The sequence below is a fragment of the Silene latifolia genome, chromosome 11 (genome assembly GCF_048544455.1).
Source record: "Silene latifolia isolate original U9 population chromosome 11, ASM4854445v1, whole genome shotgun sequence".
Lineage (NCBI taxonomy): Eukaryota > Viridiplantae > Streptophyta > Magnoliopsida > Caryophyllales > Caryophyllaceae > Silene > Silene latifolia.
In genome coordinates this window covers 7,230,861-7,302,336 of record NC_133536.1, presented here as the reverse complement: position 1 = coordinate 7,302,336, position 71,476 = coordinate 7,230,861, and the positions used below count along the sequence as shown (strand labels likewise).

The 71,476-nt window shown below is 39.3% G+C and overlaps 4 protein-coding genes and 1 long non-coding RNA gene across 15 annotated transcripts; 3 read left to right on the top strand and 2 right to left on the bottom strand.

The window, feature by feature from the left end:
• Positions 1-6,918: 6,918 nt before the first annotated feature.
• LOC141612670 (uncharacterized) lies at positions 6,919-8,606 on the top strand. The gene is made up of 2 exons (XR_012529135.1): positions 6,919-7,039; positions 8,160-8,606. It is a non-coding gene; the product is annotated as an uncharacterized LOC141612670 (long non-coding RNA).
• A 15,562-nt stretch (positions 8,607-24,168) lies between these two features.
• Positions 24,169-37,386, top strand: LOC141610846 (protein ANTI-SILENCING 1-like). Of its 7 annotated transcripts, none has more exons than XM_074429126.1 (12): positions 24,169-24,331; positions 24,971-25,321; positions 26,807-26,975; positions 27,059-27,210; positions 27,429-27,503; positions 28,118-28,138; positions 28,688-28,780; positions 33,896-33,974; positions 34,349-34,448; positions 36,193-36,298; positions 36,539-36,655; positions 36,934-37,386. In XM_074429126.1, exons 2-12 carry the CDS (start codon positions 24,992-24,994, stop codon positions 37,054-37,056), a joined length of 1,365 nt encoding a protein of 454 aa, XP_074285227.1. In that variant the 5' UTR covers positions 24,169-24,331; positions 24,971-24,991; the 3' UTR covers positions 37,057-37,386. The 7 variants fall into 7 exon arrangements, with proteins under 7 accessions (XP_074285227.1, XP_074285226.1, XP_074285229.1 ...); XM_074429125.1 differs by having other exon boundaries at positions 24,170-24,331; positions 24,985-25,321; XM_074429128.1 differs by having other exon boundaries at positions 24,170-24,331; positions 34,358-34,448.
• Positions 37,387-37,502: 116 nt separating this feature from the next.
• Positions 37,503-41,924, bottom strand: LOC141610848 (putative histone H2A variant 3). The gene is made up of 2 exons (XM_074429130.1): positions 41,643-41,924; positions 37,503-38,004 (listed from the first exon to the last, which is right to left on the bottom strand). Exons 1-2 carry the CDS (start codon positions 41,748-41,750, stop codon positions 37,708-37,710), a joined length of 405 nt encoding a protein of 134 aa, XP_074285231.1. The 5' UTR covers positions 41,751-41,924; the 3' UTR covers positions 37,503-37,707.
• A 9,947-nt stretch (positions 41,925-51,871) lies between these two features.
• On the bottom strand, positions 51,872-70,949 carry LOC141612669 (uncharacterized). The gene is made up of 6 exons (XM_074431476.1): positions 70,808-70,949; positions 70,530-70,682; positions 70,275-70,445; positions 69,925-70,079; positions 52,965-53,128; positions 51,872-52,202 (listed from the first exon to the last, which is right to left on the bottom strand). Exons 1-6 carry the CDS (start codon positions 70,902-70,904, stop codon positions 52,139-52,141), a joined length of 804 nt encoding a protein of 267 aa, XP_074287577.1. The 5' UTR covers positions 70,905-70,949; the 3' UTR covers positions 51,872-52,138.
• LOC141610845 (protein NRT1/ PTR FAMILY 5.14-like) lies at positions 54,054-63,500 on the top strand. Of its 5 annotated transcripts, none has more exons than XM_074429121.1 (13): positions 54,054-54,172; positions 54,298-54,354; positions 54,504-54,564; positions 55,160-55,236; positions 55,457-55,558; positions 55,774-55,913; positions 56,008-56,066; positions 56,172-56,799; positions 58,236-58,328; positions 58,505-58,767; positions 60,064-60,134; positions 61,978-62,169; positions 62,879-63,500. In XM_074429121.1, the coding sequence occupies exons 7-8, from the start codon at positions 56,012-56,014 to the stop codon at positions 56,795-56,797; spliced, it is 681 nt and encodes a 226-aa protein (XP_074285222.1). In that variant the 5' UTR covers positions 54,054-54,172; positions 54,298-54,354; positions 54,504-54,564; positions 55,160-55,236; positions 55,457-55,558; positions 55,774-55,913; positions 56,008-56,011; the 3' UTR covers positions 56,798-56,799; positions 58,236-58,328; positions 58,505-58,767; positions 60,064-60,134; positions 61,978-62,169; positions 62,879-63,500. The 5 variants fall into 5 exon arrangements, with proteins under 5 accessions (XP_074285222.1, XP_074285221.1, XP_074285219.1 ...); XM_074429120.1 differs by having other exon boundaries at positions 54,290-54,354; positions 55,774-55,874; positions 55,971-56,066; XM_074429118.1 differs by having other exon boundaries at positions 54,054-54,354; positions 55,774-55,874; positions 55,971-56,066; positions 58,505-58,697; positions 60,037-60,134.
• Positions 70,950-71,476: the final 527 nt, after the last annotated feature.

The following is a 71,476-nucleotide window of genomic DNA, read 5'->3' as shown; positions in this document are numbered from 1 at the left end:
ACCTCATTGCCTTTACATGAAGAAGAGGTGAAGAAATGGTGAAGAGTGTGTTTTGCCGGCAGACCGGCAGCCGGTCTAGCCACCGGCAAAACACACCCCAGAGAATCACTCAAGTTTTTGAAGAAAAGTTGAAGACTGTGTTTTGCTTAAGGCAGGCCGAAACCGCCCACCGGTAAAGCACAGCAAGTGGAATTAATTGAAGAATTTGGTGAAAAACAAGCTTGACCTCGCAGCCGGTAGGTAGACACCGACGGCCAACCGGCATTTCACACATCAACAAAGAAGAAGGAGTCCTGAAGAAGGTGTTTTGCCGGCAGGCGGAGCCCCCACACCGCAAAACACGGATGCCAGACATTTTAAATCCTTGCACGGTTTTGCCGGTAGGAGCACCGGCAGCCGGTGCACCGGCAAAACACAGCAGCACGAGAATTTGGTCCTTTCTTTCTTTTCTTCCTCTTTTCTTCCTAATCTTGTACAAGCCTATAAATACCCCCTCTTAAACCCTTTTGTACACACAACCCTAGATCCAGAATATTTACCCTTTCAAGCTTAAAACTTTGTTAATCTCTTTGTTAATCTTTCCTTAATTAGAGAAGTTCTTCAATCAATTAGTGATTGAATTTGGGTTTGTAAGAAGATTGAAGGATTTCCTTCTTTATTATTTCTATCCAAATTCCTCTTTTGCTATTGAGTTGGTATTAATTCTCTCCTAATTTTCATTTGTTTACATTTTGTTCCTCTTTCATGTTTGTTGATTGTTTATGTTAAAATTGTTGTTGTTGTTATTTTCATCATTGTTCATCTTTTCATTGTTCATCTCTCCTTTGTTTCTCTTTCATTTGTTCATCCTTGGATAGTTGTCCTCAAAGACTTAATCTTTGAGTTGATTTGGTTAAAGATTGTGTCTTTGAGTTTAATCAACCTAGTTATTAGATTAAACCATCTTTCTTTACAACTATTGTTGGATTGTTGCATGTTTAGTAGTAAGATTCATCTTTTCACCATGTTCATGACCAAAGTTTCCATCTTTATTATCTATTTTGCAATTAGGACCATGATTAGTGAGTAGTCCTCCACTAGGGCTCGGTTTGACCCAACATGAGTAATTTCACTAATTGAATTTCATAAAGGCTAATTATTTGGGGAAATTGGTGAGGGTAGGTTAGAGGAATGACATGGTTTATGGGTTGACTTTTGGGTAGTGTTGACTTACGACCCTTGACCACCAACGAGAGTTGGTTAGGTTGTGATTTGGATACCCGAGATTTGACCCTAGTGTTAACCTTGGTTGAGACCGAAAGGAGAACCGGGTAGGACACCTCTAATCTAGCGTTTGAAATCGACCCTCGAGAGAGGGAGTGGGATGACCCGGGAATTGATGGGGCTTAATGACCTTAGCAAATATTGGACTACCTTGGGAAAATGCATGTTCTTGGGGTAGTCGGGTATTGAGTTAGGGATTCCGACCTTCGAACCCGAGAGGGGGGTTGGTGGGTAGTACTAGTGTCCTATTTCGAACCCGAGAGGGGGGTCTTAGGCGAATTAGAGTCGTCACCTCCTCACCTAACTACCTTTGTGATTAGCCTAGAGATTTGATTGTGTGGAATTACGAATTGTTTGGGAAGAACCGAGTCTTAGGCTTTTAATCTATTTGATTTACATCCTTTCATTCTATCTTGCTTTTTCTCCTAGGTCTTATTTAGTTTGTTTTACCTTCTTGTTGGTAGTTCTAGCATAACCTTCTCCCTTTATTGTCGACTTAGCTAAACTATAGGATTAGAACAATTAGTAGTCTTTTCAACTCCTTGTGGGATCGACCCTTAATAGTGTACAACGATAAAATCGTGCACTTGCGAGGTATAGCTTGATACCATCAATTTTCTTACATATTCATTACATTTGATTTTACATAGACTTGAAATTATATTTTGTTTATAATTTCTTTACATATATGTTTTTTTTTTCCCTTAAAAGATTTATATTTGTGAAGATATTTTGAAGGAAAACATAAAAATCTTCTTAGGAGATAATAATTTTATTTTGTTATATTTATTGTTAGAGTTTTCTAACATTACACTTATAAAAAAAATCAAATGAGAAGTAAACGAAATCACGAAAAAAGTTCTAAAAACAAGTGATTTTAAAAATGATGAATAATTTATCTTTTACGTAATTTAAAAAAAAAAAGTAATACTTTAAATATGTATTCGTTACATATTAGTCTACTTTACTTGAACATAGTTTTGACATCATTTTCCGTAATTAATTAATTAAACTTTCAATAATAAACAAAAATCAAAAACATGTCCTTGCTTGTTATAAATAGTTTCCGTGACCTTTAGATATTTGTTGTCGAACTTCTTCTTGTTGTTTTTAGCACAAATTTTTTAAAATTTCCAACCTCAATTTGTTACTTTTGGTACATATCCTGCTGTGACAATTACATATTGGTTTGTGATGGCATCAAGTTGTGGAATCTTATCATTTGCATCATTTTATGTTTATTGGTCCATTCTTCATGCACCATGATACGATGTTCGATAAAATTTCCATCCCTAGTTTTTCTTTTTTGCAATGTGATTTCACTTAATGTACTATTCTTCATCGAGTTCATTTTAGCTCAATTCAGTTAAGTTTCATTCAGTTCACTTCAACTCATCTCTTTATAAACTCAGTAGGTCTCCCTTACGACGGGTCGGATATTACGACGGGTATTATGTGAGTGGAAATGGGTAGAGGGGACAAGGTGGGCACCCACCCCATGTGCTTTGTCTCTCACCCTTATGGGTTTTTTGTGAGACGATATGGTATCCGTCGCAAGTTTGCGACGGATACTCTCCGTCATAAAGGAGAATTTGTGTTATAAACTAAATCTTATTTCAATTTAGTTCAAATTCAGCTCAATTCAATTCAATTCAGTTCAGCTCCATTCAATTAAGTTCAGCTCTTTTTAGCCGAAAATTACAAGGTTTAAGTCTCATGCATGCAAGATTCTTTAATCTTTGTTTCCTTACAAAATTATTCAGTACAAAAACTTTGGATAAACAGTACTCCGTATTTTACTAAATTATTGAGAGACCGCTTACTCGTTATTCAGTAAAGTTATTTTTTTTACACAAAATCTCATTTGTGACCAACACTATCCGTCACTTTGGAGTGACGGATACCATTTTACCTCACAAAGTACCCACTTTTTCTCTCTCTGCAACACTGTTCATGTGGTCCCCTTTCTCCACTAACCCATTTTGTTACCATTTTATCTCACAAAATATCCGCCACAAATAGTAACCCGTCACAAGGGAGACCAATTGTTTTTTTTATATGTAATCTGTTGGTTTCAGTTAATTTTTTATACCATACTCTATCATGTAATTCTAAATTCAATTTATCACATGTTGCTAATATACTCAAATTAAAATGCTATAAATTTCAACCTTTTCCAATCCAACACACATTATGATCCCTTCATGAAGTTCACAACTTAGTACAAGGAATTATTTGTTATAGTCAAGAGGTAAATGATCCAAGTATCAAATATAGTGTACTTTACTCCTCTACCATCTCAAATTAAGTTGATTTAAGCACTATTTAAACAGTTAGAGCCGCAAGTTAACTCTATCGATTACCATTTACCACACTAACTACAAATTATTATTTAAGATAAATATATCCGTCTTAAATAATATGACGAATCAAACAGATGGATGAAACAAAAAGTCGATATTATCCCATATATGGGGTAATATTACAAACTATGCTAGCTAATGTTTTTGGTAAACGATTCTGCTCATTAGTCCACTCTTCTAAAAACTACAGTACTTTGTAATCAGTGGTAGAGTTAGGGGAGCTAGCAGGGACGCTCGCTCCCGCTACCAAATGGAAATTGTATAAGTTTTAATTGAAATTTTCGAAAAAAATTCGAGTTCTCCTTATATCATAACCCGTTCGTCCCGTTGGATTCGAATCCTGGCTTTGCCATTATTCGTAATCAATAACTTTATGGCGTGTGGTAAACATACATGTTATAGTCAAATTCTACACATGTCCATAAGAAGCGCCGTTCTACACTCAAGCAAAAAGTCCTACTTCTAGTTTACCAATATTGATTTCATTAACGTGACATTTTGAATATGCAAAATATTGACTTGAATTAGCAATCGAAATTTGAAGTTTATTTACTTTGTACGTAAGTTTCATAAAACCATCACGAGTTATTATGTTGTAGGCACAAAATAAAGTTTCATATAAATCTAATCACGAGTAGATAACAATTTATATGGAGTTTTGTACACGTGTTTAAATTCATAAGAATTTTAAAACCTAAATTTAACTGAATTAAATTTAAATGGGGCTAAATTAAATTTAATAGAGGTGAACTAAAGTAAGAGTTTGGCTCTGTTCTTTATGGCTTAATTTCGGGTCATCATTTCAATTCCGCTCAGTTTAGTTCATCTTTTCATAAATTAACTTTTATTTCAGTTCCATTCAGAGTTCAGTTCCTTTCGGCCGAAAAGAACAAGGCATTCATAAAGAAATGAATTGAAGTTAACCGAATGAAGCTTAATTGAACTAAACTGAAATTAAGTCCAAAAGAGCAAGACTCAGCTTATAATAATACTCCATCCTATTCAATATAAACTTCCCTATTTCCTTTTTCGTCTATTCACAATAACTTCTCTATTTCCTTTTTTTGTAAGTGGTTGTGTGGTCCAAATTTAATTGTATGGTGAGGTAATGTATTCGTGTGGTCCAAATTTATTTATATGGTGGGGTGGTGTGTTTCCTCAATTTTTGTGTCAAAATAAAAGAGGAAGTTTATTGTGAATAGAAGAGAGTATATAATTATATATTATGTTATGTCTTTATCTTATAGTATGTGGAGTTGCGGCCGAGCAAGATATTATAAATTTAAGAAGGAGAAAAAGAAAATATTAGTACTAAATAATGAAAAATTAAGTTGTAAATTTACGGGTAATACCGTCTGATATGAAATAGGTACGGTTGTTATCGTCTGTCGAGCGTAGCCAGATAGGAGTATGTGACAAGGGCCTTGCACAAGGGCAAGTGGGAGATATTCGCAAAATATCAGGCAATTGAACGGTCTGCAATGGGATTCCCAGAATGGACATATTTGCTCATTTTTGGCCCCCACAGATTTGACGATGCTTTGTGAACCACGTAGCCTGTGCCCTGAATCATTAACCCAAATAATGCAAGTCTCGATGCCTTCAATTTATGGGGTGTACATTGTGTACTTCTCCCAAACAACGTGAACGCTTATCTTGTGTCAACAACGAACTTTTTTTTTTTTTTTTTTTTTTTTTTTTTTTTTTTTTTTAATTGCAATGGTTGTAGACTTGTAGTTAAATAATCCTTCAACTTAAAAGGATTAATACAACTTATTGTTATAGTGTAAAATTTGATTTTGAGACTTTAATTATCAGGTTAAATTTTTGGATGTTTGATTGGAATGGTCTTTTACTTCTTTTTTTTTTTGTGTAAATCGGGGTGTCCACCGTCGATAACAATGTATAATTCCCTCGTCGCGGCTGCTCTTACGAAGAGGTAAATGGCTGGCCAAAGAGTTTGCTCCATTTCCATGAACATTGATCGAACCCCTGACCTCATGGTTAATGGATGAAGTGAGCAACCACTACACCAAATCCATTTGGTTTCTTGACATGGTATCAGAGCCATGAGAATAAAAGATTACGGGTTCAAATCTTACCACCTTCCAATTTCTAGAGTAGAATATTAAGCACCAGATAATACATAATGTTTCGAAGATTTGGCTTATAGTAGGTTTTATCAATACTTCGAATTATTTTAAAAAAAAAATTTTCTTTATTAATATTTGCAAGCCGGTCGAGCCAAAATTTGGCCGAAATACTTGGTCCAAACCCAACCCAAAATTACAGTGGACCTTTTTGGGCTGGGCTTATAGACTTTTCCTGGCACAAATAAAGTACTCAAATCCTGTTCATAATGTTTTCACACCCAATTTCATGGGGCCTAAACTAGAAAGACCAAAACTAGACACTTACACTTTATTACCTACACGACACGGACGCGTGATACGGTCATCCCATGAAATTTAAGACACGGGACACGCTATTTAAATTTAAGAAAATATATATTTTATGGTTATAAATAACGAATGATTTTATTTTTTTAATGTATTTGATATTAAATTTAAATAAATGAAGGTAAATTTTGACCTTGACTATAACTAATTCTCATTTTTCAGCCAAACCCATCTTCTAATCAATCTCTTTTGACATTTTATTGCACGTCTAAACTATAACATGTTTAGGCAGATGTTCGACGAGTGTCGGGTGTCCGGGTATCGGACACGGGATGGCTACTTAGGAGGAGTGTCCGTGCTACCTAGAACCTAAAGAGGTTGTTTTTCATGGCTAAAATGTTAGAGCCGAATCGTATGCTAACACTATTTTTGTGTGAAATCGTGTTAATCGTACAAGCGTAGTCTTCTTGTGGTATCCTTATACTGTTCTCTGTAGTAGCTATGGTGATATCCAATTATTTAGCTTCGTGATCACTGATCATCACAAATTCTCATTTTGACGGGCATATTCGTCGCAAACATACGACGCGACGGTTGTGATTAGATAAGACAAAAACAGAATATTTAAGTAATAACAATTTTTTTTTTATCTTCCCACATGGGTAATATATGAGTGATACTTAACCCGTCACAACTCACAACTCATAAGCTTGTGACGGATATGCTCGATTGTGCCAGGCTGCCAGCGATTAAACACATGAATCACGACTACACTATTTCGCACCTAACAACCAACATCTTATTACACGTGTATGGTCATCCATCATACCAATTACTGCAACTTTAGTCGCTCCATTACTATAAATGGCAAGATTATATGGTGATTGTATCTCAAAGTAGTAAGAAAAACATAATAATAATCTCACTTAGTCTCATAAGCAACAATCCTTGATCATAAATAACAAGTTATGGAAAAACTAGCAATCCTAGCCATGTTGCTACTCATGCTCTCAGGTATAGCTTGTATAGTACTTTTAGTAGTCATTTTATCGGGTCAGTTGTTTACGTCCCCTTTTTATTTATTCTAGCGAATGTTTTAAAATAACAATTGATCTCCCTTGTGACGGGTTATCATTTGTGGCGGATATTTTATGAGTTAAAATGGTAACAAAATGGGTTAGTGGAGAAAGGGGACCACATAAATAGTGTTGCAGAGAGAGAAAAAGTGGGTGTACTTTGTGAGGTAAAATGGTATCCGTCACTCAAGAGTGACGGATATGTGTCGTCGTCACAAACAAGAATTTATGTTAAAATAAAAGTAAATAAATAACCGTGACAAAAGGAAAATATATTATGACTTGTTCAATGTGAATCTAAGCAAAGTATATTTTGAGCTAACATCTAACTATATCATTAGGGGCATCAAGGCCCAGTCAACCACGGACACGGGAACCGGCCTTCGGTTTTGGTCCGAATTTACAACTTTTATTGATTAACTTCAATATAAGTATAGTATACTTGTGCATTCATATTTGAGGTCTCATTTATTTTGTGATGCAATGAGCCTCCATTTGTTTTAAGATGCCCTTGTGTATCATAACATAGGTCTTGTTTGGCAAACAGCAGAAGCAGATTCATGATAACGGATAACGTTAACAAAATACGGTTAGCAGATTTTAGTAACAAGTTTGACTATCAAACAAATTAGCAGAATTAAAAAAGAGTGTTTGGTGATTAGCAGATTTAAGGATAATTAAAATGGTTTCATGAATAAATTGAATATTGCTAATGCAATATGTTGCTACTAGCAGCATGTTCAAAAACAAGTAGATTCAAACTAATATGCTATCAGAATACGCCGTCTACCAAACACATGAAAATAGTAGATTGTTTGGTCAAATTACTAATTACGCCGGAATCTACTAATTTCACTTACTATGCTGTTTACCAAATAGGGTCTAACCATATTCCATATAGTATATCCGTCTTATTTATATTGTTAAATTTTATTTTATTTTTTGCGAAATTTAAACGTCACCTAGTTTAACAATTAATATTTCACAATGTAATAATCATAATTTGAGTACCATAAGACATAGGAGTTTTAACTATATAGTTTTATTTTGTACCACAGCTCCAGCAATAGCAAGGAAGCCCTTGGGAAGTGATGATACCATTGCAATGGTTCGATATGTTGATAATGTGAATGAGCCTAAGACGATCCAATATCGAAATTTGCCAGTTAACAATAATATGGTGAAAGAGATAATGGTGATAGAGGAGCCAATTATTGAAGTTATGGTTGAAGAAAATGGAACATTAAAATGTGCTAAAGTCTTGGAGGATTGCTTTAGGACTCCTTGTTGCTCCGGCCTTCGTTGTGATTTAGGCATCCATGCTAGATGTGTTTGATATCATTAGAGACTACAATGGAAAGTTCTGAGAAATAATATGTGCTCGTTTTTACTATATTAGTAATTTAAGGATTGCTATATGCAGCGGAAATAATGAATTACAGTATATTATTAGCTTAAGTGTTAATGATTGTTCCTTATATAATGAATAAAATGTCCTTATTATATCTTTATGGTGTTTTATTGTGAATTACGACTACGCTACATTTTACGAGGAGCTACTTATTAGATCATTTACAACCACAAAAACCTGTATATCTAAATATGATATTTTTCCACTCATCACAGTACAACAACAAAAACTTCTTACCAAAAGATGATTTTTTTGCCAAACTCATTCAAAGATAATGAGTTTTTACAATTACGAAGATGATCTTAACGTTGTCAAGTGACATAGGTCGGATTTGGAGTTATTCACTTGTCATATGAGGTTATTGATTCGGGTGGTATTTGAGTTTTGCCAATAAGGTTGGAACGAAGGTAAAGACTATAAGACGACAGTTATTTCACTATAAGGGTATTAAGAGCATCCGCAAAGGTGAGACTCTCCGTATTTTCTCTTTCTTTTTCTTATTCGTCCACCTCATTTTTCACTAACTTTTTCATTTACCCTCCCCATTTCATAACTATATCTATGTAATAATAGGGTTTCCCAATTTACACACAAAAATTTGAGAACCTTCCCAAAAGTAACATAAATTGCTTTACTTTTTTTTGGGAGACCTCTCCTAAAAACAGTGGAGCCCCATTTTAAGGGGAGGTTGGTGCAACAATGGGGTTACTCATTTGAAAAAAGAGAAGGCAAATGGGGAAGTGATTTCTTTTCTTTGCGGACGCTCTAAGTTACTTGTCATTTAACCACAACGTTCGACAATAACCTGTAAATGCGTATTTTGGCCTTTTGTTTGCACAAATATTAAAATAAAATCTCAAGCCCAAAATAATCGACAAAAGTTTTCTCGTTGAAGTTATAGACCGACATTATAAGTCGGTTACATTACTCCCGGTCAATTGTTATTTTTTTTGGTGTATCACTCATTTGTTATCTATTTCTACTTTTGTTAAATTTAGGCAAGTGGAGATGGGGTATGTGATATGAGCAAGTAGAAATGTGAGATAGGTCTTTTATTTATCATTATTTTTCTTTTCTTTTTCTCATTTTCTTGGTCTTTGTGCCGAGATGAATAGATAACAAATGACCGAGATAGAGGGAGTAGTTGTTGGGCAACATAGTTAACTTATTAAAAGGACATCCCGGTAGGGGCGATTCTATAATTTTAGTGGTGGGGGTTGCTAAGTAGTAAATAAGCGTCATTTTACCCATACTTTTATCTTATATTTAACTCGATTTTGTGTGCTTTAAATGTTAAAAAGCTCAATTTATTAATTAATTAATAATTATTAGTTTTATTGTTTTAATTGCGAATAATTGTATTTTCCGATAATTTGGTACTATGTTTCGTCGTATTATTTTTACAGGAGCCGTAATGAAAGAAAACGGATCAAGATAGCTGAAGTAGTACCCATGTACTGGAGTTTAGTGCAAAATGGCTAGTATTTGAAGGCCCATTATTCAAGGACATTGGATCAAAATAAGACAAGAAATGAAAGTTGGGTTGGGTAGCTCAAATTTTTGGACCGAAAACAAAGAGCTCTTCATTTTTTGTTGTTCTAGTTCTGGGCAGAGAACACAGAGGACGAGAAAGAGAGAAGAGTAGGAGTAGAGTTAGATTTAGGTGTTTCTGGTGTTGTCCAAAAATCACAAAAATTACAATTTTTACATCGGTTTTGATACATACAGTTCATAAGGCTGTATATAAGCATTAAATTTTATTAAAATTCTCTTATATTTTCCATGTAAATTGGAATCTTACATGTTATTTACAGTAAGTGTTAAGTTAGATTCTCTTGAAAGTTTAAATTAACATTTAATTAGTATAATAAGTATTAAGTTAGATTCTCTTGAAAGTTTAAATTAGCTTTAATTACCAGGAAAATTTAATGCTTATATACAGCCCTATGGGCTGTATGTATCAAAACCGATTTTTACATTATTGTTCTTAGGTTAGTTTAGTTTATCCTTTCTGATGGGGCATATTCTGCACCGCTGACCAAGTCAACATATTGAGCAAGGTCAAAGATATCCACAGCAAGTCAACGACTTAGACAACCCTAGCCGATCGACCCATCGGCTGTCGACTGGGTCTCGGATGGCAACCCGCCAAATGACACATATCCGCGTACTCATACCCAAGACCCTCGGCCGGCCTGCCATGGGTCCATCGGCCGAGGGTAGAACGGTCTTTCCACCTGCTAGCCACTTGGCCACTTGGCCACTACGTGACAAAAGGTGAAAGTTTATAAATACCCCTCAACCTTCATTGAGGAAAGGATCCATAAATTAACCTAAGAATCACTATTCATCTGGTAATATCTTCCTTATCTCCCTATAATACATCCTTAGCCAAGTAATAACAACTTATCCCTCTAAGTTTACTGACTTGAGCGTCGGAGTGAGTACGCTTGGCACAAAGCCAAGCCCTCGCCTTCGTTCATTGTTGCAGGAGAGAGGCCGAGAGGAACGATAGAGACGAGGATCCAACTCAAGACATCATTCTACAAGCCACGGGTGGTAACAATACTTGCTCTGGAATTACACCCGGAACAATTGGCGCCGTCTGTGGGGATAGACACTAGAAGCTAGTCACATTCATTCCCAAACAAAAAATACACACACAAAAAAAAAAACCCACCCCAAAAGCCAAGAAGATGTCGAAACAACAAGAGGCATTCGTGACCGACGAAACCGAATTCTACCAAGATGATACCGTCCACAAATCTGGAGTTGTGCAACCCTCCGCCGGTCAAGCGATTCAACCGGAGTACGGGATGCCAATAATACCAGACACTCCGCTGCCTGCCGACCAGGTCACCATCATGGGACATGTGGTTGACGCAGCAAAACTGAAGATGCTCCTGGACCTAATTGGGAGTACGCCGGCTCACACTGTCACACCGACAAGAGCGGCGGAAACCGTCCAGGAGACCAGGGCCCAAAATGTGACCCCAAGAAACTTGAACGGAGCATTAGGAGAAGCTGACCCTGTCAAGACACCGGAGGGGCCCAAAGTGGTCGTGGTAGACCTAAGTCCCTCTCGCACTCGTGAGAAGACAGCGTCGCCGCGGCACGAACGAGGCACACCCCGGAGGAGTGAAAGAAGCCCAACTCGTCAGAGTTGGAGAAGAAGCCCGACTCACCAGAGTCGGAGGAGAAGTCCTTCTCGCTACGAGGAGAGAAGCCGGACTAGGAATGCGAGGAGCCGATCGCCGCGTGTCGTTCGACATGTGGTTAGACAGCCCCTCAGCGCCTACGTCCTAGATACCCCGGTGCCGACTAAGCTGAAGTTACCACCTATTGCATACAAAGGGGAAGGAGACCCGACCGACCACGTCGAGGCTTACGAGTCTCACATGTCAGTATGGGAGCAACCCGATGAGGTTTGGTGCCGAATCTTCCCAACGACACTGCATGGGATGGCACAGAGTTGGTACAAGGGGCTACCCGACGGGGTCGTACACTTGTTACGCCGACCTAAAGGACGCATTCCTAGCCCAAAGTATTCCCGCAACAAGAGGAGGGCCGTGGAGACATCGGACCTCCCGACTATCGACAGAGGGAGGCGAGTCCCTCCGAAGTTATGTGAAGAGGTTCGACGCCAAGGTTCAACAAATTCGCGAGCCGAACAAATAACTAGCGACCTTCGCGGCTGATGAAAGGCCTCCCAAGGGGAGACCTAAAAAACGAGCTCATCAAAAGCGGCGGCCTGACCTTGGACGCCGCCAGGAAATTGGCTGATCAAGCCATTAAAGTGGAGGACTATCACAAAACCTGGGTAGGCCCTAGCGAGGCCAAACCCTCAGAAAAGAAGAGCCGCCGGGAGGACAACCCGGATGAAGGGCGCCGTGACAATAATCGGTCACGGTCTGGCGAAAGACGCCGTGACAATAATAGGTCACGGTCTGATAAATCTGCCAGGAAACAGGACTCGACGGGCGCCGGGTGGAGTTCGGGATCGTACCACCGAGGCGGTATAATGATAAAACCCCCTCGTCGTATCGGCGCCGAGGTCTTCGCCCGAGCAAAAACGAGGGCCGGAAGTGGAAAGGCCCCCAAGCCGAAGGGAGACGGTGACACGAGCGATCTTGAGTACCACGGCCACACCGGTCACCTTATCGACAACCGCTGCATCCGAAGAATGCCATTGAAGAACTGATCCGGAAGGGGAGCCTCGGCAAGTACGTTGCCAAAGGCCAAAAGACCGACGGTTCAGATAAGAAATCCGTCTTCGAACGGATAGGAGTGATCCATGTTGTCATCGGGGCAACGAGAACGGAGGGTCCGCTCATGGGCACAAACGGCACCCGAACGAGCTATATCAGGCCATCAACTTTGTGCCCAACACAACGATCCCCGCTTCCAACATCCCCGATATGACTATTGGAAGGAAGGACTACGAAGGAGTCATCGCTCCTCACAACGACCCACTTGTAGTCAATTTGGACATATCCAACCACCTGTCAAAAGGTGCCGATTGACACAGCGCCCTACACGAACATCATGTTCGGGGAGTGCTTCCTCGGCCTCGTCCGAGAGTCAAGGACTTAAGCCCTGCACCAATCCACTATACGACTTCTCCGGGCCGGCCTGGTACCACCGGGGTCAATCGGGACGCCTATGATGTTCGGCGAAGGGAATGCGGCTAAGAATGTCCTAGCCGAGTTCGTGGTCATTGACGGCTCGTCCGCCTACAACGTTCTCATAGGCCGAGTCACTCTGAGCGAGGCCGACGCAGTGATGTCCATCTGGGCCCTAACACTGATGTACGTCTCGGACCTGGGGGAAGCGCATAAGCTCGTCTCCAAGGACGAGAAGGACGAGGTGGTCAACGTCCGTATAGCCGCCGAGGGATGCAACATGCAATCCCTCAAAGTGGCAAAGAAGTCGAAAAAGGAAAAAGTCCATCCTTACAACGGGAGGGCGACCTCATGGATGCAACTAGCGGTGATCGGGAAGGTGTGCCTTTGATGAGCCATTAGGACGCTGGTAATCTCGGGAAAACTTTGTATAGCGGCGGAGGTGTCCAAGATAGCTGTGGGCACCCCAACGCATGTTTATACCTAATGAAAAATCGTCCAAGTCTTCCATCAATGTGTCCATTTTTTCCCATCGATCATTAACGGAAGAAGATGCCACTCACACTTTGTCACACCGACAAGAGCGGTAGTCTCCATAAAGAAGCGGCGCCGTCGCAGTCACCCCAGTAGTAGACGCCACGGCGACCCCAAATGGTAGACGCCGTCGCGGTCACTCCAAGTGGTAGACGCCACGGCCGTCATCAAGAAATAAGACGCCAGCTCACACTGTCACATCGACAAGAGCGGCCGTCATTACCAATAAGCAGACGCTGGCTCACACTGTCACACCGACAAGAGCGGTAGTCTCCATAAAGAAGCAGGCGCCGTCGCAGTCACCCCAAGTAGTAGACGCCACGGCAGTCACCCCAAGAGGTTTGACGCCGTCGCAGTCACTCCAAGTGGTAGACGCCACGGCCGTCATCAAGAAATAGACGCCAGCTCACACTGTCACACCGACAAGAGCGGTAGTCTCTATAAAGAAGCAGGCGCCGTCGCAGTCACCCCAAGTAGTAGACGCCACGGCAGTCACCCCAAATGGTAGACGCCGTCGCAGTCACTCCAAGTGGTAGACGCCACGGCCGTCATCAAGAAATAGACGCCACCACACTCACACCGACAAGAGCGGTAGTCTCCATAAAGAAGCGGCGCCGTCGCGGCCACCCCAGTAGTAGACGCCACGGCAGTCACCCCAAATGGTAGACGCCGTCGCGGTCACTCCAAGTGGTAGACGCCACGGCCGTCATCAAGAAATAAGACGCCACCACACCGTCACATCGACAAGAGCGGCCGTCATTACCAATAAGCGACGCTGCTCTCACACCACACACCGACAAGAGCGGCAATCACCCTCGTAGCGCACGCCGCGGCGATTACGGCCAGCAGCTTGATACTCGCAGAACGATCAAAACGCCTTAAAAGCGTTTAAACACAGATTGGGATGCGCACTCTAGACTCCTCGGCCGAGGCGAAAAACAAAAGGGCAACTCAGACGAAGACGAAAAAAGACCTCGGCCAAGCCAGAGGCAAAGTGAAGACGCTAAGTACAGTTAATACGCTCAACTATTAGCGCAAGGAAACTCAAAGTGAGGTAAAGACCTCGGCCAAGCCGAAGACAAAAGAAACGAACTCTTATTAAAAATGATAAGTTACAAGTGAGGAGAATACAGACGACGGCCGTCCCCATAAGGATAAGCCAAAACACAACCTACCAAAGTTGTACAAAATACAAGGAAAAGAAAAACAAAAGATTACGGGTATCATTTGAAGCGCCAAAAATGGCGGGGAGGAAGGCTTAATAATTGGCTCTGAGCAATGGAAAGCTATCCGAGACGCCCGGGTGGGCCTCGGTGACGACCGCCCGTCTCCCTATGCCTGTTGCTTGCTTGCCATCGCAGCGGTAGCAAGATCTTCTTCGATGGGCAACCCAACGGCGTTCTTAAGCGACCTCGGCTTCAACAAATCGGCCTTAGCCTCGGCGACCTCACCGCCCTTGCCCTCTCGGCTTCCTCCTTGGCCGCCTTAGCCTTCTCGGCAAGAAGGGCGCACTCTCCGCGGCCGCCTCTTTCTCAATCTTCACCCTCACCGCCTCCTTGGCCTTCTCCTCCACGGCTTTCTCCTTAGCTTCGAGCTTATCGTCAAACAACTCGTCAAATTTGCCCCACGGGAAGGAACCAAAGAGAGGAAGAGCTCCTCAATCACTTCCCTGGCAGCTTCTTCGGCCAGATCCCGGAATTCGGTGCACATGTTAGGGAGCATGACGGTTTGGAGCATCTCAATGTCCTCCTCCTTTTGTCTAATAATGGCCTCCTTGCTCCGAATCACCTTCCCCTGGATCTGAAATTTGCCCCTAAATTCATTCCTCTGCTGGAAATAAAGGTCGGCGTGCCTCTGAACAAGGTCACACTTCTCCAGCAGCTTTGCAACTTCGGCCGCAGCAGCCTCGGCCTTGGCTCTCTCAGCAAGGACCTCCTTTTCAGCGTCCTCCCTAAGTTTTCTCTCAGCCAAGAGCGCTTTCTCAAAGATCTCCCTAAGCCTCGCTCATTGAGGAGATCCAGCCTCGCCTTCGCGGCCACCTTCTTAGTGGCATTGAGCTCAAGAGCGGACTGAGTCACGGCCTTCTCCTGCTCTATAATGCGAGCACCGGTCAGCTCGTTCCATCTCGCCAGCTCCTCGATCAACCTCGCGCTTTCCGCTACAAGCTGGGAGGGGGAAGCCTTCTGGGATGAAGAGTCGGTGGTGACGTTTCGATCACCAGCCTGCAGTCGGGAGGGGGAAGCCTTCTGAGATGAAGAGTCAATGGTGACGTTATGATCACCACCGCGCGGTTTCTCCTCCACTTCGTCGCTCATTAAGAGCGACGGCCGACGGCCCATGGTGATCCGCAAAATTTAACGGAAGCATCGGTATCAACATGCATAGACATGCCGTAGAGCCCGTCATCGCAGCGCCTAATGAACCGGCTAAATCTGAGCCACGAGTAAATCGCACCATGCTTGGCCTTCTTGGCGGGAGGACGCGTTCCTCGCCAAAGAAGCAGAGAAGCAACGACAGCGGTAGAGGGCGTCCCCTTTCTCTTACGGACAAGGGGAGACCCCTCCTCATCGGAGTCCTCCCCATTGGTGATATCAACGATCTCCACCGTTGCCTTCGAACAGGGGGAGTGGGAGGTGGAATCGATGTCGACGCCATCGCCGCCGAAGACCTTGTTTTTCGCGTGTGGCGCGGCATGTTACTAACAACCTTCGCCCGGGCCTCCACCACATTCAAGCTCTTCACTGGATCCATGAGATCATTCGGCGACGTCCTGCGGTCATGGGTTAGAGCCTTGGGATGCAAGTTAGCAACGGTTTTATCTTTGTGCGCCCCATTCTCCCGGAGGATATCCTCAGACAAGTCCGGTCCAAAGTGGTCTGCGAAGGAAACAAAGCAAGAGTTAAGTAGAAGAAATAAATCGAAGTTCGAAAAACAGGAACATTGAGAGCAGTGATGGGCCTCACACCGACCCCACTCGCCCCTGTGCTAGGGCGGTATGAGGCCGACATGGCAGAGCGGCTCATCCCGAAGAATGATCTCGTTGGGGGGAATCCATCTTTTCGGCACCCCACTCTTGTCCGCCTCAAAAGCCTCATCGCGCTTTCATCCTCTTTAAGAAGAACCTTGCTGGCATCCATCTTGAGTTTTTTCCGGGTGACCCATCTATCATGCTCCGCCTTAGTCTCGCACCGCAAGTTAACTTGGTCTTTGAAAGGAGCGGGCAATGGATAGTCATCCCAAGACCTTAACGTATACCCACCGATCTCTCCAATCCTTGCAAGAAGTAAGTTTGTCAACAGAGACATAACCCTGCTCCATGTGCACACTGTACCATCCGACGCGGCCAGAGATTGATGGCCGGAGATGATGAAGCCGGCGGAATAAATTCACCGTTGGGGCCTCTCCCTTGAAGAGACAAAGCCAGACAAAGCCGACTATGGTCCTTATAGCCAACGGGTGCAGTTGGGCAACGGCAACGTTCATGGCCCTAATGATGGCCATAACGTACTCATTCAGCGGAAACCGGAGCCCGTACTCCAAGTGCCGCATGTATACGCCGGTGTAGCCCGGTGGAGGGCAACAGACGGCCGACCCTCCTCGGGGATAACAATTTTGTACCCCCGCCAAAGAAGAAATGGCCCTCGAAAAATGTCTCGCGGAACAACCGACGAACTTATGGGTCCAAGCACGGTCAAGGCGGACCTTACAGGCGTCACCGTGATCCATAACGTACTGCCTCCCCTCCTTAGGACGAGCCTTTTCAGCGTTATCACCAAAATCGTCTGCGTCATCATCGACATCATCGTCATCCTCCCATTCCTCCAAAATTTGAGGATCAACTTCAGGAGAAGGAGACCTAGGGCCCCTGTGCCTCATCGAGGGCATCTAGCTTCTCCTCCTCATCAAGACGCGACGGGGAACCCCCCGGCGCAGAAGTACTAGCCCCGGCGTCAGTAGAAGACATGATAGCAATGATTATTTAACATAATAAGAAAGGAAATTTGTTTGTTTACCTTGAAGAAAAACACTCGCCGGAGTAACAACTCTGAAAATTAGAAGACAAAGAAGCCCTTGAAAGTTTAGAGAGAAGAAAATTTTGGAGAATGAAATTGGTGGCCAATTTCACGGAATAACTACCCTATTTATAGGAAAAGCCCATGAAGAAGAACCAATCGAGAACAAATGACCCATGAAGCGCCAAACAATCACCTAACGACACGTGTCGGACATGCAACCATGGAAAGTCAATCGTCGCAACAGTCAAACGTCAATCAATGCAACAGTGATCACGCGTCTTCAACACGCCCCTTCACCTCTCTTCGCCCATTCATCTTCCTCAACAAATTCCTAGGTATCTGCTCTCCGCCGGCCACAAGATCAACCAAGCTAGGAAGCACCGGCCTGGGGGCAATCAAAAACAACCGGCACTCCCAACCCTGGTCTCGGCCAGCGTCACTTCCTTTTCCACATCGGATGCCCTTTACACATCCATGTGGAGGGGGGATATATATGGTACGGCCTAATAAGAACCAGGCCGAGGTAGAAGGAGCCGATACAGAAAAAGTTTCAGAAATTACCTTCGCAGAATATACGCTCAAACATACATGGAGCCCATACCACGGCATAGACTACGCTGGGGCAAATTGATGGGGCATATTCGCACCGCCGACAAGTCAACATATTGAGCAAGGTCAAAGATATCCACAAAGAAGTCAACGACTTAAACAGCCCTAGCCGATCGACCCGTGGCCATCGGCTGTCGCCTAGGTCTCGGCATGGCAACCTGCCAGCCGGGACACATATCCGCGTACTCATACCCAAGACCCTCGGCCGGCCTGCCATGGGTCCATCGGCCGAGGGTAGAACGGTCTTTCCACCTGCTAGCCACTTGGCCACTTGGCCACTACGTGACAAAAGGTGAAAGTCTATAAATACTCCTCAACCTTCATTGAGGAAAGGATCCATAAATTAACCTAAGAATCACTATTCATCTGGTAATATCTTCCTTATCTCCCTATAATACATCCTTAGCCAAGTAATAACAACTTATCCCTCTAAGTTTACTGACTTGAGCGTCGGAGTGAGTACGCTTGGCACAAAGCCAAGCCCTCAGTTCGTTCATTGTTGCAGGAGAGGCCGAGAGGAACGATAGAGACGAGGGATCCAACTCAAGACATCATTCTACAAGCCACGGGTGGTAACAATACTTGCTCTGGAATTACACCCGGAACACTTTCAATTAGCATTTATATGAAGATTTCTCTTCTCATTCCTCTTTAATTACAAGTTGGGTAACTCATTTCTCTTCCTTTTATTTTGTCCCAAGTTATTATTTTTACTTATTTATGTAATTAGTTACTAAGTTTCAATCTTTACTACTCTTGTCATGTTTTGTGTTATAATTAGGGTAGTGGACTAGTGGGTAGTATCTTTAGTGTTAACTATCTCATGTTTAGTCATTAGATTAATTAAAGTTTAAGTCTTTATTACTTTATCATGTTTAATTTCATGTTTAGTATAGTTTTTTAATGTGTCTTGTGTTAGATTAGTAATGTTTAGTGTATTGTTATATTTGTTTAGTTTAGTATAATTTAAAGTTTTAATCTTTCTTATCTTAATTATATTTATTTTATCTTTAATGTTAATGGGTAGTTTAATTAGTTTAGTTTTAATCAACATGATTAATGAGTAGTCTCCTCACTAGGGGTGCGATTAGACCTAACATGAGTAATTTATCTAATTGAGTTTCATTAAATTAGTTGTTGAAGAGGGATTCTTGGGTTTAAACAAAAGGAATTGAATTGTTGTGTCTATTTGGGAGTAATTGTCGGTTTTGACCCTTGTCCACCAACGGGAGTTGGTTAGGTTGAGATTGATTACATTACCCCTTTTTGGTCGTGTGCCGACTTGGGTTGAGCCCGGGAGGGAGAACCCAAGTGGGGTGCCTTTGTTTTTCGGTTTGAAGTTCGCCTTCGGGAGAAGGATAGGGATGACCGGGAGTTTATCGCGGGCTTAAGCCCTTGATCTTGATGAGAGGTGAGCGGAGTGGGCCCACTTTGGTGAGCCTTAAGTCTTGAGTCGAGGGAAATCAAGTCATGAGCCCGGGAGGGAGTTAATTCGGTATCACTAGTGCCCCACCATGAGCCCGGGAGGGAGTTGGTGGACGAATTAGAGGCGTCTCCACCCAATACGCTTCCCCCTTAACAACTAGTTGAAGAACTCATGATTTATTACGAATGTCGGTGGTTTAGTCGTGCCCTAAGTCCTTAATTAATTTGAGTAAATCGTATTTAATAGCTTGGTTTCTTATTCTATAGTTTAATTAGTTTAATTTATTTCTTGTTATTTAGTTTAGTTCTTTAGATAATCATTCATCCTTGTTTTATCCGATTTACTTAGCTAAGCATAAGAATTTAGACAATTACTCCGTAGTACTCACCCGTTATCAAAAGGATACTTTGCGGATGAACCAAAAGCTTCTTATTGAATGAATGTTCAAATTTAAGTGAGGGAAGAAGCGTTGTGTATTGAAGAGTCCATTCTTTAAGATAGAATTAAAGAGTGTCATTTAGAGTCCAAAGAAACTAAACAGACGTGAAACGATTCTTTTTTGGTGTCTCCTCAAATCCAATCGTTGTTTGTTAGAATTGCCTAGATACATCACATTAAAGTTTCTTATGCTGCCACATGATTTAAAACAACATTATGTCTAGCCTTTTAATTATATTTATAGATATCCTTGTATTTTTATGGTGTTTTATTGTGAATTACGACTACGCTACATTTTATGAGGAGTTACTTAGATCATCTACAACAACAAAAACATGTATGTCTAAATATGATATTTTTCCACTCATCGCAGTACAACAAAAACTTCTTATCAAAAGATTTTTTTCCCAAACTCATTCAAAGATAACTAGTATAGATCCCGCGTAAATGCGCGGTTTTCTAGATAAATATATTAGAGAAACTAACAATTAGTACTCCCTCCATTCAACTCCACTTTGCATGTTTCTCTTTTGCACACTATTTACAAGCGGACATTCAACTTCAATTTTCTCTCGATACATAGGTTAAAATATATTCATGTGGGATCTTATTTGATTCGTCTTTTAGAGTACATTAAAAATATCCAACTTTTATAATTTTTGCAAATACGTAGCTAACGATATTTACCTCGTAAAAGTCGCGTTGGCAAACGTGTAAAGTGGAGTTGAATGAAGGGAGTAATAGTATTAACTTCAATTGAAATTTAATTGTAAAATTTAGTATTAATAATGTTTAGTTTTAAGAGGTAGAAAAGAAAAGGTTAAACACTTTTAATACTTGTCGCTTTTTATCAATAAATAACATTTTATGTAATTTTTTTCCATAACAAATCTATATATATATATTTAAATTTCGGCTATCAAAATTTTATATTTTTGATAGCATCCACAGTCAAAATTTGTGAAGTTGGACTCCGAAAAGAGAATGTAAGCTTTGGTTTGGAACTTTGAATGAGGGGAAGTAGATGAAATTAAACAGCATGACCCAATTATAGATATTACATAATGAAGCCTAATTATAGAGTAATTTTCATTTAGGCGGGAAAATTTGGAGATCTCTTATGGAGGTAGAGTAGGGCATTTAAAATCCATTGTTTGGATAGCAAATGAGAATGGATGGAAATGGAAGGGAAGAGATTTGGAGGGATCCAATTTCACTTATTCAAGCCTAATCAAAATCTTTCTACAATAGGTAAGATTTGCAGGGCAATTGTATCCGAACACCCACTCTCTATTCTCCCCCCCCCCCCCCCCTTCCTTCACTCCCTTTCCCTTCCCTCTCTCCCTTTCCTTTCACTTTTGCTATCCAAACACACGCTTATTCTTTTAGTATAAAAGGATGAGTTTTTACAATTAAGAGCTCGCTTGGAATGAGAGTAATTATTAAGGGAGTAATAGAGTTTAAATGAACTAGAAAATGGAGGAAAGTGATGGAGGTTGGAGATAGAAATTGAGGAAGATAGTGTAATAGTCTATCCATAAAGGGGGTAATAATTACCCACCTCCCCCCCTCAAGTAATGCATTACCTCCATATGGAGGTAATAATTCCTCCCTCACCACCTTTTTCCACCCTCCACAACCACCACAAACTACTAATCTCCTTCCATTTTTTTTTTATTTTAGCCTCTATTACTCCCTTAATAATTACTCTCATTCCAAGCGAGCCCTAAAAAAATGATCTTAACGTTGCCAACTGACATAGGTCGGGTTTGGAGTTATTCTCTTGTCATATGAGGTTATTAATTCGGGTAGTATTTGAGTTTGCCAATAAGGTTGGAACGAAGGTAAAGACATTATAAGACGACGGTTATTTCACTATTAAAATAAAATCGCAAGTCCAAAATAATCGACAAAATTTTTCTCGTTAAAATTATAGACGATTACTCCCGGTCAATTATTATCTATTTTCTTTTTGGAGTGTATAACTCATTTGTTATCTATTTCTACTTTTAATAAATTTAGGCAAGTGGACAAGTGGGTATGTGATATGGGCAAGTGGACATGTGAGATAGTTCCTTTATTATCATTATTTTCTCTTCTTTTTCTCATTTTCTTGGTTTTTGTGCCGAAATAAATAGATAACAAATGACCGAGACGGAGGGAGTAGTTGTTGGGCAACATAGTTAACTTATTAAAAGGACATCCCGGCAGGGGTGATTCACAATTTTAGTGGTGGGGGTGCGGATTTTGACGCAGTTTTTTCATCCTTAAAAATATACTTCGTAAGTTCATATTTAACGATTGTAAATATTACTTTTATCAAAATAACAAAACGCAATTATTCCAAAATAATTAAAATGGGGTTTGCTTTTGTTTATAAAAACGTATCCGAGTTGTTGAGAACTATATGATCAATTCACAATACCATAAAATTTGTTAGAACTTAATATATGCTAGATTCAAACCCCGGCCTAATTAGAAGAGGCAAAAACTCTAACCACTACACCACATGTGTTCTAATGATTCATACTTGTCATAAACTATATTTATTTTTACTGAACAAAGGGGGTGCGGTTGAACCCCTGCACCCCCTCCAGAACCGCCTGCATCCCGATGTATGATGGCATCCCGGCTAAAGGAGAGTACCGGCAAGAAGTTGCTCCTAGGATTTGCACGTGACTGCTCAGCCCGGCCCGGTGGCTTACTCTGGGCAAGTGAACAACATTTATCAATCGGTCATAAATTCCTGGGCCCATCAAAATCAAAATAATCTTCAACAAATGATACAATCATAAAAGTATACGACCCCAATTCCCAAATAAAAAGGGAAGACTGTGACATGAAAAATATGGGAAAAAAACAAAAAAGGGATACTCAGTCCTTCCTTCAGAGAAGTACAATGTGTAGCCGTGTATAGGGAGATCATGGAGTATGGTCATTGGTTAAGAACTAGCCTTTGTCCTTTTGTGACATGGACGTATGGTGGTATAAACAAGTCACACCCTACTTTTCATCAATGCCATAATTACATTACACGCATAAATTTATGCTGATAACTTTAATTAAAACACGTCTCACAAAAAGCAAAATAAAATAAATAAATGAATGAGACGAGTAAAATAAAATGAATTATCAATCGGTCATAAATTACATCACACACATAAATTTATGCCGATCTAATTTTAATTAAAACACGTCTCACAAAAAGCAAAATAAAATAAATAAATGAATGAGACGAGTAAAGTAAAATGAATTATATTCCGTTTTAAATAAAGTAATCCTATCATGTAGCAGTTGTGACTTGTGAGTCATTTATTTATAATCAACATCGTTTATTTTAGGGGGCCTATAATACCACCAATGATAATGATGATGCCACGAAAAGTGTAAAAATTGTTTACTCAAACATTGCTTTTCTATGCCCCTATTCGTCGGGGCATTGTACAAATGAACCGTGGAAATATCATTTTCCTTATTTTATATGCAAATGATGTAATAACTTCTTTTTGTTTTTTCAACTAATTTTAGGTAGTCATGTAAAAATCAGGTGTTTCTAATAGTCAACAATATTAAGTTTATAAAGTTATCTCCTTTTAAAGTTTTCTACATACATTGCAAGCTGTGAACGTATTTTAATAAAAAAAAAAAAGAAATTTGAGTATCTTATAAAACAACGATAATACATTATTAGAAATACAATGAAAATCACTTTTACCCATCAACATTTATGCGAAAACAATTTTCGCCTAAGGATAAAACATAAATGCAACCATATTAAAATAAAATGAGCTAAAATATATTTCCACTTGCATATAAGACAAAACTTTTGCTATTCCCTATACATCATTCTTTTATCTCATAGTCTCATCTACCATATCGATCACTATTAAAGTTTGAAACGACATTTCCGTCTTAAACAAACATTTACGTAAATATAATCGATAATTAATGGGGGTTAATTTCAGATAGTGTCATATAATACGGATTAACAACACATTACAGTTCCTAAAACAACTAACACGCTCTCCATATAACCCATTACATTCGTTGCTTGCTCTCTCACTCTCAAAACATAAATTCTCCCATTTATTTTTCCACTTTTTGCCATTTTTAGTAAGAAAAGTTCCAACTCCAATACCCTCATTTCCTCCTCCTTCCATAATTCCATAACTAGGTTCGCTTTTCTTTTTGTACTTTCATTCTTGTTACATTATCTGTGAAATTGTTTACTAATGAATGTTGTTTTCATGTTTTAAGCTTATTTTTGTTGTTTTTAGACAATTTTATGAAATGGGTTTATGGTTTTTGGTTCGTTTTTGGTGAATAATGTAAGTGGGTTAGTTTAATTTTGTGTTTGATCATGATTTTTGCAGAGGAAAGCGTGTTGTTTTAGTGTTTTAAGCTTGTTTTTGATGTTTTTAGATCATATTTTGAGATGGGTTTGTGTTTTTTTGTTGATTTTTGGTCAAAAATCGAAGCGGGTTAGTAAGATTTTGTGATTTTTGCATGCTTGAAAGATTCAACTTTTTCGGGTGTAATGTTCATGAAGATTTGATGATTGTTTTGTTGTAAAAATGTTACTTACATGAACTTGTCAGAATGTCAGAGATCAGGAAATATCTGTGGCGAAATCTTGGGTTGATTATTTGCGGGAATTATTGAGGCACTTGGGGCGATGTTGTTGTCCATTCTTACTTGCTGTTAGTATGCATGCATAAATGCCTAATTGTGTGATTCAGTGATTTTTGTTGCTGTTAATTTGAAGGGTTTTGGAATTCATGCTTGTTTTCCTGCTGTAATAACTGTACAATAGTTGTTTTGTAACAGTAAAGCTATGGTTGAAATTGAGGAAGGGGTCGAAAGTATTGAGTGGGGAGACATTATAGCAGAGGATGGTAACTATACAATGTACAGGTCCTTCACGTATAGGGGGGTCAACTATTCTACATTTGACGATGTATATACGTTCTGTGAGGGGGCAAAAGAGACTGATATTGGGAAAATTTTAAGGATTTGGGGGACGGATAAGGACAGGAAAGTGAGGATCTTATGGTTTTTTCGACCCCGTGATATCTCGAACTTTCTGAAAGATGCTAGGCCTTCTTGGAAAGAGTTGTTTCTGGCTTCTGGCGAGGGCAAGGGGCTTTCAAACGACATTCCTTTGGTAAGTTTCTCTATCTTCTGGACGTGTACGACAGAAATAAATTACGCTGTTTTAATCTTTGAATTAATATCGAACATTAGTCTTACCCAAGTATGTGATTGAACTTATAACTCTTAAACTTGCCCTTGTTATTTCGTCAATGTTGTTGATGAGCCGTTGTCCTGTACCTTCCTGGTGTTGAGTTTATTTCTCCAGCTAGCGATATTCTTTAGTTTGATTAGTACAATTGACTTAGTTTATTTAATCAGTCGTTAGCTAGTATTCAAAACTCCCTCACTACCCCACCCGAAAATGCTATAACAGACATCAGTCACTTGGCGGTAATTTGTTACATGGTTGTTAGTTTCTTGTGGGTATTGTTTCTAAACATTTATAGAGGAATGTTGGATTGTTAGGGGCTTTATAGTGAGGAAATTAGTTCAAATTAGGGCTTGGGGCTTTGCAGCGGATTGTGTAATACTTCTTTGGATGGCCGGAAACGATTGACTTACCAGTCCCTTAGATAACTTAATCCTTCTTGTAGGAAGGGCCTAGCTATGTCACAAATTTGAGTTGTTAAAATCTCGTTTCAATTTCTTGTTGGCATATGACCTGAGACTTTGCCAAATTCGGATAATTTATGGTGAACTATTCAGTTTTTAACAAGAATGTCTTTTCCTAGTGCTTCAAATGCTATAACAAAATTGCAGAAGGCAGAGTAAGGAAGTTGAGTACATTGAAAGATGCCGTTTTCAGTAACCAACAATAAAAGTTGTTTAGAATCGCTTGGGATGGAGGTAATCGTTACTAGGGTAATAGAACTTAAATGAACTACAAAATGAAGGAAAGTGATGACGGTGGAAGATAGATGATTGGAATAGTTACCCACCTTCCCCTTAAGCATGTATTATCCCGTGTGAGGGGAATGATTTATCCCTCACCTCCTCTTTCCACCCTCCACAACTAACCACCAAACTCCTCTTTCTTTTTGTTTTAAGCTCTACCACTATCCCAAGCGAGCCTTGAGTAGTTTCAATATAGTGCTCTGTCTGATGATTTTTTTGTTGTGTTAACTGAAGTAGTTCATGCCAGGGTCCCCTGACCTGTTGAAGTCTGAACTGCCAGAGATGTTTATATTCTTTATCAATTTACATGGTTTTGCTAGGTTATTTTCTTCTGTGTAGAATTTCAGTATTTGCCGTCTTTTATAGTTAAATTTCTAGGCATTCTAAAAACCATTGAACAGCTTCAAATTCATCTTCACTTTCCAATCTTTACAATATGATAACATTGCCTAAACTCTCGACCCTGATCCACTTTTTCTTTTGTACTTGTCTTAGTCTTGCCCTTGTTTGATTATGTCTTCGAATAAGTTCCTCAAACATATGATCTTTATCAGCAGTCACGTATATGTTGCGTAGCCTAGTTTATGTAGAGCCCGGTACTTTTACAAGTTAGACCCCTTTAAATATGTTGGAGACATTTTTCAATTTTTTTTCGTTCCAGGAAGCAATAATTGGAAAGTGCAATGTGATTTGCACCTCAAGGGATCCCAGAAACGTGTCACGAGCTAAGTCAGATATTGCGAAGGCTGATTACTTCTTTTCACATGTCTTCGACGTTGGAACCATGAGGTTATCGGATAAGTTACCTGATAAAATTGATTCAGTAAAAGGTTGATGTTTCTTATTTGAAAATGTTGACTTCTGAAGCTAAGTCCCAAGATAATTGCCTTCTAAAATGTCACGCTTTGTGCAGTGGATCGCTTGCTGAAGTGGGATAAAGATAAACTCAAAGCAAATGCACAACGCCCGAGAGTTGACAGTCCCAAAGAAACTCGGCCTCTAAAAAAAGTGAGATTTTCAGATGCAGATACTGTACATATTCTGGAACCAAAGGTGGAATTTTTAGTAAGAATTGGATCCTTTTCTCCTTATATGATTGTATGACTTTAGATTTCAAAAGTTGTGCACCGGCTCCCCCGTACCGTGTGCTGGAATTCCACTTCGAGTTGGCTCTGATACCATGATTGATGAACCATCACAACCAAAACCTTAAGGTGATGGTTGAAGCCCAACTATTATAAATATTCCTATTAGATACTTCTGATATATTAAATATGTATCAGGATCGGGCAGTTGGTGATGAAGAAGTTAAAGAGGTTCGTGGTACTTCCTCCGAGAGATCTAAAATGCCTGCTGATGTAAGTACTTAAATGTTATAACTATACGCATTAATAAAAATACTAGTGGAGGTTTCTTTCTTCTTTCGGATAAATGAGCTGCATCATCATCCTAGAGCCCCCTTTTTTTTAGAGAACCAACCTAGAGTGCTAGTCAGTATATTCTCGTTTCTTGATTGGAAACTGGAATACCCAGACTTATTAATGGCATAATCTCATTAGTTGCCTTATAAATCTGAACATTGCTAACTCGTTGTACCAGTTACCGCTTTCTATCTCATTATTACAAGTTCCATATCAGAATGTACGACTATTATGCAGTTACATTGTCAAATACTTGTCAGCATATGCGTTTCTCAATGCCTGTTTTAACTGAATCAGAGGTAACTGGTTTCAGACTCTGCGTTTTCAACACAAGGATAAGGTTATATACATCCGATCCTCTTATTCCCCCTATCATGGGAGCCTTTTAGGCTTTGTTGTTGTTGTTGTAAGTATGACGCGATCTATGACAATATGTTAAGGTATTGGTACTTGCTGATTAACAAAATAACAAGTAAAAACTGTGCTGCAAAGGCGGTCTATTAACCTATTATAGATAACATACCTCTCTAATTGGTTTTGTTTATTTGCAGGATCAATGGTTTATCAAGCTGGTAAGTTGTGTTGTTCGGCATGATACTTTTATTATCTCAGCAGTTTATAGTTATTGCTATATCTTCGGACAAGAAAGATTTATGTTAAGTGTGTAGATGCAGAGAGATGACTCATCCGAGATCAAGTCTTAAATAAAGAATTTATGCTTGTCTTTACTGCATTCGTATGCCCCTAGATAGTGTTTTTGTGGTGCCTTAGAGGTTGTTTGCCTTCCTCAAAATTACCCGAGTTAATACTTAATGTCTTTAATCTTGGGTGAATTGTATAGGACTATAGGCAGAATGTTGTAGGCTTTAAATTTTGGTCTCGCAATTGTTGGTTGAAGGTCTAATTTATGGCTGTCATTCTTGTTGCTTAAGATTTTTGTCATCTTATGTTAGTTACAATTTTTAGCTCAGACTCTCAGTGTTTTTGTCTTTTATTGACAGAGCAAAAGAGAACTTGTCGTGCGGCTGGTTCTCTGGGTTTTGCTGACGTGAATAAATAGTCTCACAATTATTGCTGGATGCCCTATTAATGGAATTTCCTTTTTCGCGTGATAATTTCAGCCATGGGAACAAAAGATAGAGGTTGCTCATGAGCGGAGAAGACTCGTCACCATGATTAACCTGGATCCGTCATATACATCATCTGATGTGCAGGTACAGTATTTGGTTTCCTTAATATATCCAGATATCGGTTAGTAGCTCTCTAACACTCCGCTGACATGGGAGGTCCCCCTGCCAATACACATACTAGAAAAAAAGGAGATACCAATATGATGGTCCAGGTTTAAGTTGTCAGCCTAAGTCATAGCTATGGGTAGCACACAAATACTTACAGATTCATATCTGACACGGATCCATAGTTTCAAGATCTTTATCCAGACACACTGTTACTCGATATATATTTGAATCCTTAGCGGGTCCTTGGGATCTTATTTAGAGTTTAGGAATGTGTTCTTTTATACGGATCCACAGTCAGAGGTGGATTTGTATAAGGGTCCTTAAAAATAAGACCCAGTTCCTAATCTTTTAGGCCTTGGCTCTAATGAATCCGGATCAAGTCAAATCCGGATAAGTCTTAAATCTGTTAGCATCCCTACTCAAGCACATATGTTGAGTTGTTGACGGAGTCTCACAACCCTGAACATCAGACACATCCTTCGAGGACACGAAGTCAAATCAAAAGGACTTAGAGGTGAACTGGTGAAGTGATATACTTTTGGTTGCTTTACTATCTTTTGCAAATTGCAATGGGCACATGTTCCTAAGGCACCGGTGAATTAGTATTGGGTTGGGATATTATTCCATTATCTCCTTGATAATAATACCTCATCCTATTTATATTGTCTTCATTTGACTTGTTCAAATGATGTTATTTTCTCACCAATATAATAATAATAATAATAATAATAATAATAATAATAAGTTAATAACCACTTTTTTTATGAAGGATTATATGAAAGTAGTTGTTTTGATGAGCTGAATATGATAATTATCTTCCGATCTCTATATATTTGAAGAAATTAATGGTCAAAGTTGACTATGACTAAGTATCAAAGTAAGACGCTAAACTTGGGATGGAATAGTACTAGTTTTATACCCGTGCAAAATTGCACGGGATTAGATATTTAATTACTTGATGAAATGTTTAAATATTGAAAATTAAAATTGCACATAATTATAAATTTGGAATATATTAAATTGTTAAAACTCTTATACAAATATATCGAGAGAAATGTACACAAAATGGTGATTTAATCATCTGTATATAAATGAAATAAGAATTAATTTGATTTGTAGAAATTAAAGTTTAAATCAATATCATTTGTAAAAATTAATGTTGGAAACGTATACCAATGGCTTGAAAAAACAAAACAGCTTCATAAAATTGAAACAATTTTAGTGGGTGGAGCCTACCTAATTTTTTTCTTAATTTATGTCCGCCAATCAGAATCTTCTAAATAACTTGGCTTTTATATATAGAAGATATATAGAAGATTATTACCAACTTATCATAGATGTAACTTTGAGACCCTAATAATAAACTTTATAGACTATACATGAGATGTAGTACATTTGATTGTGTACTTTCTGAGTACTATTATAAAGTTTTTGAGTTTTGCTTTAAATATTATGAGTTTTAGTATAAAGTTTTTGAGCATGTTCACTTTATACATTAAACTAAAAATATACAATACTAGTATTGGTGCCCGGCTTCGCCCGGGCTACCTCTACTTACCATTAAATTTTTTTTTTCATTAAATAAAATTATTTAAAGTTGCATAACCCATAAATTTATCATTAATATATTTTTCTATGACATATCCTAAAATTACGATAAAATAAATTTTGAGACAAATTTACTACTCCCGCTATTAATATTTTACTCGTATTAATGAAATAATAGTAATAAAATTTCACTACTTGCCCGTAATCATTGTTACTCTCACTACTCCCGCCGTAATTATTGTTATTGTCACTACTGCCGCATTAATATTGATAATTTCACTACTCCCGCCGTAATTATTGTTACTTTCACTATTGCCGCATTAATATTGATTATTTCACTACTCCCGTTGTTGTTTCTACCACTTTCACTAATCTCGTTGATAATATTGTTACTTTTACTATTTAAAAGAGTGATTATTATCATATAACTATATCCAATGTTACTACAATTCTTTTCTTTACTGACGAAATTATAAAATTGCATAGATTTTAAATTTAATATATAATTTTATGATGATAATAATTAATATCATAAGTGTGCATGTTTATACTAATTAATTATTTTATTTTAAGGAAATTGACCATCTTCTATAAATATTTAGGAAAATTACCAAGCATGTTTTTTCTTTTAGTCTCCTTGAAATTGACCTTTTTAATTAATTATTTTATTTTAAGGAAATTAATCATCTTAATTAATTAATTTATTTTAAGGAAATTGACCATGTTTTAGTCTCTTACAAATGTTTAGGAAAATTACCAAGTTTCTATATAATTTAATTTTAACCCAAACTATATAATATTTGCATTGAGATCCCTTAATTTGTATAGTATAATTAATTTGTATATTAAATTGACCATGTTTTAGTCTCTCACATGGTGCTAGTGATTTAAAACTATATAGTATAATTAATTTGTATAACTTTCTTTAATTACATTGAAGTCCCTTGGTTTCTGGATTTAATATATAGTATTGATTACTCAAAAACTATGCATATAAATTCAAGTATGATCAGAAAAAATGCATGTATGCTCAATAACTAAAATCTTGCAACTCTCTTATAGTTGGTTTAGTCTAGTATTATATTGAACATATCTCTTAATTTTGTTTATTTTCTTGCATTTTTAAGATTTGTGTTATGCTATTGAAATAAAACTTGTAAAATTTTGTTACATTTTTTTTTTCCCATTTTTAATGTTAAACAAGCCCTATCACCTCATAACCTTCTTAGATAAACTATATATGGAATACGGCACTTGACTTGGGCAGTTCGGTATTAATTTCAAACATACGAAGATCAGTCTTTTTAACTGTTACTCCCTTTATTCATACATTTTGAGACAAGAACTTGCATCTTCATTCTCAAAGTATATGAATAAATATCGTTGTGAAGACAAAGTTCAACTCAAATAAATGTCACATGCGAATGTGGAGAGTTACTCCACTCGTTAACACTTGTTTTTAGAATGAAACATCTTCCTAGTTTTTAAAGTGAATTATCTCTCCTTCGTGTGAGTGGGTGTTGCCCAGACGGATTTTATCAAAGCTCTATGATAGTTATGTGACTAGGTTTGTGTAATTGTGTGACTTGGTTTGATGAATTGAAGCTAAGCCAATTATTTGCAACAAGAACTAGGCCTTTAAAAGGAACCTTATATGTGAATGGAGTGTGTGAAAGAGTTCAATACTAGTGTCCTACTTTGAAGGGAGTTAATTACTTCTTAATTAACCAAAAGAGTTATTCTTCACCATTTGTAACTTACCTCAGTTTTGTAGTGGTCAAGTCAGTTGGTCACAGTTCCACCGTTAGAACCCGAGGTTGTGGGTTCGAAACTTGCTACAGACTACAGTTTAAGTTATGCATTTTTCCACACATGCATCATATGTTCTACTTCCCCCTTCTTATAATGTAAGTTATTTTAGAAAAAGCAAAAAAATCCAATGTAGGTCATTTTCATTGTCCTCTGTGTTCTCTCTTTTTTCCAAGGACTATAAAAGATTTTGGTTTTCCCATGACGATCCTCATAAACCATTGGTGATTTATTTTTTCATTGTTCTATGGTAACTTGAAACATATTCATAATTCTTGTATAATAATCATAGGCTCTATTTTACAAAATATTTCAGGGGTTGCTTATTTGACTAAAATTTCAGCTATCTTGGTTTTTTTTTTTCAAGCGTTTGACAAGTTGCGGAAGCTATTGAGGCACTGGGGTAATGTTGTTGTTGTTGTTGTTGTTGTTGTTGTTTGACACGTAGCTTATTTAACCAATAAGCTACTTGAAATGAAATGTTACGTAGGGTAGCATTTGAGAAATAAGGTACACTGATCCTAATTTATCTTCCTTTCTCACCCCTTCAATATATACGATTAAATAATTATTATATTTTTTTATGTCATTTCACCAAAAAATCAATTATCTTTTTAACTATTTTGCCAAACATTTTTTATATAATCATCTACCTTATCAACTCTTAATTTTCACCTACATTTACATGTTTCAATTAGCTTTTTAATTTTCAGCTTCTTTTTCGGCTAATATTGTTTATCCAATTTAATAATATTAGGGACAAAGTAGTGTTCTTCTTGTCAATTTTAATTTTTAAACTACACTTTCAAATATCTTCTTGTAAAGTATTTCTTTATCTTGTAAATAAATACAAATATATTCATTTTTTGTGGTTTTTAGGTTGATGTCACGATATCAATTTAGCATAAAGACAGTCTCACACATAAGCATTGAGAAAAATATATTTTTGCATTTATAATTATAATTATACTTCAACCCTAAGATATTTTATTATCTAAACCAGAACCTCGGAACCACAATCTTAATCCCATTACTAACTTGATATCCTTGATGTCCTTGATGTCCTGGGATTTATTGAATATCTCTACTGGACTTGTAAAGTGGATTATCTGTCCTCCTTTTATGTGTGACCTAAACACATTTATGATTTTTACTATCGTGAATCATGTGCGTGGTAATGTCCAAAACTCTCATAGTAAGTTTTAAGATTGTTATGTAATAAATTTTAAATAGGATAATTGTGACAATGTTTAAGGCCATGTTATTTTGAACTTACTTTAATTCACTTCAATTAGGGCCTTGTAGTTGTAGGTTAGGTTTAAGATTACTTTAAGTTCAAGTCAAGTTCACGTCCGATCATGTCCTTTAATTTCATTTTTTTTTCCAGTTCAGGTCATGTCATGTCATGTCATTTAGTCCAAATCATAAAAAAATATGTTTCTCACCGTACGACGATCTTACACTATAATTTGTGTTCCCACAAAATTCCCCGAAAGGCCTGCCGTCCGATGGGTACACGGAAGAGACGAGTAAAAAACGAAGATGTCTTAGTCTAGTGGTTAAGACTAAGATATTGTGGACAATAGGTCCGAGGTTCGAATCCCCCACCCTTATATTGTAATGCGACTAACTGCGCTTCGTTAGGGAAAAAAAAAGTTGGTAAGAGGTATTAGTTCAAAATGGTACTTTTTGGTGACGACATTTTTCAAATTATTAACCCTTAGCTTTGCTCAGGACATCATCTTTTCTGCTTTCAAGTTAAAGGTTGAGGCAAAAATCATACCTTGTAGATCTTTCTCCGGTCCATCATACGGTAAATGAATTTCTCCATGCTTATATTAGGCTTATTTTACGCTTGAGCGCCACACTTCCTTTCTCTTTGATCCATTGAAATAATAATGTACTCAGGGGTCAGGACTTCTATAAGTAAGACTTGAGGTGCATAGGTCTGCAATAGTGCAATGTGTTCATGATTCTTATGAGTTGGACCTCAGGTGCATAATTATGCAATTTGGATCATACGGTTGAAGGGAGATTCTGCATTAATTATTTCGAAGGATAAATCATATGAACCTGAGTACTCAACATTCTATTCAGTATTTGGAGGATGACTTTTGGATCGTAAAATCGTAAGATTGTAAAAGCTAACGTAATACTATGTCGTTAGTTCGTTTAAGTTTTGTATAGTGCTTTCAGGTCAGGCGCTCGTCATATTCAACTCCATGGATGATGCAAACTTTGTCGTCTCTGAGTTGCATAAAAAATGTCTTGTAGATGGAGATGGAAGGTAAGCTTCTTGATACAAAAAATTCCTAGGCATATCGAGTGTATCCTACCATAGTATACCCTAGCCAATGAGAAAATTAGAATTGACAAAAATTCTTGCAAATAACAAAGTTGGATTTAAGTGTAAGAGAGGACTTCTCATTGGATGGGAATTACAGTGACATTACCCTCCCAATTATACCCTCCCAATTATACCTAATAAAATTGCCTCTTATTCTTTGCCAAATTCAATGAATTTACCCTTTTTCTAAATTTGGCAATTTTGTGGATTTGAAATGTACTATCTCCGTCACGGTTATTTGTTTAACTACCCCATTTCTCATTCATTTGTTTACCCATACTTTTGTTGCTTTTAACGTGTTTCTAGAAAAGAAAGTGCACTTTGCTACAGGAGCGGTATTTTTAATCCCTTAAACATTAGTTATTTAAGCTAACTTAAGATCTATTTCTCCCTCACTCGAATGCCCATTGGGCTTAAAGAGTGGTTAGTGCACAAGCTCCCCTGTACCATGTGCTGAAATTCCACTTTGTGAGATATTGGAGGCTGTCAGGATTTGAACTCGTGACCTTGATAGATGAACCATTTCAAGTCTCAACCAACCAAAACCTTACCTTAAGGTGATGTTTGAGGCCCAACTAATATTTATATCCTATTCGTAACCCCTAGCCCAAAATTTCTAGAATCCTCCCCCGCTAAGTTTACTTTGATCAAAGACGTAACCCACAGTAGCTCGTCGGGGGTGTTTGGCCTAGGATTTCCTTGCCGCATTTTGGCCGTACCAATGCATATTTTGAAACATTCCCAAGGGGTCAGACATCCTCCTAAGACTATTGTAACACCCCAAGTTATTAAGAGTAAAGTTGTCCCACATCGGGAAAATATGGAACTTGTGTTACTACCGTGGTGGGTTGTTATAAATGGTATAAGAGCAACCCTGCGACCGTATGGTATAAGAGCAACCCTGCGAACGTGTGGTGAGCCGCGGGGGAGGATTCTTGGCTTGGTTGCGGTTAAGTTTGAGGCACAACGAGAACGTTGTGTTCTTTGAGTGAAGGAGTTTGTAACACCCCAAGGAGAAGCGATTTGTCCCACATCGGGAAAGAAAGGAGCTTATGATATGTTTATAAAAGATTCCACCCACCACTTAGTAACAAGGACTTGTGCTTTTGGGCTTAACGAGGACAAATAATGGGTTCAAAGATACACATTCCATCTTATTGGGGTTGTGTTACAATGGTGGTGGGTCGGGTTGTTATAAATGGTATCAGAGCAACCCTGCGAACCCTGCGACCGTGTGGTGAGCCCGTGGTCAGGAGTACCGGGGTCACCCACCTAGCGGGGGAGGATTCACAATGAGGACGTTGTGTTCTTTAATTGAGGGAGTTTGTAACACCCCAAGTTATTGAGAGTAAAGTTGTTCCGGGAAAATATGGAACTTAGTGATATCTTTATAAGAGGTTCTACCCACCACTCTAGTAACAAGGTCTCTTCCATCTCATTCATTGGGCTTATTAATAGGTCTTTGGAGAACAAATGACTAGGCCGTCTATTACTACCGTCACTACCACTGTTGCCTTCGCCGTAGCGTACGCCGACTTCATCGGTGCCCACCAGTGCCTTTGCGGGAGCCACTGCTCCACCCTCTTCCCCACCCTTCGGAATCTCTAGGAGTGAAACTTGTTTTGACTTTTGAGTTGGTAGTATAACTTCTTTGAGCTAATCTAGTTTTCTCATTATGTTGCAGGCCAATTGATGCTTTTAAAACCAATCTCATAAAACCTCCTACTACAAACTATTTTCCTGGTCACCTTGCTCTCGAGCTGTACGGGAAGAAGAAGCGCACTTCGAAGGTACTTGCTCTTCAAATTTATATGCCATTTTCGTTTATCGAAGTGAGTCTGTTCTTTAATGTTCACAAATTATATTTGTCCCAAAATTATTAAAAATTAGTATACCATTAAACTTCTTATGAAAAGCTCTATTGCATGAGTATACATTGAATAATATTTACTCATATAGCTTGAGAGATATTAAAGAGAGAAGTGAGTGTATCAAAACGTGAGAATAACTTGTATTTCATGTTCATGAAGGCGAACACAGTGTCGACATCTCACTGTGCACAGGAGAATACAAGTGAGAGTCAATTTGCAGCCGAGTGGATCTCGCTTCATGACAGATGTGACCTTTGGTGCAAATCTCTACATGAGGTTCCACTTCTATACTATTCTTTTTTTCCGTTGCCTTGCAGCCTGTTCTTTCTTTTGAACTTCAATTTTATGAACTGAACTGAATTTATAGGATCGAACTTATAAGATATGAACTGAGCTAAACTGAACTTTTAGGATATGAACTTGTTATCAAATGAAATGAGAAATGCAGTTGGTCTGAAAAAGAAGTTTAGGTACGAGTCGTATACAACTCGACTCAAGGTAAAATTATCCCTGAATATTTGATGGGTTCTGACTTATTCTGGTGATTGAACTAGTTGCAAGCAAAAGACAGGGCATTATGCCTGAAGAAGCACCAGAGTCTTGAATCAAAAGGAAACACAGAATCAAGTAAAGCAACTCCCGAGCATGAAACTGTTAAGTGGCAGCACAATGTCTAGCTCAGTCTCCTGAGTTTTAGTCGTGACTCGTGAGATATTCTTGATCATTTTTTTGTTACAGCGTAGCCTAGGGATCGTACAGGTTTCTGACCATATCAAGTTAGAGGATCGATCCTTGGACCCTAACGGATTAGGTGTACAGCAAAGATCACATCGATACATACATTACATGATGTACCGGGTCCTGATTTTTTGGTACTATTTTGTAAACATTTTATGCTTTCTGAAAAGACATCTAAACGTGCTTGATATTGCAACTTCTTCAACATTGGAAATCGCAAAAAATGCGAGTATAGTTTTGCAGATGCGGATAACAGTGAGTTTTGTTTCCTTTCGCTCTTTGAAAGAGAATACTGAGTGGTCGAACTCTCGACTTGAGCTCATAACCCGTCCCAACATGAAACTTAAATTTGCAGGTCTCTCTACCAAAAACAGGAAAGCGCATATAAACACGGAATAGTTTAAAAGTCATGAACTGAAGTTAACAAAAGTATCGTCTACTACAGCACAACTTAACAGCACATCCCATCACGTCCCTAATTAAGCTACTACACACAAGATCTCGACTACAACAATTTACTTCTCCTCAACAATCTTAAACGATGTTCGTTAAAACACAGATGACAAGATAACAGGCGGCATGAAAGATATTTAATCCTTGGAGGATTTGTTGATGAGAGACTTGTGGATGTGAGGAATAACTCCGCCACCAGCAATGGTTCCTTTGATGAGAGTATCAAGTTCTTCGTCTCCTCGGATAGCCAGCTGCAAATGCCTTGGTGTTATCCTCTTCACTTTCAGATCCTTACTCGCATTTCCTGCCAGTTCCAGTACTTCTGCTGTCAGATACTCCAGTATTGCTGCTGTGTACACTGCTGCTGTCGCCCCCACCCTGCCATTGGCTTGAGCTCTTGTCTTCAGGAGACGGTGGACTCGACCCACAGGAAACTGCAAGGCAACGGTTGAAAGATGGTGTTAATGTTAACACACAGTTCGAGTAACCAAACAATGCAAAGTTGCTGCTACAAACCTACAACTACCTATACGCTAGTCTTTCTGTTCCATTCAAAAAGATTTCACTAGATAGTGACAAACTTATAATCATGAAATCTATTTCAGATGATCTTCGCCAGTTCATCTTAATCGAGAGACTTCTTTTTACCTGATTAATCTACATTTGCGAGTCTTGGGACTATCCTATGTGTAGCCATCAACATACAACATCTGACATATTTTTCTCTTTTATTTGCCAGTTAAAGATTCAACCCTATTACTTATGCACAAGCCTGAGCTACAAAGAAAAAGTATTTTCAAACTTCCGACGCCACAAATTGCCTAGGTATAGAGAACTAAGAAAGATTATCCCTAATTTCTTATAGTTCAAATGCCCACAGGTCATTTCAAAAACCAACATAAATCCGGAAACAATAAAAAGCCCAGTAACAATTAAACCATGTAATTTGCAAAATCAAACATCTTTAGAACACAAAACTGAAACTAGCAATATAAGAACACAACACGGTAGCAACAACAGCATTACCCCAGTGCCTCAAGGGCTCCCGCAAATTGCGAGGTACAAATATTACAATCATCAACTCTATCTTGCATTTCAATCTTGGGCAAGAAACAACAAATCTTACACAAGAATGAAAGATGTTCCACTTCTAGTTTTTTTAAGAATTTGCTCCTCTCTTTCCACTACAACATCTTGGAACAGCAACTCCCCAAGGAAATCACAACCTAAAAGGCGTTGTAAAGGGTATACTGCAGTCGGCCAACTTAGTATAACAGCAATAAGGAAGATGCCTGAATCTATAAGAAATATCTTAGGTCACGTGATAGACCAAATCCCAAGATTTTTAAATCCATAAGTATAACCCTATTCTGACCAACTCTCCAACTTTCTCCAGCAGTTATCAGTAATCCACAAAGAACACACCACAAGCCCTCAGACTCAATTCGACAACTCGGCAGCTAACTTACTTAAAAACACCTACCATACTAAACAACATCTCAATATAACATACTCCGTGGTTAACATCCAATTATCCCTAGTACTAATTTACTCCAACAACCCTAAAGCCACATTATCGAGATAAACCAAAATCAACCCACAAACCTCAGCCACCATTCCAGCAGAAGGCTACCTAACAAAGTTCTACCTCACACAAAACAATGTCAGAAGAACCAAACCGTAACCTCAACAACAAAAACTACCACTTCCACCAGACAAAGGTGAAACAAATCTAACCAAGACACACAGTCCCTAAAACGTTTCCCCTTTCCCCTAACTACAAATCTTTCAAAAGATATTCCACTTCCAATTCTTTCAGAATTTGCTCATCTCTTTCCACCACAACAATCTGAAAAGTAACTCCCCAAGGAAATCACACCCTAAAAGACGTTGAAGAGGGTTTTCTTAATTCGGCTAACTTGGCAAAACAGCAATAAGGAAGATGCTTAATCTATTAGAAATATAATAGTTCAAGTGATAGACCAAATCCCAAGATCTTCAAACCGATAAGTATAACCCTATTCCGGTCAACTCTCCAACCTTCTCCAGCAGTTATCAGTAATCCACAAAGAAGACACACAACTCCACAAGCCCTCACAGACCCAAAAAACAAAGTTTACATCATCGACAACTCGACAGCTAACTTAATTAAAAACATGACCATACTATACCACATTTCAATATAACATACGGAGTAATTAACATCCAATTATCCCTATACTAATTTACTCCAACAACCCTAAAGCCACATCATCAAGACGAACAAAAATCAATCCACAAGCACAAATTGAGATGACCGGTCCAAAATGACACAAAATAGACCAAAAATAAATACTTTAAAATACACTCAGTCTTGCATTTGGGATTTATAAGGTGACCTAAACCCAGTACGCCGCCCCCACAAGGAGGTCTTACATCATCTACATGAATGGGGTTGCTGAGGCTCAACCCACAGCCCTAGTGATTGGGGTGAGTCCAAAAGCTCTCATAAAAACGATGACTGAGATCATTATTTTACAAAAGGATACAATAAACAACTCAAAGAAGCCTCACCTTCAACATCTACAAAACTTCAGAAACATCACTGATTTCCTTTCAGAAACTGCTATATTTAACAAGCAAATTGGAAAGTGGGAAGACCCTAGGATTTGAAGGCAGATATTTGTTTGTGTTACGATTTATGAGTGAAAAGTGCAAAACTATGAGCCTTTTAATAAAAATAAAAATAAAAGTACTCCGTATTCAGGTTTATCTCATCAACTGTCAATAAAAAAGCCCAGTAACACAACCACCACGGCAGTGTAATACCACTGCAATTAAACCATGTACGGAGTAGTATGCAAAATCTAACATCATTAGAACACAAAACTGAAACTGGAATCACTTAAGTTCTCCAAATACAAAATGGACTATGATCTCTTTTCCTTGCGCACACCGTGATTTACCGCATGACTAATCCCTAACTCTATCTAGCATTCCAATCTTGAGCAGGAAAACAACAAATCTTACAAGATGTTCCACTTCCAGTTTTTCAGAATTTGCTCCTCTTTACACAACATCATCCTGGAAGACTGGAACAGTAACTCCCCAAGGAAATCACACCCTAAAAGACGTTAAGATGGGTTTTCTTCATTCGGCCAACTTAGCAAAACAGCAATAAGGAAGATCCTTGAATCTATAAGAAATATCATAGTTCAAGTGATAGACCAAATCCCAAGATCTTCAAACCCATAAGTATAACCCTATTCCAACCAACTCTCCAACTTTCTCCAGAAGTCATCAGTAATCCACAAAGAACACACAACTCCAAAAGCCCTCACACACCGAAAAAACAAAGCTTACATCATCGACAACTCGACAGCTAGCTAACTTAAAAACACCGACCACACACCCACAACTCCATAAGCCCTCACAGACCCAACAAACAAAGTTCACATCATCGACAACTCGACAGCTAACTTACTTAAAAACATCTACCATACTAAACATCTTCACACCCACATAGATTACTCCGTAATTAACATCCAAATATCCCTAGTACTAAATTACTCCAACAACCCTAAAGCCACATTATCGAGCCGAACCAAAATCTACCCACAAACCTCAGCCACCACTCCAGCAAAGACCACCTAACAACGTTCTACAACATTAAATACCAATTTCAGCAGACAAAAAAGTAAGGTAAGCAAATAAATCTAACCAAGAAGCAGTGGCGGAGCTAGGGGAGGTCTAACAAGAGCTCGCTACCAAGAAACGTCGAAAATTTCGAAAAGCTTTACTTAATTCCAATATTATTTAGTTTACCATACTCTATTACTCGTTTACGCCCCGCTAACTACAAATCCTGGTTCCGCAACTGCAAAAAACCCCCAAAGACCGACAATTAACAGTACCAAATGACGCATTCAACACAATTAATCAAGTAAACACAAACAAAAATGAGATAAAAAGAAAGAACTAAGCAAAACAAGAACAACCCACAAAGATTAAACTCTGAAAAACAAATAAACAAGTGTAGATCTAACAAAAGGAGATGAAATGAACCAAAAAAAGCCCAGAAAAAGAAGAAGACCTGAAGACCGGCACGAGAAGAACGAGAAATAGGGGCTTTTTTGTCTTTGTCTTTGTTAGAACCAGAAGATTTACCAGTAATTAAACCCTTTGCGCCTTTCCCTGACATTTTTGCTGTTGTTGTTCTTCTTGCTGTTGTTGGTTTAGTTGGATGGAGTCAAAAGAGAGGTGAGGTAAAGGGATGTGGTATTAACAGTGGGTTAATAAAGAGAGTTTATAGTCCCAATTCCCACGGGTTACGGGTTTCTATAGATTAGATGAGGACATGAGGTTGAATGTTGTTAGATGAGGTTTGACTATTTTTGGGTAGATAATTATGGTTCGGTTTGTATTTATGACCTGAGTTTGAATCTGATAAATGGGTGTGATTGGATCAGGGTTAATATGGCCTCGGTTTTAAGGGCTATAAATAGTCGGGTTAGATTAGGTCGAATTGGGTTATTTTGGGTTGGGTGAATTGCGGTATGTTATTATTAACTTATTTATGTATAGTTAATTTGTCAATAAACATTCGGGTCGGGCGATATTGGTTCAATCAAATCAGGTTACGGTTATGTTATCAATTTAAGTGTCGTATAACGGGTTATTCGTGTAATCGTGTTAGGTCAGTTTTGTCATTTGTGGCTTGCTTATTCCGAAAGACAACGGGTTTGGTAGATTGGTAATGAATCCGGAGGCACAATTTCACCTTTTAGTTTATTGGCCCTGTTTGGTAAACATCGGATTAATTTCAGCATAAGCAGATTGCAAAAGCAGATTATAAATGACAGATTTTATCAGAAGGTTTGACTAACATATTATAATTAGCAGAATCAATTTGAGTGTTTGATAATTGGCAGATTACGATTATTAGATTGTTAGTTTTCTTTGTAAAATGGAGAAAAATTTCCTATTTTACAATATGTTAACCAATATGCTGGGGTAAGCAGCATATTGTAAAACAGCATATTGACCCCAAATATGTTGTTTACCAAACACTAAAATTGGCATATTGATTGGTCAAACATGCTAAAGCTCCGTTTGGCAAGGCATTTCAGGTACCTAATTTGGTCAAACTAGCTTACTTGACCAAAATTTTAGGTAACTTATTTTTTTGTAAGCGTTTAGCAGGTAGCTTATTTAACCAAATAAGCTACCTGAAATAAAATGCTAACTAGAGTAGCATTTGAGATTTCAGGTACCTGATTTGGTTTGATTTTCCGTTTTTACCCTTTAAATCTATACTATTTGATGGGGCATATTCTGCACCGCTGACCAAATCAACATATTGAGCAAGGTCAAAGATATCCACAGCAAGTCAACGACTTAGACGACCTAGCCGATGCGGACCATCGGCCTGCCAACCTGGGTCCCGGCATGACAACCCGCCAAATTAAACACATACCCGCCCGCGTACTCATATCCAAGACCCCTCGGCGGTGAGTCACCAGGGCCCGCCGGCCAGCCATAGGTCCCTCGGCCGAGGGGTAGATCAGTCTTTCCACCTGCTAGCCACTTGGCCACTTGGCCACTACGTGACAAAAGGTGAAGTCTATAAATACTCCTCAACCTTCATTGAGGAAAGGATCCAATCGAGAAATACACAACTTAACCTAAATACACTATTCATTTGGTATAATCTTCCTTATCTCCCTACAATATATTCCTAGCCAATTAGCATACAACTTATACATCTAAGTTTACTGACTTGGGCGTCGGAGTGGGTACGCTTGGCTCAAAGCCAAGCCCTCAGTTCGTTCATTGTTGCAGGAGAGGCCGAGAGGAACGATTAAGACCAAGGGAGAATCCAACTCAAGACATCATTCAACAAGCCACGGGTGGTAACTATACTTGCTCTGGAATTACACCCGGAACAATTGGCGCCGTCTGTGGGAAAAGGCATACGAAAAGCTAATAAAATCCCTTAAAAACAAAACAAAAACCCACCCAAAAAGCTAAGAAAATGTCGAAACAGCAAGAGGTGTTCGTAACCGACGAGCCCCTCCACCCAGATGATACCTTCAACAATGCTGAGTCATGCGGCCCTCTACCGGCGGAGTGATCCAACCGGAGTTCGGGATGCCAATAACACCAGATGCGCCGCTACCCGCCAACCAAGTCACCCTCATGGGACATGTGGTCGACGTGGCATTACTAAAGCAACTTCTAGACCTCATTGGTAGTACGTCGGCTCACACTGTCACACCGACAAGAGCGGCGGAACCCGCACAGGAAACCAGGGCCCAGAATGTGACTCCAAGAGACTTGAATGGAGCACTAGAAGAAGTTGGCCCTGTCAAAACGCCGGAAGAGCCCAGAATGCAAGTGGTGGACACAAGTCCTGACCGCTCGCGGGAGGACGGCGTCACCGCAGCGCCCACGAGGCCTGCCCGGAGAAATGAAGAAGTCCGACTCATCGAGTCGGAGAAGAAGAAGCCCGACTCGCCGAGTCGGGAAGGGATCCCTCCCGCTACGAGGAGAGGAGCCGGGTTAGGAATGCGAGGAGCCGATCGCCACGTGTCATCCCAAGATGTGATCGACAGCCCCTCGCCGCCTCGTCCTAGAAGTCCAGGTGCCAACTAAGCTCAAGTTGCCGCCCATATCATACAAAGGGAGGGTGATCCACCGACCACGCCGAGGCTTTCGAGTCTCACATGTCGGTATGGGAGCAGCCCGATGAAGTGTGGTGCCGAGTTTTCCCAACAACGTTGCATGGGATGGCTCAAAGTTGGTACAAGGGGCTTCCCGACGGCTCGGTGTACTACTACGCCGACCTAAGGGACGCCTTTTAGCCCAAAGACTCTTGCAACAAGAGAAGGGCCGTGGAGACATCGGACCTCCCGACTATCAAACAGGGGGGGCGAGTCTCTACGAAGCTATGTGAAGAGGTTCGACGGAAAGGTCCAGCAGATTCGAGAAATTAATCCCGAATTGGCGGCCTTCGCGGCGATGAAGGGCCTCCCAAGGGGAGACTTAAAAAATGATCTCATCAAGTGCGGAGGATCGAACTTGGACGCCGCTAGAAAGATGGCCGACCCGGCCATCAAGGTAGAGGACTACCACAAGACTGGGTAGGCCCCCAGCGAGGCCGAACACTCAGAAAAGAAGAGCCACCGGGAGGACAACCCGGACGAGAGACGCCGTGACAACAACGGGTCACGGTCCGATGAAAGACGCCGTGAGAATAACGAGGTCACGGTCGGACAAACTGCCAGAGACAGGACTCGACAGCGCCGGGTGGAGTTCGGACATACCACCGGAGGCGGTATAGCGATAAAACCCCTCTCGTCGTATCGCCGCCGAGGTCTTTGCCCGAGCAAGAGCGAGGGCCGAAGTGGGAGAGACCCCCAAGCCAAAAAGTGACGGTGACACGAGCGATCGTGAGTACCACGCCACACCGCCATTTAACCAACGATCACGGATCCCAAAGAATGCCATTGAAGAACTGATCCGAAAGGGGAGCCTCGGCAAGTACGTTGCCAAAAGCCAAAAGATCGACGCCGACAAAGACAGGGTAAGAAATCCGTCTTCGAACGGATAGGAGTGATCCATGTTGTCATCGGGGGCAACGAGAACGGAGGGTCCGCTCATGGGCACAAACGACACCTGAACGAGCTATATCAGGCCATCAACTTTGTGCCCAACACAGCGATCCCCGCTTCCAACATCCCCGATATAACCATCGGAAGGAAGGACTACGAAGGAGTCATCGCTCCTCACAAAATGCACCCACTTGTAGTCAATTTGGACATATCCAACCACCTGGTCAAGAGGTGCCCGATTGACACGGGCGCGTACACGAACATCATGTTCGGGAGTGCTTCCTCGGCCTCGGCTACCAAAGTCAAGGACTTGAGCCCCCGCACCAACCCACTATACAAACTTCTCTTCCGGCTTGGTACCACTGGGATCAATCAGACTCCCGGTGACGTTCGGCGAAAAGAATGCGGCTAAAAATGTCCTAGCTGAGTTCGTGGTCATCGACGGCTCGTCCGCCTACAACGTTCTCATAGGCCGAGTCACCCTGAGCGAGGCTGACGCAGTGATGTCCATCCGGGCCCTAACACTGATGTATGTCTCGGACCGGGGGGAAGCGCATAAGCTCGTCTCCAAAGACGAGAATGACGAGGTGGTCAACGTCCAGATAGCCGCCAGAGGATGCAACATGCAATCCCTCAAAGTGGCAAAGAAATCAGAAAAAGGGAAAGGTCTATCCTTACAACAGGAGGGCGACCTCATGGATGTAACTAGTGGCTGACTAGGCCATTAGGACGCTGGTAATCTCGGGAATAATCTATGTAGCGGCGGAGGTGTCCAAAACAAATTGTGGGCACCCCGACGCATGTTTTTACCTAAATGAAAAAACATCCAAGTCTTCCATCGAATGTTCGCTCTTCCCATAGTCACTAGGAAGCGACGAGACGCCGACTCACACCGTCATACCGACAAGAGCGGCGATCTTTATCGATAGCGGATGTCGGCTCACACTGTCATACCGACAAGAGCGGCGATCTCTATGAAGAAAAAACAGGCGCCGTCGCGGTCACCCAAGTAGTAGACGCCACGGCAGCCACCCCAAGAGGTTTGACGCCGTCGCAGTCACTCCAAGTGGTAGACGCCACGGCAGCTCTATGAAGAAACAGCGCCGTCGCAGTCACCCCAAGTAGTAGACGCCACGGCGATCACCCCAAAAAGGTTTGACGTCGTCGCGATCCTCCAAGTGGTAGACGCCACGGCCGGTCTATGAAGAAACAAAGCGCCGTCGCAGTCACCCCAAGTAGTAGACGCCACGGCAATCACCCCAAGAGGTTTGACGCCGTCGCAGTCACTCCAAGTGGTAGACGCCACGACGTCTCTATGAAGAAACAGTAAAGTCGCAGTCACCCCAAGTAGTAGACGCCACTGGCGATCCCCCAAGAGGTTTGACGCCGTCGCGGCCACTCCAAGTGGTAGACACCACGGCGTCGATAACAAGAAACAGATCTTGCTCACACTTTGTCACACACCGACAAGAGCGGCAATCACCGCTAGGAAGCGGACACCTCGATGGCAATGACCAACGCAGGTGATACTCGCAGAGCGTTCAAAATGCCTTGGAAGCGTTAACACAATTGAGATACGCACTCTAGACCGCCTCGGCCAAGCCGAGGCGGGAACAAAAGAGACACTCAATTAATAACGTAAGGAGACAACCCCCAGGCGACGAAGACATAGACGCTAAGGTACAATCGAGACGCACAAATACTAGCGCAAGAAAAAGAAGTGAGGTAAAAACCTCGGCCGGGCCGGAGGCAAAAGAAACGAACTCTTATTAAGAATGTTCAACGAATTACAAGAAATTACAAGCATAAGCCAAAAGACAAAAGGTTACAGATATTATCTCCCTATGTCCGTTGTTGCTCACCATCGCAGCGTGTGCGGCACTTTCTTCGACGGGTAACTCGGCGGCTCTCTTAGCGGCCTCGGCTTCAGCGACCTCGGCCTTAGCCTCGGCGGCCTCGGTGCCCTTGCCCGCTGGCTTCCTCCGTGGCCTCTTTAGCCTTCTCGGCAAAGAGCCCTTCTCGACGACCGCCTCCTTCTCCGCCTTCTCCCTCACCGCCTCTTTAGCCTTCTCCGCCACGGCCTTCTCCTTGGCTTCGAGCTTGTCATCAAGCAGCTCGTCATATCTATCCCACGGAAAGGAACCATCAAGAGGGAAGAGCTCTTCAATCACTTCCCTAGCAGCTCCTTCGGCCAAATCCCGAATTCAAAGACACATGTTAGGGAGCATGACGGTTTGAAGCATCTCAATGTCCTTCTCCTTTTGCCTAATGACGGCCTCTTTGCTCCGAACCACCTCCGACGGGCCTTAAACAGTCCCCGGATTCATTCCTCTGCTTGGAGGTAGAGGTCGGCGTGCCTCTCGAACAAGTTTACACTTCTCCAGCAGCTTAGCAGCTTGGGCTGCCGCAGCCTCGGCCTTGGCTCTCTCAGCAAGGACCTCCTTTTCAACGTCCTGCCTAAGTTTTCTTTCAGCCAAGAGCGCCCTCTCAGCATCTCCCCTAAGCCTCTGCTCATTGAGAAGATCCTGCTTTGCCTTCGCGGCCACCTTCTTAGTGGCATTAAGCTCAAAAGCGGATTGAGCCACGGCCTTCTCCTGCTCTACGATACGAGCACCGGTAAGACTGTTCCACCTCGCCAGCTCCTTGATCAGCTCCGTGCCCTCATCTATGAGCTGGGAGAAGGAAACCTTCAGGATGAAGGGACAAAGGTGGTGACCCTTTGATCACCTAACAGGCTGGGAGAAGGAAACCTTCGGGATGAAGGGACAAAGTGGTGACATTTTGATCACCTACTGCAGGTGGGGAGGAAAACCTTACGGATGAAGAGTTCACGGTGACGTGTTGATCACCAGCCCGCACAGAACTCCCCTCCACTTGCTGCCCAACAGGAGCGGCGGACGACTGCGGCCGATCTACAAAATTTAAAGTAGGCATAAGTATCGACATACGCAGACATGCCGGAGAGCCTGTCACAGGCAGCGCCTAAGGAACCAGCTAAATCTGAAGCCACAGATAGAACAATACCGTGCTTGGCCTTCTTGGCGAAAGACGCGTTTCCTCGTCGGCGCAGCGAGAATCAACGGTCGCGGTAAAGGCCGTCTGCTTTCTTTTACGGACAAGGGGCGACCCCTCCTCCTCGTCAGAGTCATCCCCGTTGGAGATACAAACGATCTCCACCGTCTTCTTTCTGGAACGGGGGATGGAAGGCGGAGCCGATGTCGACGCCACCACCGCCGAGGACTTCGTTTTTCGCGTGTGGCGCGGCACGTTACTAACGACCTTCGCACGGGTCTCCACCGCACTCAAGCTTTTCACCCGCCGCTCCATGAGATCGGTCGGCGACCTCCTGCGGTCATTGGGGAGAGCTTTGGGACGTAAGTTAGCAACGGTCTTATCTTTGTTCAGGCCCATTCTCCGGAGGATATCCTCGAACAGTCCGGTCCAAAATGGCCTGCGAAGGAAACGAAGCAAGAATTAAGTAGAAGAAATAAATCAAAGTTCAAAGACACAATGAGAACGGTGATGGGCCTCACACACGACCCCACTCACCCCCGCGCTAGGGCTGGTATGAGGCCGACATGGCAAAGCGGCTCATCCTGAAGAATGATCTGCGTTGGGGGATCCATCTTTTCGGCAGCCCACTCTTGTCCAACTCAAAAGCCTCATCGCGCTTTTCTCGTCCTCCGTAAGAAGGACCTTGCTGACGTCCATTTTAAGCTTCTTCCAGGAGACCCATCTGTCATGCTCCGCCTTAGTCTCGCACCGCAAATTAACTCGGTCTTTGAAAGTCGCGGGCGGCGGATAGTCATCCGGCAAGACCTTAACGTACACCCACCGACCACCGCCGGCCCTTGCAAGAGGAAAATTTGTCGGCGAGAGACATAACCCTTCTCCGTGTGCACACTGTACCACCGGCGCGGCCGAGAATGACGGCCGGAGGTAATGAAGTCGGCGAAATAAGTTCACCGTTGGGGCCTCCCCCTTGAAGAGACAAAGCCGGACAAAGTGCGACTATGGTCCTCATAGCCAATGGGTGCAGTTGGGCAACAGCAACGTTCATGGCCTTAATAATGGCCATAACATGCTCGTTCAGCGGAAATCGGAGCCCGTACTCCAAGTGCCGCATGTATACGCCGGTGTGGCCCGGGGGAGGGCAACAGACAGCCTGACCCTCCTCCGGGATAACAATTTCGTAGCCCTCACCAAAGAAGAAATGTTTCTCGAAGAATATCTCACCGAGCAATGGGGCTAACTTATGGGTCCAAGCACAGTCAAGACGGACTTTACAGGCGTCACCATGATCCATAACGTACTCCCTCGCCTTACTAGGACGAGCCCTTTCAAAGATCATCATCAAAATCGTCGGCTCATCATCGACATCGAGTCATCCTCCCATTCCTCCGAATACGAGGATCGACTTCGGGAGAAGGAGACCCTAGGGCCCCCAGGCCTTGTCGGAGGTCGTCCCCGTGGCGCGGCTTACTAGGCCCGGATCGCAGAAGACATGTTTACAATGAACTTACAAAATTAAGAATTGGAAAGTTTGTTTACCTTGAAGAAAACGCTCGCCGGAGTAACAAACTCTGGAAATTAGAAGACAACGAAACCCTTGGAAGTTTAGAGAGAAGAAAATTTTGGAGAATGAAATTGGTGGCCAATTTTTCGGAGCAACTACCCTATTTATAGGGAAAAGCCCATGAAGAAAGGGCCAATCAGCGAACAGCCCATGAAGCGTCAACCAATCAGCGTGCAGACACGTGTCGAACATGCAACCACGGGATGTCAATCGTTGCAACAGTTGAGTGTCAATCAATGCAACAGTGACCAAGCGTCTTCAACACGCCTATTCATATCTCCTTGCCTATTCACCTTCCTCAACAAATTCCCAAGCATCCTGTTCTCCGCCCACATGATCAACCAAGCTAGACAAACACACGCCGGGGGCAATCAAAAACTACCGGCACTCTCAAACCCGGTCTCGACCAGCGTCCCTTTCTTTTTTCCACATCGGATGCCCAATACACATCCATGTGGAGGGGGGATATGGTACGGCCTAAGAAAGACCAGGCCGAGGAAAAAGAGGCCGCAGCAGAAGAAGCCGATGCAGACAATTTTTTACAAAATACTTGCGCAGAATATACGCTCAGACGTACATCGAAGCCCATACCACGGCATAGACTACGCTGGGGGCAAATTGATGGGGCATATTCTGCACCGCTGACCAAATCAACATATTGAGCAAGGTCAAAGATATCCACAACAAGTCAACGACTTAGACGACCTAAGCCGTGCGGACCATCGGCTGCCAACTGGTCCCGGCATGACAACCCGCCAAATGAACACATACCCGCGTACTCATATCCAAGACCCCTCGGCGGTGAGTCACCAGGGCCCGCCGGCCAGCCATAGGTCCCTCGGCCGAGGGGTAGATCAGTCTTTCCACCTGCTAGCCACTTGGCCACTTGGCCACTACGTGACAAAAGGTGAAGTCTATAAATACTCCTCAACCTTCATTGAGGAAAGGATCCAATCGAGAAATACACAACTTAACCTAAATACACTATTCATTTGGTATAATCTTCCTTATCTCCCTACAATATATTCCTAGCCAATTAGCATACAACTTATACATCTAAGTTTACTGACTTGGGCGTCGGAGTGGGTACGCTTGGCTCAAAGCCAAGCCCTCAGTTCGTTCATTGTTGCAGGAGAGGCCGAGAGGAACGATTAAGACCAAGGGAGAATCCAACTCAAGACATCATTCAACAAGCCACGGGTGGTAACTATACTTGCTCTGGAATTACACCCGGAACACTATTAAATAGTTATCATATCCTTTTACGTCCTTTCATCAAAATCAGTTACATTTTCAGTTAGTTTGCCAAACATTTTTTTTATATAATCAGTTACCTTATCAGTTCCTAATTTTCAGCTACCTTATCAGTTACCTTTTCAGTTTTCAGTTACCTTTTCAGTTTTCAGTTGCCTTTTCAGTTAGTTTTACTAGACAGAGCCTAAATCCCTTAAATATGCTAAAAATTAGCCAATATGTCATTTACCAAACAACGTCATGTATTTCTTTTTTGCATTGTCTATTTGATTGTGGATTTTGAAGGGGGAAAAAAAACTTAATTGAGGAGGATTCGGGTCATAACTTTATCTCCTCAACTCTTCATTCACATTAGTGTATTCACCCTTTTTCTTTTCTCTTTTCCATTTAGTCATTTCACTCTATTTTTAGTTTTATTTTGTTATATAAATGGTTCATATACATTACTATTTCTTCTTACATTTTGTACGGAATATTATTTTCATTCAATGCATTATATAGCATTTATTTATAAATAAATTCAACATTTGACATGTGTACATATATATCATGGTAGTCGTAGATATTTACACACATTATAAAAACACAATTGGTATTTGCTATTTACTCACTTTACCGAATACTCGTGTTTAACTTTACCTAATACTCATGTTTTTTACTCGAACTCCTAGTTACTGCCCATGTTCGACGTGTCTATATTAAGGTCTTTCATAGTATTAACTTGATTCCAATATTGTGTAAAAATTGTTTTACACAAGTAACTTACAGAGAGCAACTTTTTTGCAATTAATTTAAGGATTAATCTGTCGTTATTCTATGGTTTAGAACGATCTATTCTGGTGTAAAACCGACTTTCTCAAACTTGACACTTGTATGACAACATAAAATGAATACTTTAGAAAGAGTACCATTTTACGATAAATTTGTTGCAAAACCAACTCAAACACTAACTCAAATTCTTTTTTGGTAATGCTTATGAGCTTATCTACATACTACTCGTATTACATTAACCCCATAAAGGGTTTTGAAAAGTGTATACAACTTGGTATATTTCATATTTGCAATTTAAGCTATTAAATCAACTTTTTCAAAGAATGATGATTCTCTACAATCCATGAAAGTAAACTATTGAAGATGATCCAATTCTCATGAAAATCCATCCATCATGATATAAACATAGCCATTATTATTAGCCTGGCTAGATGTAATCCTGCATAAACCCAAACGACGAGTACATTAGTCGATAACCAATCCTTGAAATCGGTTTGGTTAAAACTCGTACTCAGTTTGATTTAACTTAGCATGAGCTTCTCATAACACTCAAATAGGAAATACTCATTTTGTCATTTTTATAAGAAAAAAAAAACATTAATTATTTAAAGTCGACAAGCTTAGAGCTCTGCCTAGAGGTGTTCTCGGGACGGGTTCGGGCCTGGCCGGGCTCTTCTGGTCAGGTCCTGACCAGGGACGTGAGTGGTCGGGTCGGGCCGGGCCGTGGGAGAAATAACCCGGGCCGGGCCAATTTTTTTTTTTTTTGCTAAAATGGCAGGCCAAGGGCGGAACGGGCTAGAAATTTTGGGCCCGGGTTAAGGGCGGGGCGGGTCAGCTCGTGCTGATGGCCAGCTCTAGCTCTGCCCAGCTCAAACTCAATATTTCGAGTCAATCTCAAACCCATTTGACTTCTATGAGCTCAAATCTACTCAATTACACCCCAAAAATTAAATATTTCAGTGCCAGGTCACGTGAACACGTGACATGCAAGTATTTGTAAGTGTCGAAGTATCATAGACTCGTAGCAAGTAGGAGAAAGTGTCTAAGGACTAAGGCCCTGTTCTTTTGGACTTGAAGTCACTTAATATAAGTTCACTTCAGATCCTATAAGTTCAGTTCAGTTCAGTTCAGATCCTATAAGTTCAGTTCAGTTCAGATCAGATAAGTTTCAGTCCAAAAGAACAGGGCCTAAGCTAATTACCTTTTGAACAAAATGAAGCCTCCAAATCCAAGAACAATTCCTCCAGTAAGAAGCCCAAGTATAATCCATATAGGTGATGTTCTACCATGTCTTCCATCTTCTTTCTTTCTGTTTACGACTTCTGCTACACAACTTTGTACATTACATGCTTCTCGCCCCGTAAGCTGATAATTCAAGGTTAACAAGAGCAAGGTTATGAAAATCGTTCCCACATATCGTTTCTAAATCTACTCGAGTAGGCCAAGTCTAACAAAAAAAAGGGTCGTTGTCACTTGCGCAATCATATATTATATTAAAGCTGAAACCATCTGCCACGTGTCATGAGCAGATGGCTTCAGCCACGTGTCAATTGTAGAATATCAAGCAATAATTTGTTGCTATTCATTTAAAAATTCATTTAGGTAATAAATAAACAGATTCTATTAAAAAAGGTAATGATACTAATGGCATAAAATATGGCATGAATATTTTGACTTCCCAAAATAATAATGGAAATAATCTTAATATTATCTAATTCACGTTTGGCAAAATGACTAATTCCTTTAATGATAATAATAAATTTCCTTTTAAAAAAAAAAGACTACATACAAATCTCATTTTGGTAATATGTTACTACAAGTTATTCAAAAGTTTCTTTTAGAAGGAAATTTTCATTTAATTTAAGGATTAGCAAAATACGTGAACGACTATATATTTTAACATTCTATTCTTTTTTTTTCCAGATTTAAAGTGTGTTTTGAATAAATAAGTTAAGAAATGACCATCTTTTGACATTAATAGAGAGTCATGTTCCAGTGAAATGAATTTACCGTTCATTTTACCTTCTTTTTTTAAAAACTAACCAAAAATTTGTCTCCCTTTTTTCCTTTTATGATGGTTTAACTTGGATGCATTTCTGGAATAAATAAAATTGTTCACTAATATACTTTTAATAAAGTGATGCTAAATCCCTAACCTTTAAAAAGAGCAAACTTGTTGCTACTGTTCCTATGAATAGTTGCTTCAAAATCTCGACCCTTCATCTCTCACTCTCAATCTCACCCTCCATTCTTACCCTATTTCCTTCCCTGCCTTTCATCCTTTTATTTCATTCTACTTTCCATCTTGCTGCTCAAAGTCCTTCTCACTCCGCCGCGCATCCTAATCGCAGCTTCACCTTCTTCAATTCTCATCCACTGTTGTTTATCATATCTCTCTCACTCAAAATGGTGGATTCTCAAATACCATCTTCATCAATCTTTACATTGGTTCAGTTTTCTGGGTTTTTAGGGTTCCTCGTATACTAATAATAATATTCCTGATTTTTACTCTATTTGATTATCAAGTTTTGCAGAATGACATTGATTTTCAGTTCTTCATTTTTCCTCTTTCTTTATACGGAGTATAATAGGTATATATCTTACTCTTTGTGTAATTTATTTTTTATTCTTAATTGGTTGTTACTGTTTAAATTTAATGCTTTGTTTATATTTTACATCAGTTCAATGCTATCGCGCGGTCCCTGATTTGAAATGATAATCTCCAATGTTTGTTGTATAGTGCATCGAGCTCTCAAGCTTCCTCAAGAAAGCTTGCAAATCTAATGGGAATCTCTCAAAAGGTATTATCTCATCCTCCTTTGTGAAAGCAAATGTTGTTTATACTGATTATTTTCAGTTTGATTTCGTTATTTATTCATTTTGTTGTTATGTGTGGGAAATCAGTTGTTTCTAATGCTAATTATATGAAATTCGTTTTTGTCTTAATGTGCCGATGTTATTGTGTGGTTATTTAGGGTTCTGATTATGTGCTGGTTTCTGGTCAATCATACTTGTCGTTTCTTAAAGCGGACATTTTACTTGCATGTGGTACTTTTGCGCTACTGGGTGATTGTACAAATTGATCTATGTGTTCATTTCTCGTGGTTTCACTGTCTTTTAAGCGTGTTTTTTGCTTTTGGTTGTGTGGCTTGGGATTCAATGTGTATTTAGCTTGCTTATTTACGGTTTTGATAGAGTATAGGTCCTTGTCTCACTGACTTTTTAACTGGTTTATTTAGGGAGAGTTGGATTGGTTTATTGTTTCCATCACCGTTTATCTTTAGCACGGTCTCTTCCTCTCAGCGACTGCTCAGAGTCTATCTGGCAGCCATTCTAAACATAGTTTTTGAAAATTTCTTGCTTACCTTTCAGGTAGCTAGGCTGTCTACTAACCAGTTTCCAGCGTCTCCACGCACTTCCTGGGTTTGCATTTACTTCCCCTGAACGCTGCAAACGGCACCTCAGGCCTACAGGTTACTGCTGGTTCTTGTTGCTGTTCTATATATATTTACGTATGTTTTCTTGCTTGTCGTATTGATCGAATACCTTCACTTTTACTTGTGGCGTCTTTAGTTTTTGTTGTTTCCATTACCTTTTATCTTTAGCACCTTCTCTTCCTCTAAGCAACTGCTCAAAGGCTATCCGGCAGCCCTTCTAAACTTAATTTAGGACACTTTTTTGCTTACCTTTCAGGTACCTAGGCTGGCTACTAACCAGCTTCCAGCGTCTCCACGCACTTCTTTGGGTTTGCATTTACTTCCCTTGAACGCTGCAGATGGCACCTCAGACCTATAGGTTACTACTGATTCTTGTTGCTGTTCTGGATCTATTTACGTATGCTTTCTTGCTTGTCGTGTTTAATTCTTTCCCTTTTACTTGTGGTGACTTTAGTTTTGTTGTTTCCATTACCGCTTATCTTTTGCACCTTCTCCTCCGCTAAGCGACTGCTCAAAGGCTATCTGGCAGCCCTTCTAAACTTAATTTATGACAATTTCTTATTTACCTTTCAGGTATCTAGGCTGCCTACTAACCAGCTTCCAGCATCTCCACGCATTTTCTGGGTTTGTATTTACTAACCCTGAACGTTGCACATGGCACAGCAGACCTAGAGGTTACTACCGATTCTTGTTGCTGTTCGCCATCTATTTACGTATGTTTTCTTGCTTATCGTATTGTAACACTTCGCTTTTACTTGTGGTGTCTTAAGTTTGCTGCCAGTATGCACTCATTGGATACGTGGACAGGGCCATGGGTAGTGCTGTGGGTCAGGGCCTTGGGGATGGAATTTATGCGCCACGTTCAGGTTTCTGCTGATTCTCGTTGCTATTCTTAATCTGTTGACGAATGTTAGCTTGCTTGTAGTATTTAATTAAACCTACCTGGGCTGACTTGTGGTTCTTCATTATAGGTGAGCCAAACTTCGACATTCCACCTGCATCATTACAGGGCTTCATTGCCATCTGCATTCTCATATTCATTCCTATATATGATTGCCTACTCGTACCCTTTGCTAGAAACCTTACCGGAAAACCCTCCGGTATATCAGTCCTTCAGAGAATTGGAACCGGTCTGTTCATATCGATTGTGTGTATGGTTGTTGCAGCACTTATAGAGAAAAGACGACTCGACATTGCGCTGCATTACGGGCTTATAGACTTGCCTACGGCGACGGTCCCTATGAGTATATGGTGGCTACTTCCTCAGTATGCCATCTCTGGGATTGCAGATGCTTTTACTATAGTTGGTCTGCAAGAGTTTTTCTATGACCAAGTTCCGGTTGAATTGAGAAGTGTCGGAATGTCCCTATATCTGACTGTTTTAGGTATTGGTAGCCTTTTGAGCAGCATTCTTGTGTCTCTTGTTGATAAGCTATCTAGCGGTGAAATGGGTAGTAGTTGGTTATCAGATAACTTGAACACGACACATCTCGATTACTTTTACTGGCTGCTTGCTGGGCTTAGCACTCTAGGGCTGGTTCTCTTCATGTATTTTTCAAAATCATACATATACACCAATATCAAGGTCCATATGTGAAGGTACGGATTTCCGGCATCTTTTTTTTTTCCTACTCAGCTGTAAGTGTTGTATGCAATGTGTTTCTTTGTTATAGTCAGCAGAAAGGCTCAGTATTGATTATTGAACCCTACTTTCATACAGTCTACTGGTAGTCATAGTGTAACATGTAAATCCAAATAATGGATATTCTTCTTTCAGTGTAAATAAAGGTGCCAAGGGTTCAAAATTTTGGTCATGAGCATCATGTATTAATGATTTTTTCTCGTAAGCTACCGCAGTGTATTGGAGATATAGAAGATGCATAATTTCCATTTATTAAACACTTTAATTAAAGAGAGAGTTTAATAATCAATAATAATGCATATTTTTGTGTATGACAATTGTGCCTTGTTTGCCTGTCATTATAAAGTAAGTGTAGAACTGCTGCTTGGGGAAAACATTCTGAACCTTTTGGTTTTGTAATTAGTTAAATTACCCCAGTGTCTTAATGACTCCCGCAAATTGCGGGGTAAGGGGTAAGGGGAGGTCGGATGTACACACTCTTACCGTTGTGTACTTGTGTTCGCAAAACAAAAAGGCTGATGAAACTATTGTACTGGGGATTGAGGAGGTCAGATGTACTTATGAAAATGACGCAGTTTGCATAGACGTAAGAGTTTGTCGAAGGCACCTGATTTAAGCACTGCATTATATTGATGAAATTTGTTGAATTCAAGCCTCTGTATAATCATGGCCATCGACTTTGTCAAATGAATGCCAGATCAGTTTTGTTGTTAGTAAATTAAGAGGGGATTTTTTTTATAGATTAAATGTTTAGCTTGAGTATTATATTTAATTGGTTTGTAATTGGATCTGGGTGATATTAAGAAAAATGAGTAAAATTTAATCTCTCTCTTTCACATGCATTTGACCAGCTTATAATCTGTACTTGATTGACTAACAATATTCACTATTAACCTCATAATCCTATTTCATAGATAGCGGAATCATAATTTAAAGTATAGAGAACGTAATCTTCACGATCTTCGGAACCAGGTGTGCTTACTAGCCCCTCGCTCCGTTTTGTTAGGAAGAATTGGTCAACCATTGCCATATCTACCCACTAATGTGCAGAATGTGGAGATATATATATTTTTTAGGATGTTTATTGTTTCATAGGTAGTATAATAGTAGTGATATTATCTACTACTTGTCTACCTGCACAGGAGTTGAACATAGCAATGGTCAACTCTAACTTCCTATCCGGAAATGGTCTCTCTGTGTTGCTAACACATGAGTAAGGCAACATAAATTTGAGTCTCCAACCCTCCCTTTCCCTTTCATATGCGGCAGCCTTCGAGGCATTGGGGTAACATCGTCGTTGTTGCTGTTGCAATTGTTGTCAACGTTCATTAGTATTCATGATTTTAGGCAAAGAAATAATGCCCTCATGATAGTAGTCTACTTTTGGTCTCAGCACATGGCTAAACAACGCCATCCTGGCTTGTCAAGCGAATTGGAGGAGAGGGGAAAGCACATTATAGTGATACGAAATCCACTGGACATTCTGGTAAGTATGCTCCTAAGAGTCGTAAACTTCTGGATTTTGGTTAGTCGTTAGGTCTTTTAATAATTCATATATCTAATAAAATTATCAGAGAGGACCATGTGAAGTGGACAAAATATTCTGATGAAGAAATCAAATCCTTATAATCATATTATCAGTTTTTTGAACTTGTTTGCTAGCCATCATTCAATGAGGTTGCGCCCCCGACTTTTCTCGAGGTTGGTTTAGCTACATTGGTCACCATATACAGTGAGCTACATGATCTGGGAAATCGACCGATCGTTGATCTTTGGAGAACTTCAACGAGATCCACAGGTTAAGGCAAACTTCTACATCAGTTTTTATCTTGAGATGTTTGTTGAATGTGAATTTGTGGGTTCACTTTTTTTCGGTGCTTAGCTAGCTAAATTGTAAGATACGGGAAATACAAACATGTTCCAATGTGAAGTTTGTACTGGCTTCCTTGACATTTCACGGCGTCTATACATTCAATGGGATATGGGATATCAGTTGTCTGCAAGTCAAGTTATCTTTTACCAGTTTCTTGTTTCCATTAGTAATTAAATTGCTGATATGGCATGGACCATGCATAGTGAAAAGTGTTTTTTGTTTTACCGATCCTGTTTTTGTGTTTACCGTAACTAGAACTCAGTGTTAATTTATAATTTAAGTTTATGATGGAGTTTGTAAATTAATGCCAATTTTAAGGAAACTTGTGGCTTAATACTCGCTTATAGTCGGTGTCAGTATGGATAATGGTTGTACTATGAACATACATACTTTGGAATTTGGACTGAGGCTGAATAACGCTGAATAAATTTGGTATATTGAGCTGTGGTTTGTAATTGTGCACCTGTTTATAGCGTCAATTAAGAATGTGGCTATTTGGGTTTGCCGGGTTACTTGGGTATAACTTTTTCTTATAGTTAGTCTATGTTTATGGGTTTGTCCGGGTCGTAGCCAGAAGGAGATAGGGGGAAGAGGGGTAGTCAGAGTATAAAAGGGAGGAGTATAAGTAAGAGGAAAAATGGATGTGGAGGAAGGGAAGTATGGGGAGATGGAGGAAGGAGGAGGATACGGAGGGGAAGGGGAAAGGGAAAGGGAAAGAGGACAAGGAGAATGGAGAGGAGGGGTGCCAGTGGATAGGAATTGGGGAAAGAGAAGGAGGACGAGTCGTATATTGTCGCTTGATTACTCTCGTTATGTTCTATTGCTAAATTAAGAAAAAAGAGTGCACTGTGATGATCAATTGAGTGATGTCTTAGCCATGGGTACATTGCCTTTTCCGTCTCCATGATAACAAGACTGATGTGTATCTGTGTCGATATAGGTTAATTAATACTCCGATTTTTTAATTTTTATCATGTCTTTACTGAATTTTGTGATTTTAGGAGTGTTTGATTTTTTTGGTGATCTGAGGTCTTCAGGTATCACAGAAATCTGTCCGCATAAATGGTTATGACTTTTTTTTGTTGGTTCAAATCGGACCAGTTTCTACCTAATTGAGGTTTCTACTCCTGTTTTTACTGGATGATGGTTGATATTGCCATGATAAATGATAGTAGTTGATGAACATATCTACCCCCATCGTTGCACCTGTAACTTTAATGCATAACCTAGATGCTCAAGATGTAAATTTGGTTTGGTATTCTATCATGAGTGTATATTTAATTGAAACTGTATTCAATGACACGTTGAGAGAGTGTTACAGTTATTTGTGCTATTTTCTACTCCTCAGGTACACGATTGGTGCGTTCCTCAGGACATGGTACGGTGTTGTCAACAATTCTTGGTGGAGTTACTTGTATGGTTAGTAATCAATTTTTTTAAAGTTTATTGTATATTTGTGTTACTGATATTCATTGGCATGTGACTTTTTAAATGTTTAAAATTGCTCTGCTTCTTCCCATAATGTACCATCTAATTCATTTATTAGAGGCGGTGTTTTTTTCCTTTTCAGTTCTTTTAAAAAAAAAATATCATTCTTCTTGTTAGCGGACACATCAGCTCTGGTAAGTTCACCCATGTTGGTCATTTCAGGTGTACCATGGAAACGATGAGTACATTGCTTTTGCTTTAACTGACGATTAGTGTTCTTACATGGATATAGCTCTTTTTAAAAAAAAAATGAAATCTCTTCTTCCTTTAGTAGAGGAAGGGAGACATAGGGAGTAGGGAGGGAGGAGATCCCTATGTGGTTTTCTGCGGATTGTGGGGGAGGAAGAAAGAGGAGACTAAAAAACAAAACCTTATATTTTACTGGCAAACTAACTTTTGTGATACTGATGCTGATGAGGGGTATGACCCGACAGTTATCTTGGATGTTTTCATACTGTAATGAGTAAAATAAATGTTTAATCGAGTGTTTTCAGTTTGAAATCTATGGTCGAATTTGAACGACATTTGAAATATCTTCCGATAATTTATTTTGATTAATTTTTTGGAAGGAGCGGGAACGTTAAACGAAGTAGGTCGACATTGATAGTGAGGTTGACGACTTGGCGATTTAAATTAGGTATCTCCAAATTACGGTTTATTTAAAACTTGTAAAGGCTCACCAGATCTTAAAGTCACATTTTCATCCAAATTTTTAGATTGTAATTTTTTTGGCTGGCTCATGCATGTTTCCAGTGTATTATGGATAGTTCATTGTCTTTAGGAAAAACACCATCAAATTGTTATTATATTCGATAAATTTCTTGATATTTATTGTTGGAAATGATAATAAACAATAAAGAAGAGAACTAGCTGATAAAATTAAATGTCAATGTAGAATGAGATCATATCGTGGAAAATTGAAAGGGGCAATAGAGTAATTAAAATTTTTAATTAAATCTTCGGTGACGCCTCACCTTAGCACATGTTTATTTTGTAGCGTGGACAAAGGTTGTGAGTTTGGGCATCGTTTACTTATTTTCTACACCTGATTCACATGGTCACTAATGTTTCAGGTTTTAGTATTTATTTTCTGTGAATTATTTTTAATTTGTTTCTTAGAGAAGTTGCTCATTTAGATTAAGAAATGAACTAACCTCCTTTCTATAGTATTGTTCGACTTGATTCTTGTAGGAGAGAGTACGCAGAAACAAGTGAAGACCGTTTTCTTGGATGTAGATCGCGACAGGATCTAGGGAAAAGGAATAAGGGGTAGGGGAAGACGGGACCAAGGTGTGTAGGGGAAGGGAGGGAGAAGTAGGAGTAGAGTAAGGCATAAGGGGAAAGGATAAGGGAGAGTAGGGGAAGGAAAAAAGGGCCGGAATGAGGAGGGAAAGAGAGGGGATAGGGGGGGTGGTGGTGGTGGTGAAGAGAAGGACATGATGGATTCTTTCTTATTGGGTACTTCCTTCAGTATTTGTAGAAATTCACTGATTCTTGTAACAGACTAGAGGAGTGGAGGATTATGAGGGGCATGAGGAGGGGAGGGGGAAGGAGGAGTAGCAAGAGGGGTAAAGGCATGAGGGGGAGGAGGATAGGTTAAGAGAAATGTCTTTAAATAATAACTCTTATAATGTTTGACAGTCAGACCTTTGTTTGTTATTTACATTTCTTTTTTTTACTACATTCTTTGTTTGCTGTTATCCACAATCAAGTATTGTGAGACCTAAAACGTTCATCCTGTATTTTATTGTGCTATTTCCTACTGTTATTCCAGGTAGTTGATTCGACTTCCTACATAGTGTGACCAGTTTTTATTGGTATATCAAGAAGGGAGTTGAATGTGCGACCAACTGTTTTCTTCTTCTTCTTCATAAAATGCTCGCTTCGGTCAGATGAACTTCAGAAGTTGAGTAATATGGTTCTGGGCAAGATGGTTTCAAGTCAAATCAACTACACAGATTCAAAGGTTAGTTACCCCTTTCTCTTTGGATTTTGTGTTTTGCTTGTATGCTCATCTTCTTGGTTCTCGTCTACGGGGTTTATAACGCTTTCGACAATGTTTCTTTTTCATATTTTGACGGTGAGATTTGGTTTACAGTTCAAATGTGTGTAATTCATTTAACCAACTATGATGGAGACAGTATATTAGGAACTTTGAAAGGAAAATAGCATAGATGATATTTTCAAATCATTGCGATTGCTTTCTGAAATGGTTTTCACGGGTAGTTTACTACCTATATAGGGGCTCTGAAATGTAAATTTCAATACCACGATGAACTAGAGAACATGGCATGAAAGAAAACCTGTGGTCAGTTTGATGGGATTTAGGTACTCTGATATTTGAATTTCGCCTTACCCTGATTATCAATATTGTCGTTGATGAGGGGTAGGAAGTGCTATCGCTATGATTTTTGGCTTACACTTAATTGGATATTCTGAGACAACCCGGTAAATGAAGAGCACTTTATATCAATTCCATCGTTAGTTTTATTGGCCAACATTAAATGTTGGAAGCCTGGTTCTGGCTTCCGAAGGTGATTGAGAGTCGTGTTGAATTCAGCATTAGGCTTGTTTTATTGATGGTGAGTCGGATTCATGGCAAGTCAGACATTTTCTGATGAGTGACGGCAATTCCATGTATTCATAATTTCTCTTGTTGCCTTTCATTTGATTAGGAGCGGATTTAAAATCAGCTAGGGTAGGCTTGATCCGGCCTTGGACGGTGGTTAGAGACGGAGATTTAAACCCCTGATATAGTTGGTGCATTTGAAGTTTGGAAAAGCGAAGTTTTTATAATTATAACTTGTCGGATGAAGTATGATGCATATCTGCGAAAGTGGCCGCACTGACAACCGTTATTTCAATAGCCAGCATTTCTCGAGAATCATCAACACGTCCAGTCGTCCGCCCTTCATTCGATGAAGTGCTTTGGAATTTACGTGCAAGTCAACTTCAAGAACCATCATAGGGGAGCTTTATAATATTCCATGTACATGTGTAAGTGGAACCAATTATAAAGTAAAAAGCCTAATAATAATAAAATCCAAGGGGATTTTTTTTTTTGGTTGATACATCTAAAGTGCCAGTTAATTTACAGTGTAGGAAAAAAAACATGATTGTACTGTGCCACCCCGACTAGGGTGTATGGTAGTTACGGATACATGTCCCGTAGTTAAGTGTTAAACTTATAATAGCACAGTTTGAAACACGCATCATGCAATTATTCGATAGTGCAGAAGTGTAATTGTTTTTGAAGAAACAAGAATATGAAGAAAGCTGAGTTGGAAATCTTTGATATTAGTCGAATTTTGTCAAAGTTTTGTTCTTTCTTCGTTAATTGGCTTCGCGCTAATCGTTTTAAGCTGCCGTTTAATGATTTTAAAAATATATCAACTTGACCTATTTGAAAGGAGAAACGATAATTGCAAAAGAAGAAAGTAATTTTCATAGGTATGACACTGCAAACTTGTTATAGAATGAGGAAGCTTTTGTATCCAATCAGAGCGGTTTATGGAAGGCTAGCAGTGCTTTTTAAACTTGTCGTTATTTAAAAGTTTATTAGGAGTAATTAACAACGATTATAGACCAACAAATAGAAAGACGGAACACATAATGGCACCATATACATCGTAAACCCGTATGACAGCAAAGTGCAACCATAAACTATGCCATTTTTGTTCAGGATAAAAGACGATATCCAATTTTATTGCGATGCTTACGTATGCGGTCACTCAAACGGTTTTTCAGAACATAATGGATTCTTTTTCATTGGGTACTTCCTTGAGTAGTTGTATAAATTCATTGATTCTTGTAGCGGACTAGAGGAGTGGAGGATTATGAGGGGCATGAGGAGCGGAGGGGGAAGGAGTAGTAGCAAGAGGGGTAAAGGCATGAGGGAGAGGAGGATAGGTTACGAGAAACGTCTTTGAGTAATAAATCTTACGGAAAATTCACGTGGTGCCCTCGAACTTTGCCATTTTTTACGTGGTACCCAACTTTTTAAGTTTGTGTACATGATGCCCTCCATGTTTGATTTTCATGCACAACATGTCCTTTTTGTCGCTATAAAAAAACTCAATTGCGCATAACTCCTAGACCGGAATTCAGAATCAGCCAATGTTTTTCCTAAAATGATTATATCGTCATAATCTACGGTTTGAGGAAAAAAAAATTGTCGACTGACATTTTAAAGGTTTTTTTTAACGAAAATCTCAAATCAACCATATCTTCGATCTTAAATTTTCGAATGACCTTTTTTGTTTTATCAATCTGTAGATCCCGAAGAGGTAATCGATTTGGGAAAAAAAATTAGTCAATTTCGATTTCGGGTCTATGATTTATGCTCAGTTAAATCTTTTAAGAATGATAAAAAGGGCATGCTGTGCTTGAAGATAAAATCTCAAGGATATCATGTGCACAAACTTAAAAAGTTGGGTACCACGTGCAAAATGGCAAAGTTCGAGGGTACCACGTGAATTTTCCGTAAATCTTATAATGTTAAGACAGTCAGACCTTTGTTTGTTATTTACATTTCTTTTTTTGCTACATTCTTTGTTTGCTATTATCCCCAATTAAGTATTGTAAGAGCTTGAACGGTTCAGTACTGTATATTTTATTGTGCTATTGGTTCGACTTTCTACACAGTGCGACCAACTTTTATTGGTATATCAAGAAGGGAGTTGAATGTGCGACAAACTGCTTTCTTCTTCATAAAATGCTCGCTTCGGTCAGATGCACTTCAGAAGTTAAGTAATATGGTTCTGGGCAAGATGGTTTCAAGTCAAATCAACTACACGGATTCAAAGGTTAGTTACCCCATTCTCTTTGGATTTGGTGTTGTGCTTGTGTGCTCATCTTCTTGGTTCTCGTCTAAGGGGTTTATAACGTTTTCGACAAGATTTCTTTTTCATATTTTGACGGTGAAGATTTGGTATACAGTTCAAGTGTGTACTTCGTTTAACGAACTATGATGGAGACAGTATATTACGAACTTTGGAAGGAAAATAGCATAGTTGATATTTTCAAATTAGACTGCTTTCTGAAATGGTTTTCACGGGTAGTAGTTTACTCCCTATATAGGGGTTCGAAAATGTAAATTTCAATACGAGGATGAAGTAGAGAACATGGCATGGAAGATAACTTGTGGTCAATTTGATGGGATTTAGGTACTCTGATATTCGGATTTTGCCTTAACCTGATTATCAATATTGTCGTTGATGAGGGGTAGAAACTGCTATTGCCATGATTTTTGGTTTACACTTAATTGGATGTTCAGAGATAACCCGGTAAATTAAGAGCACTTTATATCAATTCCATCGTTAGTTTTCTTGGCCAACATTAAATGTGGAAGCCCGATTCTGCTTTCCGGAGGTGATTGAGAGTAGTGTTGAATTCAGCATTAGGCTTGTTAGAGATTGATGGTAAGTCGGATTCATGGTAAGTCGGACATTTTCTGATGAGTGACGGCAATGCCATGTATAATTTCTCTTGTTGCCTTTCATTTGATTGGGAGCGGATTTAAAGTCAGCTAGAGTAGGCTTGATTTGGCCTTGGATGGTGGTTAGAGACGGAGATTTAAACCTGTGATATAGTTGGTGCATTTGAAGTTGGGAATAGTGGAGTTGTAACCTAAAGCGTGTATGCATAGGGTAGACTCCCTGCCTTATGCCAGCCTAACAAGGAAGCCTAATGGTCAAACCTAAATTTTATCTGCGACTAACCATTAATACATTCATTCAATGCAGGCTAAACGGGCCTACCTCGAAGACATTGAAAACAAATTTAAGATAACTAAGTTGTACCTTCAAGTCATGCCTCTCTAGAACTCAAGAGTTGAAGTGGATGCTGCAAAAAATCTCTCTAATCTAAACAACAAATATGCCAGGACTATTTTGACGAATTTTGAAGCAGATCTGTTGCCAGTACACACTTTCAACTATAAGCAAAAAAACGTTTCGGGTTAGGTACCCTTGAGGCAGTTCCCTGAGTATCTTCAGTAGCGGGAAGAGCAAACAGATCAAATCAAATTGTATCGGAAGATTAGTAACATAGACAACCCTACTTTTTTGGCTATAAGCATCTAGCGTGCCAGCTAACTTATGTTTTACTAATTGTATATATTCCTACCTTTGTCCCAACTGAATCCTACCAATATGGTTTGATACTACGATTATCATGCCTTTTCGGTACTTGTACGTGCTATTAGCTATACTATAACATTTACCCTGCCCAAATTAGTTGTGTACGACCGTCATTCAATCTGTTCAATGGTAAAGGCCAACTACGTCAACTAATTCACCAGACAATCTAAAGCAAAGCACACATTAACTAAAACCAATTATTGTGGAAATCATAACAAATGTTCGTCAAATTGAGGCTCCGCGCCCGGTAGGGCGCGGCGCAGCGACTAGTTTATGTTAAATTGCTAGCTATTGTATGCCAATTTTTGGTAATAAGAATCATAAGAAAAAAGAATAACTTTGTTAAGATCTATATTGTATGATTTTGAATAAGTCCCAATGTTTTAATGACTATTTGTTGCCTAAAGGTATTTTATACGAGTAGATTTTTTTTTTTAATATTTTAGATATGTTTTAACATTCTATTCTTTACTTAGAACGACGAGTATTATATACGAATATAATCTTTTTATTTTGTTTTCATGATTTTCCTATTTCTATACAATTTTGGAACACACTTTATTTTAACTTAGAACAATGCAGAGATAATAAGCATCAAAATATTGAAACAACATAATAAGATGGTTATATGAACATAATTTATCATTATAAGATTGCCTCTATTCAGATAAAACTACATAATGTGTTGTAAAACAGAGCCTTAACTAATATAATATTTTGTACTAATCCCTCAATCTAACTATTTTATTTGTTCTTTTTTCTATTTTGAGAGGATTTAAGGAAAGTAGGTGAACTTCATATTCTACATTTTTAAAGAAAGTTAAAACACTATTATTATGTTGAAGACAATAGTAACTAATTATTTAAGGCTAATATTATTGAATGCTCATATTTTTACCTTACTAATTTTATGAAGGGGGAAAAAATTTTGAGATAAATTTTATAAAATATCTCTTGATAAGGAATGTATATATTTATACAATTGGTCTCCCTTGGGACGGGTTACCATTTATGGCGGATATTTTGTGAGATAAAATGGTAACAAAATGGGTTAGTGGAGAAAGGGGACCACATGAATAGTGTTTCAGAGAGAGAAAAAGTGGGTACATTGTGAGGTAAAATGGTATCCGTCACAAGCTTGTGACGGATATGTCATGTCTTCAATGAGAATTTGTGATATTTATAAGTTTCGTCTTTCGAAGCTCATATTTTTAGTAATATTTATAGTCAAATTTTTGAATTAAGTTTGGTTCTCAATAAATGAATGTAACAACTAATTTGGAAATGAGTGAGTAACACGAGTAATTATTACTCTGTATGTGAACCTAGACAACACGATTACACGAGTATGGTATAAGAAACAACTTAATGCGTTTAAGCTAGCGAAATCCAATAAGAGTAAGAGTCACCATAAAATCAAAATTCAAAGTTAGCGAGAAATATAAATATTTGACCAAATGGTCATTTTAAAATCAACTAAAAAAAATTTAATTTGTACAACTTTTATGTATTTTATAATAATATAAAAATTATTAAGTTTTTTAATAGTTTTTGACAATTTTTAGACCAGATATCATCAATGTAAGAGTTCTTTATGAAATTTTATAATATTTTTATTTTATTTATTATAGAAAGATGTAAATTGTTCTTAGATGAATAATTAATCGTATAATAATTAACACGGCTGAAATTATTGCAATTCGATGATGGGTAAGCTAGATCTGAAAGAACTCCGTTTCACTATGGACGTTGCAATTTGATGATTGGCTGATCGAAACTCGAACTATTATCCAACAATGGCTAAAGCGGTGATTACTCAATCACGGTATAAGTAGAAGACGGATATCATACCAACTTAATTTGTGGAATAAACTCAAAGAATAATTGATATAGAAGAGGGAATTGAAGGGAATACAAGGAAAAATAAGAAAAAATACAGGGATGAGAAATGGAGGATAAAGGAAGGCCGAAAAAGATGAAGAGGAGATTAAAGGCCAAAGGGGAATAATGAGTGATTGAGAAAAGGAGAGAGTACGAAAATGTTATTCATCACGTGAGATGCATAAGAAACACTACTCTACTGTAATAGTATTTCCCAACTTCACATATTTATAAGGGTCGTAGGCCCGTAGATATAAAAATTATTAAGTTTTTTAATAATTTTTACAATTTTTAGACCATTTATCATCAATGTAAGAGTTCTTCATAAAAATTTTTAAGATTTTTATTTTGTTTATTATAGAAGAATGTAAATTATTCTCAAATGAATAATTAATCGTATAATAATTAACACCACTGAAATTATGAAAAAAATTGCTATATAATATCAATAAAAATGAATTTTTGTGAGAGTTTAATGAAAATAAAAAATGGGGTTGCATTTTACTCTTAGTTAAATTTATGGGTCTTAATGATAGAATATTAGAATAAGTAAATATGTAATATTGTAATTATTTGATATTATTTGGTTGTTATTTACTTACCTAGCTTAGTAAATATGTAATACTACAAACTAGGAACAAATACTATAAGCTAGGAAACTAAATATCCTAAGCTAGGTAAGTAAATAACAACCAAATAATATCAAATAATTACAATATTACATATTTACTTATTCTAATATTCTATCACTTAATTGTTATAAATGAAACATAGGAAACCTAATTTCACCATTGTTAAAAGTTATGGGGTAAATTGTCATTTTCGAGATTTTAAAAGAAACCCCATAATGATTCAAACTCGACTAAAAGCTCATGCACCGCTCACAAAGTTAGAGGGAACTTAAAAATGGAAAAAGAGAAATGAGAGTCGCATTGATGTGGTCTTTTGGGAGGTATACGTGATGAGCAGTGAATAGTGGGTCGCGTTTCGTGACGGGTGACTGGTGGTGGTGGACATGGGTCATGATTGGATGGTCGTTGGTGGGTAACGAACCGTTGGTGTTGGAAGTTAATGGGTCACTGTTAGGTAATTATGGGGTATGTTGAGAAAGTTGGAGGAGCAGAGAATAAGATTTGGGTTCCTTTGGAGTTGACGGTTAGGGTATGTAGGTTTAAAGGGTTAGAGTATGTAGGTTTAAAGGGAATTAGAGGGGGTGTAAGTGTCACTTAGACCGTGCTCTTTTGTACTTAATTTCAGTTCTTAGAAGTTCATTTCACTTTAGCTCGATTTAGTTCAGTTATAATATAAATATTATTCATCATATGATATTGGATATACAAATAGTTATTTGTTTATACTCGATCAAAAGCATATAAATAAGTTTTTTTATATATAAATTACGACAATTATAATATAAATAATGATTTATAATGTAATTTTAGAAGATCGCCCGTGCAGGCACGGGTTCAAAAACTAGTCAATTACTAATTGAATAAGGTAAACTTAGAAAAAAAACGCGAATTTTAACTAAACATCTCAAATTTTAACTTGAAAAAATAAAAATAAAAACGCGAATTTCAACTAAATATTTCAAATTTTAACTTGAAAAAAAAAACGAGAATTTTAACTAAATATCTCAATTTTTCCGTTGTTATTTGCTAAGAGGATATATATAGAGAATACACATGTAACAAAATCACCTTTTCTTGATGCGAACATAGATCATCATAAACAGGATAATCAGGGGAAGAAGTGTCTTCAATAACTGCAAAGCATTCAACTCTTCGACTACGAATGCCACCACCGCAAGGCGCTGAACACGGCAACCATGGTCCAGCTACCCATTTAAACACCTCTGCGGTGTCATATATAGATACATTAAAAAGGCTTAAAATGCAGATGTGAGCTAGCTTAGCTGGTAAGTCATGAGTTGTGGTATCCGTCAGCATCATATTCAGATCGCCCTTGTGGGCCATGCTTTAAAGTAGAATATGTAAATAAATGACTGAGACGGAATGTATCATGTATGGGGTAGTTCATAATAGTGTACCTTTGGGCTTTGGTTGTGAAATCAAAAGTGCACCACTTTTACAATACCCTGATGAAGTATCACCATACACCATTTCAGGGTAAGTACAGTCAGAGCAACATACGAATTCATCGCCATCGTCCATCTTACTCTCGCACTTTACGCATCCATCTTTCACCTTCATGGGACTTCCTGCCATTTTGGTATATAATATATGCACAAGGTTTATGACTGTCCCCTTCGTTTCAAAGAATTTTGCTAATTAAAGAAAATTACCAGCTGAACAGCAGTAAAAATGGGTGTGATAAGGAGGACAAGGTGAATATTTAGGAGGTTGACATTTGCCATGGCAGTTGGTTGACTGGTTATAAACAAGACCGCCACAATCTCCGTGCCATTTGTGCAGGCATTCCTCTGTCCAATAGCATCCTGATATGTATGTCACAAAAAAACGCGAATTTGCAGATGTCAGCTAGGTTAGCTGGGTGAACATATCCTATGGTTTGAAACCCGTCAACTAGCATGAAAACTCGAGGAGTCGAGGGTGGTATTACCTTGGGAAGGGAAGTTTGAAGATAGAGTAAATGAAATTAGAGAAAGAATGAGTAAGAGGAGAAGTTTCCAACTCCATGTCTCTTTCTCCATTGACATTCTTTTGTTGTCCAATGAAAATTATACTTATGATTGTAAATTTGCATTTATAAGGTGGGATTTTATTTGAAGCGGAATATAAAATTGGACTCACAGTTGTGTCGTGTATGAAAAACTAAAATAACTTTTACAATCCCCTATTTACTAAATGAATAGGCGAAACTCCAAATTTTCCCGCCTAAACATATTTTTTAAAATAAAGTTTAGTTATTTTTAGCATATTCTATAAGTATGGTGGGCTATCATACACATAATCTTTTAGATTTATATATTAATGTCATTTAATATTTTACATTCTACACAAAATTATCTCCAATCTTTTTATGATATAAAAAGGAATTCTTTTTTTTTTTTTTTTCAAAAATCATATGAAAAAGATTCATAGATTTTCTATGATAAAAAGTTGTAGCTAAAAATATATTATCAGTAAAATTTTATAAAATAACACCATTAATCTCTCATCAGTAATAGGAAAAACTTTCATTGAAATACTCATTTCATGATTAATACGATTTTGACTTTGATGTTTCAAATCAAAATATAACGATAAGAAACGTAAAAAAAAAAAGATT

Excerpts from the sequence above, each read along its gene's own strand:
- LOC141610846 (XM_074429122.1), top strand. The coding sequence starts at position 24,456 with ATGGTTTTTGGTTCGTTTTTGGTGAATAAT. Across the intron at positions 26,976-27,058 it reads TAAAATTGATTCAGTAAAAG|TGGATCGCTTGCTGAAGTGG; the intron begins GTTGATGTTTCT and ends CGCTTTGTGCAG. Across the intron at positions 36,656-36,933 it reads GGTGCAAATCTCTACATGAG|TTGCAAGCAAAAGACAGGGC; the intron begins GTTCCACTTCTA and ends TGATTGAACTAG.
- LOC141610848 (XM_074429130.1), bottom strand. The coding sequence starts at position 41,750 with ATGTCAGGGAAAGGCGCAAAGGGTTTAATTACTGGTAAATCTTCTGGT. Across the intron at positions 38,005-41,642 it reads CTTCTCGTGCCGGTCTTCAG|TTTCCTGTGGGTCGAGTCCA; the intron begins GTCTTCTTCTTT and ends GTTGCCTTGCAG.
- LOC141610845 (XM_074429120.1), top strand. The coding sequence starts at position 55,539 with ATGGCACCTCAGACCTATAG. Across the intron at positions 55,559-55,773 it reads ATGGCACCTCAGACCTATAG|GTATCTAGGCTGCCTACTAA; the intron begins GTTACTACTGAT and ends TTTACCTTTCAG. Across the intron at positions 55,875-55,970 it reads ATGGCACAGCAGACCTAGAG|TTTGCTGCCAGTATGCACTC; the intron begins GTTACTACCGAT and ends TGGTGTCTTAAG.
- LOC141612669 (XM_074431476.1), bottom strand. The coding sequence starts at position 70,904 with ATGTCAATGGAGAAAGAGACATGGAGTTGGAAACTTCTCCTCTTACTC. Across the intron at positions 70,080-70,274 it reads TTCACAACCAAAGCCCAAAG|AGGTGTTTAAATGGGTAGCT; the intron begins GTACACTATTAT and ends ATGACACCGCAG. Across the intron at positions 53,129-69,924 it reads TATGTTCGCATCAAGAAAAG|CTTACGGGGCGAGAAGCATG; the intron begins GTGATTTTGTTA and ends TTGAATTATCAG.